The sequence below is a fragment of the Notothenia rossii genome (assembly GCF_949606895.1).
Source record: "Notothenia rossii genome assembly, chromosome: 1".
In the NCBI taxonomy this organism is placed as follows: Eukaryota; Metazoa; Chordata; class Actinopteri; order Perciformes; family Nototheniidae; genus Notothenia; species Notothenia rossii.
In genome coordinates, this window is record NC_136912.1 from 83,028,685 (window position 1) to 83,089,632 (window position 60,948).

General features: G+C 38.3%; 2 protein-coding genes across 3 annotated transcripts; both read right to left on the reverse strand.

Moving 5' to 3' along the window:
* Positions 1 to 26,501: 26,501 nt before the first annotated feature.
* vtg3 (vitellogenin 3, phosvitinless) lies at positions 26,502 to 41,962 on the reverse strand. 2 transcript variants are annotated; one of them, XM_079654429.1, is made up of 27 exons: positions 41,616 to 41,961; positions 41,163 to 41,183; positions 40,918 to 41,069; positions 37,205 to 37,456; positions 36,934 to 37,095; positions 36,223 to 36,371; positions 35,982 to 36,132; positions 35,516 to 35,673; positions 34,729 to 34,894; positions 34,515 to 34,640; positions 34,128 to 34,346; positions 32,766 to 32,983; positions 32,573 to 32,670; positions 32,188 to 32,312; positions 32,002 to 32,103; positions 31,783 to 31,902; positions 31,499 to 31,688; positions 31,324 to 31,411; positions 31,010 to 31,195; positions 30,247 to 30,385; positions 29,981 to 30,149; positions 29,110 to 29,219; positions 28,941 to 29,018; positions 28,435 to 28,641; positions 27,231 to 27,376; positions 26,876 to 27,014; positions 26,502 to 26,778 (listed from the first exon to the last, which is right to left on the reverse strand). In XM_079654429.1, the coding sequence occupies exons 1-27, from the start codon at positions 41,653 to 41,655 to the stop codon at positions 26,671 to 26,673; spliced, it is 3,819 nt and encodes a 1,272-aa protein (XP_079510555.1). In that variant the 5' UTR covers positions 41,656 to 41,961; the 3' UTR covers positions 26,502 to 26,670. The 2 variants fall into 2 exon arrangements, with proteins under 2 accessions (XP_079510555.1, XP_079510556.1); XM_079654430.1 differs by lacking the exon at positions 28,941 to 29,018 and having other exon boundaries at positions 41,616 to 41,962.
* A 2,085-nt stretch (positions 41,963 to 44,047) lies between these two features.
* On the reverse strand, positions 44,048 to 60,747 carry adgrl4 (adhesion G protein-coupled receptor L4). The gene is made up of 16 exons (XM_079685150.1): positions 60,576 to 60,747; positions 60,028 to 60,177; positions 56,724 to 56,873; positions 55,769 to 55,918; positions 55,321 to 55,391; positions 54,353 to 54,532; positions 53,623 to 53,806; positions 53,356 to 53,469; positions 52,541 to 52,740; positions 49,840 to 50,019; positions 48,226 to 48,429; positions 47,086 to 47,306; positions 46,484 to 46,550; positions 46,270 to 46,361; positions 45,916 to 46,084; positions 44,048 to 45,045 (listed from the first exon to the last, which is right to left on the reverse strand). Exons 1-16 carry the CDS (start codon positions 60,619 to 60,621, stop codon positions 44,983 to 44,985), a joined length of 2,241 nt encoding a protein of 746 aa, XP_079541276.1. The 5' UTR covers positions 60,622 to 60,747; the 3' UTR covers positions 44,048 to 44,982.
* Between the last annotated feature and the right edge of the window lie 201 nt (positions 60,748 to 60,948).

Below are 60,948 nucleotides of genomic sequence, written 5' to 3' on the forward strand. Positions count from 1 at the left end.
ATTTTCATAGGAGTTATAGCGACATCATGTTTTATGGCGAGGGATGCGTTTCCATGGAAACGGCTTATGGTGAGATCTCAGATTTGGCCTAGAGCTGTTGAGGCATGGACCGGTGATATACAAGTGAAGATTGGGGGACGATTGGACAGTGTCGATTGGATTTACAGCGACATCCTGTTTCAAGGGGAGTTGTCTGTCGCCATGGCAACGGCATTTGATGACACGACCCCATAATACGCTTAGATGCGTTGATGGCTGCATCGTTACCAAACCTGTGAAGTTTTGGGCTGTTTGGAGTATTTTCACTGAAGTTATGAGAAAACCGTGTTTTATTACATTACTCTCTCTCTTCTCTTGATCGCCCTCTCTCTCTTCTCTCTCTCTTCTCTCTCTCTTCGGCATATGATGATGACACTCCATAATTGACATAGAGCTGTTGAGGGCAGGACCATTAACCTTTATCTGAAGTCTGCTGCTCTGAGCATGTCAGTTGGACTGATGACGTCATCGTGTCCCATTACACAGGTGTTTATAGTTGAGCTAACGAGCTCTGTAGAGATCAAAAGTTTGCATTGTTCTGAATGAGAGATACACCTCTTACATGTGAACGTTTTGTGGAAGAACCGTAACAGATACAGTATCTGTGAAATTTCAAAACATGAAGCATGTCAAGGAAGTTGAGCATCTGAAGTGTAATTTTTGTGTAGTTTCCAGTTAATAATTTGGCCTTTTTGGCAGTTTATCTAAAGGTGTGCGGCTGCTACCGTGAGGAAATGTCTGCCTGAAATTACAATGGGGTTTAATGGAGGAATGTTGAACGTTTTTGTCACTTCATGCCCTCAAAAAGCATTTTGTTTAATTATTTTTGCTTAATTATTTGTCATTTTTCAAGCTACGAGATGTTTTCCTACGTTTATCATGATAAATTATGTCTCAGGAATGTAGGGTTTGGGAATTATGGCAGTTTAAAAAAAAAATATGAATGCGAATTTCAAGCTGTCCTCCACTCTAGCTGTGACATCACACACTCTAGTTCATGTTAAAATGTGAAGAAAACCTCTAAAACAAGGTCTGAACAATGTTTAATATCTCTAAAAGTAAGAATCAGATTTAAAAGTAGTTTTTACACGAATAATTTTTAGAAAGATGTGTAACATTTTAAAGTTGGAATGAGGTTTCTGAGTGAAAGTATGAATGAACAGTTAGCAGTTGAATGAAGATTTGTTGAAGTCTGAAGATTTCCTCCATTGACTTCAATGTTAACGAATAATGTCAGAAAGATGTGTAACATTTTAAAGTTGGAATGAGGTTTCTGAGTGAAAGTATGAATGAACAGTTAGCAGTTGAAGTCGTATGAAGATTTGTTGAAGTCTGAAGATTTCCTCCATTGACTTCAATGTTAAAAATGTGATATATTATGGGATGTATCTCTGGAATTATGAAAGTTATGAATGAGAAAAGTAATAGCCCTCGATTCCCGACCGAGCTGAACGTTTTGATGTTTGAACGGAGTTTCCGCGATGTTCAATGCGGGAGGAGAAGAGGGCCAAAATAACCCGGCGGAATAATAATACAAATGTTGTCCGTAGAAGAACAGTTAGTTGGAATGCTGTTAACAGCATTCCCACTAAATAAGTGCTTCAACATAGTTAACATTGCAGGAAAGCAATATATTAGACGTTAAGTACTTTGTCAGGCTTAATATTTATCTGTAGATACCCCAAAAGCTTTTTTCTTATTTAAAAGAAGACCTTAACCTAAAGTATTCTTTAATGTTTTAAATAAAGGTTAATTAGTTTTTCTGTTTTGCAAATCCTCCTATTCATATCTTTGTACATCCGGCACTAAACTGTTTTATTGTAGAGATCACTAACAATATCTTCTTGATTTTTTATATTCTATATTTCTATCATTGACCTTATATTTCTATCATTCTATTGACCTTCTACTTTCCCCTTATATGTAGTCTTAATGTTTTTTTCATCAAATATAACATTTAAAAAAAAATCAATAACGTGCTTTAACCACTAGGCGGTGAACACAAGGTACACACAGCATACAATGCCATAATAACTGTTTATTATTAGTGTACAGTAGGACACTTATGTATGTATAATATCTGAAGATGTGTAGTTTTATTCATGTTTTCACATATTTTTACAGGATATTGCTATATTAATTCACATGTTTTACTTCTACAGATTAATATCTGATTTGTAAAACATAACAGACAGAAAGGTATATCCGTCATTTAATGGTAAGCTATTGAAATTCTTTTTATATCAGCTGTGCACCGTTATAATAATAATAATAATAATTATGAAAATAAATTATATTTATATAGCGCCTTTCAAGGGACCCAAGGTCGCTGTACTGTACATGGTGGACAAACAAAACAAACAGACAATCAAAGGGCAAACATAACCTATCTACCATTTGGATCAAATATAAAAGTCAGCCGAATTAATGTTGATACTGCAAGGAGACGTATTGTATGGACTCAGATTTGGGTCAATATTCTAGCGCGCAAAACAAGCTACTCACGAGTGGAAAAAGTGCTTTTACACGCTCATGAAATGACCCTTGCGCGCAGATGAAACCCCCGCGAGCAGACTCAGATATATAAAAGGCATTAAATATCAAAATGTTAAACACAACTAAAAAAATATCTGCACCTGAAGTCCTCATTTTAACTTACAACTCAGGAGGAAGCTAAGACACACAATATGCTCTTTTAGGATTATACATTATTTTAGAGCAGGGGTTCCCAAAGTGTGAGGCGCGCCTCCCCTGGGGGGCGCCAGAGAGCTTCAAGGGAGGCGCAGCCGCCAGAAAAAATAAAGAGAAAAAGTGAAATCTAGCTAGTTAACTTCAGCTAAATGTATGCAAGCGGCAAAATATGGATAGATTTTTTGTGAAGTTACCTAAAGTGAGAGAGGAGACAGACAGCGTCTGTCAGAAAACGGAGGAAGTATGACAATAATTATTTGAAGCTAGGATTTTCATGGACCGGTCCTGATGACACTCCACTGCCACAGTGTGTTATCTGCAACGAGGTGCTAGCTAATGACAGTATGAGACAATGTAAACTCCGGCGTCATATTGAGACGAAACACCCATGTTTGTTGACCAAGCCACAGGAATTTTTTGACCGGAAGCTCAAGGAATTGCAGTCACAGAAAAATGTCATTGACACATTTAGCACTGTGAATACAAAGGCAACCAAAGCATCATACCGAGAGGGGTTACGGATAGCTAAGGCAGGTAAACCTCACAACATTGGTGAAACGTTACTCCTCCCTGCTGCTAAAGACTCCGTCTCAACTATTTCTCTCTGAGTGCAACGTATGAGGAAGCTGCCATCCTTCACCTCAACATGTTTAAAACCTAAAGATAAAGAGGTTTAAAAAAGCTATTGTTTAATGTTTTAAGGAGGTGACGCCCAGCAAAAAGAGAAAGGTAGCGAAAACAGAGCATTTTATGACATTTTCTCATACTGGACCTCTTTGAAATGCAATTGAATACCCCTGCATTATAGCAACAACAACAATAATAATAATAATAATAGCAATAATAATTGGGAGGGGGGGGCGCGGCTGTGATTATGTTCTCTGAGGGGAGGCTCACCTTCCCACACTTTGGGAACCCCTGTCTTAGAGCATAGAAGGTTTACTTGAAGCGCAGTGGATTTCTGCTGCTTGACTCACTCCAAACTAAAATGAAAGGTTGGCTATGCGGTCGTGGCAATGGGAAAAATACAGAGAAAGAAAGACACATTTTAGTGAATGTCATTTTAAAAGTTTCATGCATTTCATCAATGAATCAACAACTTTATGTGCACAGAAGTATTTACTCTCTGTCCTTCCTCTCTGGTTTGTAAAGTTGTTTGCGTTCTCCCCTTGTGCCATAGCTTTTAAACATCTGTTACCTGATCCTTGACCTTTGCCTGCCCTCCTGACAGCCACTCACTTTCATTCAATCTTCCTGTCTGCTCCTGTTGTCTGCATTTAGGTCCAATTCTGCATTTCCTGAGCCATTAGAGGAGAAGTCTCGAGTGTGATGACTAATGATATCAAGCCAAAATCTTAACGCTCAACTCCAAGCCCTTGGAGTCCACATGTTGGTGTGTCTATTGGCAAGATACTTAACCCCAAGTTGTTCCCAATGGCCATAAGTCAATGGTGAGTCAATGTGTGTGAATGTGTGGGTGTATGAATGCTAAGGCTAGGTGCTTTCAGGGGTTGAAAAGGCACTATATTAATGCAGCCCATTTACACAACGTGCATTTTGTAATCTAATGTATGACCAAAATTGTATATAAAAGGCATTACATATCCAAATGTTAAACACACAACTACAAATATATCTGCACCTGATTTTGATGTTTTTAATGTATAAATCCTAATTTTTATTGACAATTCAGGAGGAAGCTAAGACACACAATATGCTCCTACAGGATTATACATTATCTTAGAGGATTTGATATAAGTGTATCTATTTCTACATAAACCCCAAGGTACATAAAGGCTGCAGCTAAAACATCCAAGAGGATTTTCTCTCATCAGAGCTACTTATTGTTTATTCTCTACAAAAAGCAATTTGAACCAAGTAGGCATCTAATAAACAATTGTGGAGTGGCCTGTGCTGCGGCTATATCCCAATAATATGAAGGCAATTTGTACTGGAGGCATTCAAGACAACGTGAGGCCAGAGGAAATCAATAAAAGGGCTGAGCATAATGATAGAGCTCCTAAAAGCTCTTACATTACAGCGCTCTCTCTCCTGACTGCGAGACCCCGACACATGAAATGAAAAGCACCATTTGTATTCTGCACAGCGATCCTGTTATACAGGCAGGACAATAGTTTGTCCTCTCACCTTTTCAAATCAGTGTGGATGGTACTCGTGATTAATGTCATATCTGCTTGTGACATACTTTTTTTAGTTCTACCCCCAAAAAATGACAAATTGCAGGTTTCTCTGTTTTGGTTGTGTGTGTGTGTATTCATGGTTTCATCTGGGTTATGTATCCAGGGCAGGCCTGACCGATGTTCTCTTGTAAACCAGGGAGTAGGCAATTTATCCCCTCACTATGATCCTCACAACTGCTATCTTTCTTCTCTGAGGAGATTTAGGAGCAGTGTAACTTTGCTGCTAAGACAGATGTGGAACCAGAAAAGCCGTATGGACACTTATACAGTACACGCCTGATAATATTTAAAGGGGACCTATCATGCAAAATGCACCTTTGTACGTCTTTTATACATGAATATGTGTCCCCGGTGTTCCAGGGAACTCACCAAGTGTCAGAAAACACAACCCTCTCTATTTTCCTCCTTAGCCAAATATCTAAAAAAGGGGCTGCAACGGATCTGAAAAAAACGGATCCAGATTTCAACACTTTTCTACGTCACAAAGAGGTGCTCCGCTTATTGGTCGACTCTCCACCTATCAGGGGAATGAGCCACGGTCACGTGCATTTCCAAACCTCTCATTCGCATATACTGTAGGACGGATTTCCGTCCATTTGGCTATTCAAATGTTAACGAAACGGACAGACTTCCGTGCACATCAGCGGCTGTCGGATTAAAACAGTTTAATGCACTTTTAACACTCACGTACCCAGGATTCCTGCTCCTTTCCTGGGTTACAAAGTGAGGTGACGCAGCTTGTCCTGTCCTCTGTGTTTAAAGGCCTGTGTGTCCCAGTGTTTCTTTGTCAGTCCATCGTCTCCTCAATGTCTCCCTGGTATTGTTCTTCAAGTCCCTGGTTTCTCTCTCTCTCTCTCTCTCTCTCTCTCTCTCTCTTTCTCTCTCTCTCTCTCTCTCTCTCTCTCTCTCTCTCTCTCTCTCTCTCTCTCTCTCTGAATCTGGATTGACTTGTGTGCCTTCCTGGATTTGCTACTCGTGTTTCTTGTGTCATACCGGTTTGTTACTTGTTTTGTTTTGCTAACTTTCCTTTGTTTTACGTTGCCTGCTCTATTCAGTCTTTTTTTTATCAGCTTTACTTTTATTAAAGGTCACCTTAAGTTTGTTTTACCTGCTTCCCCATTGTATTCTGCGTTTGTGTCCTTCTCCCTACCCCCACCTCGGTGTCAAAAATAGTTTCACTGTACCAAAGTGAACAGGGAGGTCAAATGATATTGTGACACATTTATTTCTAAAACCTCATAGACATATGAGATAAATAAATGTTCCATATTTTCAATGTAATTCGGATCAGAATGCCCCGAACTATGACCAATAAGTAAAACGTATTTTACAGTAGAGTATGAGAAAATGTTAACCTTAATCTACATGTAGCATACATATTTCTTTTTTGAATTGTCATTAGTAAAAAATTATCTTAATAAAGTCTAGCAGTACCATTTTCATATACCATGCATCACATATACGGACAGAAAAAAGCCTTTCAGTGCTCAGTGTTGAGGGAAATTAATAGGATACATTATACCGAACCTTTTTAATAAATGAATGAATTAGTTAAATAAATCAATAAATATAGCGTGCAAAGGAAATGCAATTAGGCAGAATGTAATTTCATTTAACAAATATATAAATCAAATTGCAATTAATAAATAAAACCCACAAGGGGAAATAAAAGCTTATTCCAGATTTTTCTTATACAGCATTTGGATTTATAAACTAATAGATTGCCTCAAAAAGCATTAGAGGAGCTCTTCCATGAGGGGCAGCCATGCAATAGATATCTTGAGTACGGAGTAGACACAAATACGATGTGCATATATATATATATATAGTAAATAAATAAGGACGCACTGTCCCATTGCTTCCTTATTTTCCCCTCACTTCTCACTGATCTATTGGTAAAAGTCATGAGTGTCACCTGATAAAGTGTGCTGTGCCCCCCCCCCTGGAGTAACATTATCCATGCATGCAGTTAGCAGGCGGAGGGGAGAGCGGGCCGGGGGAGGAGAAGATGGAGTACGGCTCCTCCCTCTCTGTTTCAGGGTGACAAGGCTTCTCCTCTACACCTTCGCATTCGTCTAATGAGGTGATAAAGTGAATGAATGAGGCATGAAAGGAGACATGCTGCTGAGGCCAGAGTGTTCCCAAGATGCCACTCCCCACAACCTTTTCCTCCTCTGTATTTTGAGGACAGTAGGGGGAAAATGCTCACAGGAGGATGAGGCAATTTCTGCAATGTGTCTGCAACTATCAGTCCTGTGTGACATGCATCACGCCTACATATGATTTGTCTTTGTTACATTGAGGTGTGGAACAGGAGGGAGGATCATTAGGGAGGGGAATCTTTACCTCAATCCAACGCTTCCCTCATTCTGGTAGTTTTTAGTTAAATCGCAACAAAAGACAAATGCCTTCCAGTCCTCCCAAAAAGCACCCGACTTAACTTGGCGAATAAAGCGGAGGAACAAAAGAAAACCCTTTAACTTTGACTGTTCAGCCATGTAAATGTTTCAGATGATTTGTCATGCAAAGAAACACATTCAAAGCCTTTTTCTCGAGCAGCATGTGCAATCACTCTGAGAGATACCGGCGGAGTATGCCAAGCAGATTTATTAGGTGAAATTTCATTCAGACGAGTTAATCAAGGAAACACAGAAGCAGAATTACTTCCTACAAGAGAAAAGCAGAAGAAGTGCTGGATATTTGAAACTCTGTTTTTCACATTTGCTCTCCATTACTGTAGGTCCTTGTTAGGTTTCATGCAGCTTATCTTCCTGAGACAGAGGACATTTGTTTCAAGTGAATGCATTTATAATGTTTTGACAAGCAATATTAAAGCAAAGCGTTGTAGTTTTAATTAGCAATGTTAGATTTGAATGAGCTTGGCATTGAATTGTTTTGGAGAAGATAGACTGTGAGTGTCTCATGATCAGTCATAAAGCATTGAAAAAATGAAATGCAGCCAATGATTCATCAACCCTTTCCAACAAAAAGCCAGGAGGTATTAATGACAAATAGAGTTACCTGAGTCACTCTCTCCTTGATATTTATATTGATGTCATTGCAATCACATGTTAGTTTCATTCATAATGGGAAGTTCTGAAACAATGTCTTGCGGCTGGAGGGGTAAGTAAAGGTCTCGCTGTCACAGAGCTACCGCAGATTAGTGTACTTTCTGGAAATAATGACTTTCTGCTAACAATATCCCAGTGAACAGATTGGCGGATCATCTGTAGCCAAGACAGACAGTAGATCATATCCTCGTGTTGGCACCGGGGGGCTTCAGTGGAGCTCAGGCATATTAACCAAATCCTCACACACGCAAACTAACAGGGAATAATCAGGCGGAAAGGATCTAAAAAACACGAATTAGGTCTGTAGTTGCTCCCAACTGGGATGTAAATATATGGCTTTGCAACAAAAAAAAAGGCACCTAGAGTGTATATGCAATGCTTAAATGCTGAATAAATAACAACCACTGAAGCTCAACTTGAGATAACACTCTACCCGGGGAGCAGAAGTACAAGTGCTTAGCCCAGGAGGCAGGCCTGGTAGCAGGACGGAGGAGAGCTCCATTGGTATTCCTGTTCCAGCTGCATCCCCGAAGGCCGGCCCTCATAAATAATATGATAATGCTGTATTTCCAGTTCTGCTGAGGTTAGCTGTATGGCAGGGGAGGAACAAAGCACCGTGCTATCAGAGTGACCCGAGGTGAGTGGCAGGGATCGGCAGCCGGGGGTCCATCCGGGGGTGAGTGCGTTCTCCCCGCTACGTTGGACGGCTGAGAGCAAGAAGAGTGTTGACAAGTTTAATCAAACTGTGTCAAGCTTGACAAGTGCAAGATTGGGACTGTAAAAAATGGCTGACAGGGGCCCATGTTTATGCAGGAAGCCCATCGCCGCTGGTACAGATCATTTACCCGGGGTTTGGGGTCCGCTTGTTTAAGCAGAGGGTGTCTTAAGCTCCTCCTGTCTTGACCCAATCTTTCAAAACAAATGCTGCTCCTGCCAGACAGGGTGTGAGAGTGGAAACATTGGATGTAACACTGCTATAGGGTGCAGAGGGGAAAGTACAGGCTCCGTTTCCTCTCACTGCAGCATCAAGAGGTGACTGCTCCCTGAAATCAACAGACACAGAGGGGGCTTTTGAGGAGAAAGTAACTGTTTCTGAGGTGAACAGCTACAGCAGCATATTTTGACATCCGTATGCAGATTTCTACAGTTATGGCATTTTATATCTTTGGGCTCACTGTAAGGATGATATGGATGTATGTAGAGTTATTATATCCGAGACATGTTGTTTATCTCCCCATCTGTCTTCCTCTCTTTCTTCCTCTCTCATATCTTCCTCTCTTTTCTTCGTAAGTCAGTGTTTGTGATATTTTTAGTGCGGTGTTTGCATTCACTGTCAGGATTTTGTTCAACATGTCACCCTATAGTGGAACGACTTAGATGTAAGGGATATTTGCCACCGTAGATGGAAAATATAAAATGTAATTTAATATAGTGCAGAGTGTTCCTTAGTGAAATTGTTTCGTATTTCACTGCTGTGATGAATATATTATGTGGAGACACCTCTCCTGCTTAATACTTTACATTATTGAACTTAGAGGATAGCGCTCAGATACTTCTTTGCACTTCAAACCGGCGTATATCTCCCAAACAACAAGCCTCACACATTTTTATGATAGCTGAGACAGCATCATCTTTATCACCACCATGATCACTCAAACTATTTTCAGGTCTTCAGGGGCTTTTTTTATATTCAAAGCTGAAAAGGTACAGCTCCACAATAAAGTATCAAAATCTTTTTCTTCTTCTTAAGGATATTGATGTGTTTATACTGTCCCGAAAGAGCATTTACAAAATCCTCCCACAAAAACAAGTTGCCTCATGAGATTGTTCACCTCATTTCCACTGCTCTATATTTTTCCAAAGTAATTTACATTGTGTCGCTCGTTTATGTGACAGTTAGTTTTGTTTATTTCAACATCATTCTTACATCATTTGTTTTGGGTACACAGCACAGTTGATATGTTCTTGTTTCTAGCTTGCAATGACTCTGAATAATATCAGTAATCTTTAGTCTACTGAAACTTTGAAACAATAATTTATTTATGGTTGAAAATCTATGTGTACCATGTGTACCATGTTTCACTTTGTCCTCATGTTCCTCTGCGCTGCATTTACATGACACATCTCGGATTTTTTGTATTCCCGTCTTCTACAGCTAATCCTTTCATGCCGAGAAAACATATTTGCATTTTAAGAAATAATAGTCAGAACAAATCAATAGACTAGCCTCATGATGTAGTTGCTGATCCATTTATAACTCTCATTGATGCATTTGGTTGTTACCTCATTCAAAAGTTAGTGTGTATATATTTAAGAAGTCTTTGAGTTATCAAGTTAGGAGAAGTTGTACCGTAATGATGGTATGATTTCCAAAAGTTTATATGTAGACGAAAACAAGTTTTTTGTTTTTCTACTATTCAAACAAACTATTAACCAAAAATGACCGTTTAGAGGAATTTTATTGCTACACTTAAGCTGATTTGTAACCATTATCTGTAAGTGTCTATTGCCACATGAGAATTCAGAATAGAAAAAGATACATATCCATAAATCCACTTGGTGGTCTAAGCCCTAGTTTGAACACTTCCTCTTGTAGCATTATAATACCACCATTGGCTTTTTGCTCGACAGACCAACCCGCAGAGCCTTTTTCTATAATATGATGGTGCAGTGATCTGCCACAAACATTCGTGGGGAGCAGAGCCTGTGTGTGTGAGAGTTGATTTCTGCCTGCGGTGAGGGCAACACTCAAACCGCTCGATCGACAAAGTCTTCCTGGAGGCTCCATTTTCAGACTTCCTAAAAAAAGAGGAGGAATTTACCTCACAGTGAGGACATGATGGAGAATTGTACCTTTGCAGTGGGTAAAACACCATGAGACTAATGCCAGCGTTAATATTGATCTGCTAAGAAAAAAAGTCATTCTTGTCTCGGCCTTGGAGTCGGAAACAAAGAAATCTGTTTCCTCCACTTTCCCACCCACTCAAGCTTGTGTACTGCGGTGCATAAGTAGCTGTTAAAGGTACATTAAGTCAGATTTGTACCATCCCACAGCACAAAATGGCCATAACCAAGCAGTGTGTCTGTAGGGGTTTCATACTGTTGTGATTCATCTCAGGCACCAAGCAATCTGCCTTTTAAAACTTATATTATGACCTTTTGCTCTTTTTTATGGATTTACAGGCAGGCCTACGAGTAACAGGGCAGTGCTACAGCAGAAAGAATGATTATCTAATTATTTCCACTTGTAATATGTTACGGACAAAGAAGTTTAATTGCATTCCTTGAGGAATCCACTCATAGCAATGTGGGCATGTTAAATCAAGCTTTATTAATGATTTTTGTTTTAGCAACCCATAGCGCATAGAAAAAGTCAAAGCAGATCGAAAACAGGACATGTTTACTTTTTCAATATTTAACCAAAAACATGAGCTTTCAATATCCTTAACAGAGTTAATATGTTTTTTTTGCCTACATTTAACCACACGTGAAATTATATATTATTTCCCACTAAGCAAAGTGGACGAGTGCCTCAGGGCCTCGTAAATCCACGGGCTCTGTGGCTTTCCATGTGCAAGCTGTTTATTTGAAAATGTATTTGGGTATGTGTACCTCATAAAAGTAACATTAAGTGGCTGCTTTATTAAACCTGACCAACCTGTATTGAGGAGGTTATTGTGTCAAAATATAGTTTAAACACCATAATTATGACAGATTTAATGAAGGATGGAGTTTTAAAGTGCTTCAAGGAATCAAGAATTGCAGCCCAGCCATGTGTGAGACTTCAGATAATTGGTTCAGAGTGTACTTGAGGACACAGATTCCAGGCACATAAACTTTGACTAGGGCTTTTGTTTGGTTTCCATGTGCGTCTTCATCAGAGTCAGACTAGTCTAAAGTCTCTCTTCATGCATTATGTCAGATGTGTGCTTACATGTTGCATATTCATATGATACATTATAATTGATCAAATCAACACAGTAAATATGTAGCCATCCACCCTTCCAGTTTAACAAAGCTGTACACATTGCACAGAAGGGAAGACAAATCCAGTCATGCTCATGTGGGAAACAGAACATAACACTTTCTGTCCTGAAAACACTGACATAATCCAAGCGTCAATCACCAAAACACAAAGAAGCCATTAGGTTTCACACTATAAGTGTTTGAGAACAGATGATGTAGTCACAGGTTATGTAATGTCCCTTTAACTGTTGTGCTGGAAAATGTGACCATCTATGAAGTAGTGATTGAGTTCCTTTGAGAATTTCATGTGGCTGTAAAGCATGAGAAGGCCATGATGTGCTGGATCCTGGAAGCATTGGTCACATTGCCAGGTGCTCCTCTCTCAATTCAGGTCAGCGCCAATGTGGGTCGGGCAGGGGAATTGGTGCGAGAACACTTGAATGTCCATCAATATGCTTTTACTCAGAGACAAGGTGAAAACTCCTGTAGAATCAAACAGAAAGGGGGAATGTGATGAAGAGCGTGTCATCGCAGAGAGAGAAAGGCCCACTGTGTGAATGACAAGCCTCGGAGCGGCAGGAGGACATCGCATGCCACACTGACACTCTCTCTCTGGTAGGGAGCTTACTGCCAAAGATATGGCAAACCCTGTGGTGCTTTCCCAGGGAGCAACACACACACACACATTGGTGGGCTTCAAAGCTCTTGTCAAGCTACTTTAACCTCATCCACTCCTCTCCGCACGTAACCCTTACCCCTCACCTTTGTTTCACTCCCAGAGTTTCAAAGCATCCTGTGCCAGGCCAGGTATTTCTAATTTGCCCTTGTGCCCTGTGGGCTGGAGGAGCTTCGGAGCGCAGGCTGTGAACCGTAGGTGTGACACGGCAGATGGAAGGCGCCGTGGGAGACTAGGTGAATCTTCCAGTCCTACGGTGAGTCCCCTGGGCTGGAGGTGGAAAGTGGCCGCGGTAATTAATCCATTTTCAACGCTTTTATATTCTCCGAAAATTGAGCCTCGCGGGAAGAGTGTTCACTGAAGGACACAAGTACACCAAATTTCTTTCAGTCTTTTTTTTGTTGCCCTGTTTCATGGTGGGTGAAGGAGGAAGTGAGGATGTGTAAGAGCTGGAAGGTAATGTATCAGCACAGATCCGTGTTAAATGGAGGTCATAGGAATAACATTTCAGAAGAATAAACTGTGGAAAAGTCAAAATATTTGTAATGCATGGCTTAACTTTAAGTAGATGTTATTCATGTCAAGTAACACTCCAATGCATAAAAGATTCCAAGAGAATGGAAAGGATAATCTCCTCAGAGAAAGTCTTTGATGGATGTGGTCTTATGCCCTCTGTCTTCAACTAGGCTTCAACATTGTGTTGCTTTCATTTTTGGAGCCCACCATCTTCAATTGTCTGTGCCCACAAGCAGTTCCGCCATCACAGAAAACCCCAGAAATTGGTCGAAATAATCACATTTTTCGTCCCCCTCCTGGCGATTCCCCTTATAAAATCTGCTCATATCTTAGAGGTTGCACAGAAATGTCCATGTTGCATCATAATGAAAACATTAGATCAAAGGAAGGAACTCTTTCAAATCTGTCTCTATAGATTAGCAGTGTAACAGCAAGTATTAATTCACAGAGAACAAAGGGGTGGGTGATGTACAAGTGTGTACAAGGCACAGCATTAAGCTCTGAGAGGCCAGGTGCACGGCAAAGTAACTCAAGCACATACACAGGGAAAATGCATTTTATTTATAAATATCAATTTTCAGCAGCTGTTAAGAAAGAATAAGCATAAACATTTGGACTTTACCAGTGTTATCTTCCTTGAAGCGAAGCGACCTTGGGTCAAAAGGGCAAAGGTTAAGGCAGTAAACAAGAAATGTCCATGAGTTTAACTGAGCATTTTAGTTCAGCCTTGATGGAATTTCACCTTTGACTTGATATTTCTCTTTCCTTCTGAAAAAGTTTAACTGAATATGGAAACATCTCTCTTTATCAAAGATGTCCCTTATCATGTTCCTCTGGGATAAGGGGTTAGCTCTTGTGAAAAACACATTTCATTTCTAAGTGTATTTATGTAAAGCAGTTTGGACAGGGGATTGTATTCTATGAAGGACAGAGTGGGCTAACATTGATATAACCGACTTACCAAGGAAATTATGTTTCACTCTTCACCTGCCTGTCTGAAAATTACTTTTAAAAATTAGCATCAGTGGTTAGTTCAATGGCTCGAAACAAGCAAGGCAAACCAACCCCTGGTTTAAAGTCTTAATATCTTCCATGGTTAGGGTTAACTACAAGCAATTAAAAATGTCCAGATTATTGAGTAATTAAAGCTGAGTCTTTAGTAATAAGACCAAACTACTGATCCATCAGTTTATGTTCAAATATTAACATTTGACACATTTCAACATTGATCAACAATAAACAATAAATTAATAAAATGAAAGGTCGAAGCACAGAGCTCTAGAGCGCCTTTGCAGACATACAAATCCATGAAGCATCTTTCGAAACCCCAGTAATCTCTGTCAGAGAATAGTGCGATCAACAATATTATCAGTTCTGGAAATATCTATAAATATGCAACAATAATTACCTGTTGTGACTTTGGTGAATGTCAGTCTACCTGCATCTGACAAGTAGGCTTTGTCATACTGTGTTCTTTCAGCAGTTGCATTAGAGACAGCACGAAGTATAAAAACATACAGAGGATGAACCTTAGTATATCTAACAATATTGTATCTTAAATGGCACAGCCTTCCGCTGCTTGTGTGGCTGATCGGCATACTTAAACACTGAAAGATATTCATATTATTATAACTAATAATGTCTGTTAGAAACCACAATTAGATTTAGAAGAATATACTGTATATTACAAGCAAAAGGAAAACTATTGGTGGCTCACAAACTCATACAATATTTTGAGTGCTGATGTAACTTGACTTAAAATATGCATACTCCTGACAAATTGCTGGTTTATTTATTTGGACTTAATATGGAGTAAATATATCTCAGCTATACCACATCTGCAGGGATGCTAAGGGTTCTCTTCAAAGGATAATGAAAGATATGGCTTACATTTCTTACACCCGTCTTTTTTAAATTAGATCTTGAGAAATGTTTGAACATCCTGGTGGCGCTAGAGGAAAGTCACACGATCAGTCAGATCAATCCTATGGGCCAAACGACAAAAAAAAGATGTTTGGCCATTTCACAGGAAGTAGAAAAAGTGAAATGAACACCTAAGTTCTAGGATACATCCTCTGGAGACCATGAATTTAAGTACAAAATGATATAGCAATCCAATTATTTCTGGACCAACATGATGAACTGCCAGCATGCCTAAAAACCACTGAACCAATATCAAGTGTCTTGATGTAAACCCTAAGGTAAAGTGACTTGAATCGGGATGATTTGTAGGGCTCATTTCACACCACCACGTCCAATCTGATTTTTTGTCTTGTAACTGAAAAATACAGAATAATCTGCAAACACAACAGATCCATCTTCATGCCACCTCAAGAGCATGTGCAATTTGCTAATTGCTTGAACCAAACCATGTATTTCACAAAATGTTTGGATTATTCAGTTAAAGCTTGCATCTATAAATGAATTGTAAGAACTTACATGATTCAGTGCATGTGCAGAACTATAAATAAAGGCAAGCGGAGATGTGGCTTTATTTCCAATTCTTTTAGTAGCCAAGCCATTAATCATGACATGAATGCACAATGTAATTATAGGCGTTTAGTGACTTTTGTGTCTTTCATTTTTCTTGCCATACAGCCTTAACACTCTCCTTATTTGAGGAGGTTTTGCAAGTTAGTCCCATTACTGATGTTTGGTTTGTTGGTTTAATCTCTTTCCTGTACCAATAATTAGATCCATTGTAATGCAACCAAATGTCTTGTTTGTGTGTTGACTTGTTTAGCAAAGCGCTGAGGTGCTCTTTGACTGTAGTATCTTAGAATCAGAAAAATGTTGTGCATGTAGTTAATGTTTGCAAGTAGAACTGAAGTCATCTGTTTTATATAAGGCTCGGGCCTATTTGCATGTAAGTGACTAATCACGGCTGTACATAGGCACAGTGTGGAGTTAATGACAAATGCTAGAATTCTCAAAATTAGAAAGTTGATGGTCAGCAGATATAAGGTTGATCTTGATTTTTTTTTAACTGCGTGAAATAAGATGGAAGTATCAAAGTGGCAGTAAAGGTAAGAGCTGGTTGAATTCTCGAAATGCAAACCAAAGATGCTTCAATGATTCCTTTCTTGTCGCTTTTAGCGATTGGTACACTTGACCATCTTTAACCAAAGGAGAATAACTAATGCAGGAAAATGTAAGATACCCACCTCAATAACATCCGTAGTTTTTCAAATACTTACGCCTAGTGCAAGTGAAGTGAAATGATCTTTGTTCCACAGTTGTCTTTTCATATGTCCTTATGGATTGTTCTTCATAACATCTTTTGACTATTCAATCGCAGTCATGGTGTGGGAACAATGCTCACTAAATAAGTGACAATTTTGAAAGCCGCCTGTCAGCAGGAACAAATGCACAAATGCTCGCTGTACCACGATAAACAGTTTTTGGCACCTGGTATTGGTTAATTTTATCTTTCTTATTGTAAGTTTGTCAAGGTAATCGTGGCCGATTATGGTATTTTTGTCCGCGCTCATTATTTGTGTTGTGTTTCCAAAGATACCCTGTTGTGTGTGTTTTCCCCGATAACACCTTTTTATGTCTGAGGCAGTGCAGCCACAGTGAACTTGTCAAGTTTGTTGTGTTAAGTGTTTATTGGCTGCTTCTTTAATCATTTTGCTTCACTGAGAATAGACATGGCAGCCATCCTGAGGTAAAATGCAGAGCACAGGGCTGATAAAGCGGATCTTACAGCATGTCTGTTTCATATTTGATATTCTCTCATTTATTTTACATGGTGACACAATAATTTATGATGCTATTTCTCATTAACAGTGTGTCAAATGAAGTTGACTAGTAGAACACATTTAAGACTTTATCACTTCACAATATTGTGTCTGGCTTGTCACATTTTATAAATGGCAAACATATTGTATTATGCCTGCTTCAGCAATTTGCATTTGAAATATTTGTTTTAAATGTTAAGGTGATATTAAACCTATAGCCAGTCGACAATGCAGAAACATGCTGTACATGCACCATATACAGTATGACTCTTTCCTCTGAGAATATACCCAATAGCTCCTATTAGCAAAGAGACAGCAACAAAATGAGCAGTAAGCATTTTCATGCTCTAATGGGTTGCAATTTCTAGTTATTATCTCTATATGGATGTGAAAATATCAAAAGCAAGAGTGAAGTCTCCCAACAACGACCACTTTAGTTTCTTGTTACAGGTAATTGATGCAAGACTAAGTAACAGGAAAGGAAAAATGCCAATTGGTCCGAAAAACCTTTCAAGAGAAAGGTAACGACAGGTTTTCAAATACATTTCTGAGAGTCATTTCTGAGCGGAAACCTCCCTCCATTAGTGAGCCGAGCTGCTCAATTACTGCACTCAATTACTAAACTCAGGCTTCTCACTGAATGCACCTGTGATTACAGTCGTGCTTTTTGGAGATTATATCTGGTAATACGTCTTATGACGTATTATTTTTTTTGTGATCATTTGCTTATTTAATACATGATGTGGATATTAGGAGCAGTGGTCACACACCAGTATTTACGGTAAATGTGTGTATGTGCGTGAGACAAATAAATAAATAAATAAAGATTGAGATTGAGCGTGTGTTTGTGTGTGTTATTGGCAAAAACAGGTGAAACATGTTGAGTGAATTTGTGCGAACATTAGCAAGCTAGGCTAAGTAGCTTCCACTTTTGGAGGGGGAGCTGGTTAGCTTAGCGATGGGTACTCACAAGGGGACAAATGTCCAAAATGCCTACCCACCAAACACTATATAAGCTTTTTAAAAAAGGGGGTAAAATATATTGTATGAACGTTCATAGGCTACAGAGCTCAACGCAGTTTCTGTAGCAGCAAATTGTGTCATGAAAAAAGCCCACTTAAAGGTGGGGTATGTAATTTTGGAGAAACCAGCTCGAGTGCGCTAAAATTTGAAAATACATGTCCATACATAATTCCTTACAGAGCCCCTCCTCCAACACACACGAACGCGCACATGAACAATGAGGGCACGAGATAAGTTTGTGCACAGATGGAAGGCTGACAGGCAGGTAGGCCATCCAGTTATCTTAGCCGGGCCGGCTCAGATGATTGGTCGTGCTTTTTACAGTGCTACGGCTTCCACAGATGACATTTTTTTATGTAAAATTGTCAAAGCATTTAATATATTCATTGCTATCGGGATGTTAAGAGCATTCCAGGGAATATAACAAAAAGTGTTTCTGAAATAAATTACACCCCACCTTTAAGCAAACTGAAGGTTAAATGCTGTTGGAAATATTTGAATAACAATTCTTTTTTTTTGTATCAATATACAGGTATATATATACTTTAATTTCCTGAACACATTATATTTATGTGAAATTGACTTTAAATATGTTGCCAGCCAGAACCAGGGGTCAGTTAGCTTAGCTTACATTAGCTTAGCAGAAAGATTCACAGCACTGAGCACGGAGAGTTAGCCTGGTACATTCCCAAAAATACCTTACCAAAACCTCTAAAGCTCAGCGAAAAAAATACAATGGCTAAGTAAGTGAGTATTGAGGTTTTATTTTTGTATGTCTTTTCTTTGAACAATGCCAAGTTTATAGAGCACTTTTCAGAAAACACTTAACAGTGCTTCAAAAATGTGGAAAAATAAAAAAGATAAGCCATAAACCCTCAGGATTAAAAGAAAACTGGAAGAAAAATAAATACACATAGAGAATAAAAACCAATATAGTGTGGAAAATGGTAGGGAAAGGAAATAAATAATTGTGTTAAGGTATTAGATGACAGTTCAAAGGAAACTAAGTGTCAGAAAAGGCTCTCTGATTTATCTTAGAAGGGACTTAAAGGAGATCTCTGATTCAGCCAACTTGATTTCCGTGAGCAGACCATCCCTAAGCCTCCGGGCACTGACACTAAAACAAAAGACCTCCGCTCTAGGATCGAGGTCGGAGAAGGAGGCTTTGAAAAGCTTTTTAAAAAATGAATAGGTTCCTAAAATCTTTTCAAAAACATACTGGGAGTCAGATTAAACATGTGTGATGTGATCACCTAAGAGACATTATCACATCACTGCTACTTTATGCTAAATCAAGCTAAGCTCATCCTCTTTAACCAGAAGGGAAAAAGGGCTTCTGGCTCCAGATCTGTATGTAACAAAAGATTAGACCGGTATCATCCTCTCATCTGAGTTTCTGCAAGAAACAGAACGCCCAATTCCATTACAGCCATACATTTTTTATATAATGGTGATATTTTTGCGTCACTAAGAATATTGACAATATTGAGCCCAGATTGTCTAGCAAGTTATAGCAGAATCATTGGCTCCATTTTTAATGTCTGTTCCGGGAGCATTTGGTTCTGATGGGTTAGCCCTTCCTGTTGTAAGAAACTGTTAATTGCATCTTGTTACAGCGTGGTTGAATGAGCCTCAGCATCAGTGTTTTACACAGTGTAAATTCTGGTCTTTGCAGGGATCAAACCTGCTAGCCTCCAGTCATGCAGCTAATCTCTAATCACTGTGTCACCCTGCCATATGCTCACCTCAATATGTATGTTTACTAACTACAATATAATCTGCCTGCTTAAATTATTTATACAACAAGCAGAATTCCATGTTTTTACTTGACATCTGATTAAGAGAGAACAAAACTAAAAGACCAAACAGACCTGGGCTTTTTTCCTAGAAATGGATCTGCGTTTATGTGTGTGTTGTGCATGTTATTGTAAATCACATGTTATTGTGTGTGCAACATCAGTGCACACTCCTTGTGTCCATTGCCTGGAACCTTGATAAACTGTGTGGTTGCCATGGTGACGGCTCTTTTCAGGCGGTAGGATCAGTGGCCTTCTTTTGGCGATAAATACGAGACTGCACATGAAGAATCACTGTGTTCTTGGCTGCTGAATACTTACCCCTCCACTGCTCTTTCACAGTGCAATTTATGTTGCTCAATTATCAAGCATCTCTTAGCAGCATCACAGTGATTATAGAGCAGGGGAAACTTACTTTGGCAGTGCACATTGTTTTTTTTATCTAGAGTCATGTTGATAGCTCTCTGACGTTCAACTTATATAGAATGCTTCATATAAAAAGGATATATATTGGGATGTTTTCATTAGATTCTAAATGGTACCCATATGATGTGCAACGTAAAGTATGACTTCAAATTGACATCATTCTTTGTCATGACACTCGTTTTGTTGTGCGTATCAGAATTTCTGGGTCAAATGGGAGCAACAGCAGAATAGCACTGATCACAACAGGGAGACATAACATTTTCACAAGAAGTAAAAATAGAATTGAAAGCTCCACAAGTAACAGCTCCTTACGTCATCAGTAGGATCAACAGTGCCCCCTCCTGGTTATTATGTGAGTGTGAGATATTATTATCTCAGTGGATTTTGTTAGCAAACTTTTGCCTATTTTAACTTTCAGCAAACACCATGATTTTGGCTTTTGGTTTTTCCTCTTTCATCTGGTTTAATTTCCTGTTTTCCCACCTTTTTGTGATTTTACGCACACCCTGAATACTCGTGTTTATAATCACTCTGTTGCCCTTGTGTTTGACTTTAGTCCAGCTGTGTCTTGTTAATGTGATGAATTGATTAGATGTGTGTTTATTCACCTGTTTGTTTCCAATTGTTCTCTGTCAGTTTGTCAGCTATGTTACCTACAATATGTTAACTGCTGTGGTTTGTCCGTGTGTGTTTGTCCCGTCATTCCTCATGTTTTCACTTGATTTGCCAGCATAATCCCTGACACGGAGCAACAGCAACACTGATTTGGACGTGTGTTTCTGTCCACTTCGTATAGTTAAGTCCACATTTCTCTCCTAAAAAAAAGAAGAAAAACCGAGGCTTTACGCTGCTAAATACTCCATTATGTTCTGCAGTCACTTTACAGGGCATGTGTGTGGGTGTATACAAGTAGTCCTTCTAATGCCAGGCTTTTAGCAATGTCAGTTGGTCAGTTGTTTTGACAAAGAGAGCTGCCCACCTCACCCATGTGACCTCAGGGGCGAGCCCTTTATGGACCATTATTGTTAGGGTGGGTTTATTCAGGTGGGTTGGATGAAGCAAATCGAGGCACAGGGTCTATGGATTTGTGATGTACGTTTTGGAGATCTGTGAAAAAAAACAACATTATAACTTATAGAAACAGAGTTCCAGCTGTATTGGTGCTTTTAGGATTCAGTAACACAGTTAGACTTTTGGGATTTTAACATACAGGTTGAAACAATCATAAAACAACTCTTTGTAATTTAGCTGTTGCAATTAAACTATTATATTCAGTCTACTGGAAGTGTTTCAGTATATTATGCAATCTGTAAAGACAAATACCATCACTCACCACAAGACAAACCATGTCAAAGCTTATATATACCCTTTGTTTTAAAGTGTAGCTTTCTTATAATTATCATTACCCTCCCCCACTGAACAAAATGCAATTGTTTGAAATCACTGACTCCACAAAACTGTTGATTGTAGTTTCTGATTTAGTCTGTTTGGTCCTATACCCAAACAACTACAGTAGATCTTTCCTCAATTTGAGCACGTCTGTTGCCTCAAAGGCAGATTGGTGACTTTAACGGTTTTCTCTGGAATCCTAAAGCAGCCAGCTATATACCCCCCTTTAACTAATTAGGTTCTCTAAACTCAACAATAATGGAAAATTACCAATACACATCACAGTATATAAGATTTGCAGCCTGCAGAAAAATGGATCTTGTGAATTTCTGAAAGCAAGCATTTATAATTACTTTTTGGATGTTCAAAGTTAGAGAATTATCTGATGGATCCACAGAACATGGTTTGAAATACAGCAGTTATCCAATGTCAATATATAATCCACTAATCCACTAATCCACTCTCTTTACAGCTTTTCCTGTTTAGGGTCGCACAAGGCTGGAGTCTATTCCAGCATGCAATTAAAAAACATCCTTACTTCAAAAAACTGCAGTTGTTGCAGCTCTGAAAGCTTAGGGCAAACACAGAAAACACTAATTACACACAGACACTAAGGAACCATTTTTTACTTACAATAATAAACCAAGCTTAATTAACTGGCAACAAAAAGGCTCTGTACCACTCTTTTCAAAACTTGGTACAAAACTTCACAGTGTAGTTTAATTCCTCGTTCATGTTATCTAAATAAGGAAAAAATAAATACAGTTACTTTATTTGAATTCTAAGTAAGCAATTGTACATTTAAGCTGTCAAGTCGGCAAATCATTCTGCAGAATTTGGTAGCATCGAATGCATTTTGCAAAATGAAAACCAATATAAATGCTCACTTTTGACTAATGTAAGATCTTGAATTCAGCTTTATGATTGAATATTCCACTTATTGTGGAAATATATGTCTGTAGCCTTCAGGCTGGCTGGCAGAAATGAATCAGTGTCTGCACAGGCTCAATAGAAGCTCTGTGTTTCAGACAGCAGCTATTTCAGCCTGAGCCGTGGAAATCTAACTTCAACCATCTGACCTCAGTTGGCAATTATCTTTATACAAAAGCCCCAAAGAAGCCCTGCTGATTTTAGCTACATATAAAGGTGTTGTTGCTTTACACAATGATGGCAACAAAACAGCATGGTAATCACATGTTATTATAATCTTGTCACAACAGTCCAAAGCATGTCGTGATCCTGTTCAGCAACGTATTCTTAAGATGACAGTAGTGAAATGAAAGGGATGTGCTGCACAAAGAATTAAGTCTCAAAATAAATTATCTAGAAAAAAAAGATGGCACAACTACTGAAGTGCAGTAGTGCCATTTAACAACATGGCAACTACCTTATGGGAAGATGGGAGTCATACAGCAGGCATAATGTCAGATTTTGAGCCTCTGGAGGCGTCAGGAAGTGTCCAACGCCGTGTCTAGGTGTGCCCACTTGGTAATGTCAGTGGTAATGTCAGTGATAATGTCAGTGATGTAACCGGTCTCACCCACTCACGTTTCACCCTGCCTACAGAATTGATTTCAGTGTACCTTAAATTAGAACGGGAGACAGTTAACGTCGGATATGGTGCTGGTGAAAAAGCAATCCAGTTTATGTCTCTTCCAAATGACCCGTTAGATCATTCGCTAATACTCAGTTCCCCGTGCTAATGGGAAATCTGTATCCGAAGACACTGCTCGTGCAACTTGCCTAAACATAAACCAAAGTAATCTGTTCATTACTTTAAAGATAGCATCATTAAGATACTGTGAAAACCAGAGTTTCCTGTTTCCTTCATAAGCATACAAATAATATGAAAGGTCTCCTATTATGCTATTTTTAGGCATATATTATGGGTCTCAGATATATAAAAAACCACATCAAGGATTATTTCTGAAACAGTGTGGAGCTCAAATGCTTTTTCTCTTGCAGGTTTACCACAAGGTGAGTTTCTTTTTTGTTTCCTGTTTTTTTACACATTCAGTCCGTTTCTCAATCGCGAGGAAACTGGCTATCAAGCCAATATTTCAAGGATGCTACGTCATCGAGTGCCGCCGAAGGACTGTTCCAATCTCCAGCATACTTGGAATTCCACCGAGGCCACGTCCTTGGTTTGGGGGTAATTTCGAGGCTGCACATGGGTAGACTTCGCGTCCTTCAAATCCCCACAATGCTTTGCGCACGGACCAATTTCAAAAACCCTTACGGAGAATGGCTGAACCGACGCAGCACAGCACACATTTAAATGTAAGTATGTAGTGGCGTAGAAAAAGGGTTGGTAAATATGTTACTTTGTTGCATTTTTTATCACCAAAAATGTGTTCCGTGAAAGTAAAGCAAGTTCATAATTAGATAGACATCGTGAGGTATTTATTTTTCGGTACAGTTTATGTTTAAACCGTTAGAAAGAGTGGCACACTTGTTAGCCTGTTCCATTCTTCTTTGTTTTCCGAAGCCGTGGCTTGGAAGTATACTTGCTTCGTTTCTGAAGGAAGTGACTTGGAAGTATGTGAATACCAAGCCAGTATCCTCGCGATTGAGAAACGGCCACTCTCTCAATACAGGTTAGCTCTGAGTGTTAGCGATGCTTGCTAATGTGATGACGTGATTTCCGTCATATTGGACGCAAATCTGGATCAGCTCCGTTGTATGCCCGTTTTTAGAGATTTGGGTACGGAGGAAAAGATAGAGGGTTTTGTTTTCTGACACTTTGTGAGCTCCCTGACACACCGGGGACACATATTTATAAAATACATCAAAAAGTGCATTTTGCATGATAGGTCCCCTTTAAGTCAGCACATTTGTTTTCTATTTTTATGTTGAAATAAATTGCGTCCTCTCTTTGCAAGCTGAAGTTGCAAGAACAATTTGATCCTGCCAAGACATATGTTTATGTCTGCTCAAAAAGTCAACATCCACTGCATAGCACTCTCTCTGTGAACTGAGCAAACACCAGAGCCAGGTTTCCTGCCCTGTGCCAGGAATATTTGAACCTCTGGTAAACACTGTCCTCTAGTGCTCACACTCCTACACACAGAAACACACACACATGGCCCATGATCATGCTCCATGGTTGTCAATTCCAAAAAACAAGACTTATATTTCACAACATATTGTTAGGGTATTGTTACATTATTTCTATGAAGTGTCACTTGTTGAGCTGAAGGATTTCTTAATAATAAAACTAATCCGCTGCATTGACTGTTCGAGACTCTAAAATGTACTAATAGCTTCAATTGGACAAAAATGTGTTCAGCCATGGTTTTATTATTAGTTATACGCTCATGGCTTTTAACAGGGGATGGTATAGTTTGCCTAATGAGGCAAGTCACAATCACAGAGAACAGTAAAGAGGAGGGGTTGGCCTGCTCCTCCTCCCCCATATTATCGGATCAATCATTTACTAATGCTTTCCACCGGCTGATTTCACCTGTCAACACAAGGTCAGGCAGTCCTGATCTGCTATACGGCACGAGGTGAATCTTGGCATTAGCTCGTCAGATTTGCAATCAGGCTGTCAAGCGGCACTTCAAAGCCCGCAGGATATTAGAGATGTAAATGGAACATAATGGTACCGTTATAATTGTGCTCATGCTGCTCAGCCTTTTGATGGAAATGTCTTTTCTCTGAGATTTAACACCATCTGGCTAAATCAGCGTAGGCAGGAGGAGCCGAGCCAGGAGTAGTTAGGACAACCAGTTTCTGTTTAGGATGCGATCATTATCTTTGGCTAGTGACACATCCAATTTGTTACCATTAAAAGTTGAGGTTTGGGCCCGTGCCAGTTCAGGAGCATCAATTACTGTTCATCATCTCTTTCATCCAGATACAAAGTCATACCTCTACTTTTCAGATCTCTACATGTAAGAGAATGTAGGTTAACTGTTCAATACACTTGACATGTTTTAGCAAAGAGCACAGAGGCAGTGAACTTTAAGGGCATGCTGGTGACATTGTGTGCTGATATCTGCAAACAGTCCTGTTGGGAGAGTTGATCAAACAAACAGAGCAGGTCATACAGACCTTGTCAACATCTGTCTCTTTCAATAGAAACGCTCCAAAAATAGCATTTCTTGTATGATTCAGTTTGCTGAATCCAAAACTCCCCAACAACTTTTAGTATTGTGACAATCAAATGGGATATTATGAGTCTAACACAACCTTGACAAAGACTATTTGTTTGTCAAATTGGCTGGTAGAAAAGACAAAGCTACAAATTGGATTGTGTTTTGTTTCCACTCCATCTCTTGTTTATTGGAAGAAACGTTTTGCCAAATATGTTGTGCAAATTGCATTTCTATTTTATTTAAGCAAACGCAGAGTGCTTCTAGTAAGTATCAGACAAAGTTGACATCCTTTCAGGAATCCTGAATTGCTGAGGATTTCATCTGTACTGCTGATCATTATTGTCTGACAGAAACTAAACTGGATGGAGACTCAATAAATGTTGTTATGGCTGCTCTGCATTGTAATCACAGATTGAACACAACACTTGAATGATCAAAGGATCAAACAATCAGCACAATAGAAAAACAAACAGGTTTGGGTAAATCCAGTATTGTGAGGGGTACAATATTCCAGGATATAATCATGAATTTGCACAATATTTCATCAAATGAATGTTCAAATATTAACCGGCTTTCAAATGAATAAATCAGGACCTTTACAGGTTATTTCCAACGGGTGATATCTGACAGATTACTGATGCATCTTTTATGATCTTCACTTTCATCAGGGTGGTGAGATTTTGGTCGCAGCGTTATCTCTTTGAAAGAGACATCTGGCTCCCATATGGGCTTTGTTGACTTTCTGCAGCACAAAGCATATTTTAAAAAGCAAGCAAAAATGGCACAGTACTTTTGCTTGTTTTTGCACATCTGCTTTGCAAAGAAATCTGTCAACACATCCACTGCTGCACACGAAAGTACACAGTATTCAAAGAGAAGCATTTTTTATTTGATTTCTGCCTCTATTAAACATTGTAGAGAAGAATTTGGACATGTGTCGTACCCACTCTGCTCCAAAAGTCTTTCAAAACACAGAACAATTTGACGAAGATCCAATTAAGTCTAATCAGACTGATTTTATGTAGCCCACTTGTTTTTATGCCCATCCAAAGCTGTCTATTGTTGTGTTGCTGTTGTCCTGTTGAACCTCCTGAAAACTGAAAGGTGGCAGTGGAAATGGAATAGCATGGCGGAAGACTGTATACTAATGAAAACACAGAAAAAAAGACACATCAATGTAAATACAGCAGCCAATAAAGGTTTTGCATATAAATATAGGTTGTGAATGTTTCCTTAAATACCTCTGGGAATTCAATTTGCATATCCACGCTGTCTGCTGAGGTGGCAATAACTGATGCAGACACCTCCTGCTTGGTATTTCTCTTAACTTGTTGGGTGAAACCGAGAAGCAGAGCCATGCCGGGGACGTAGCTTTCAATTCTGGTAAGGACACAAAGTAAGTTAATGAAAATATTTTAACAACACTTGCCAGTATGTGTCATAATTGTAAAAGACAGAATATGTTCCCATTGTGCTCTGTAAAGAAAAGTAAGTTAACCAAGTTCCTCTATCCTCCTTCATCAGCTCAATCTCCTCGTCATCCTCACATTTAAATCTTCCTCGTACAAACGTCCCATTTATTCCACTAAGGCTCACCTTTTGCTGATCTCTGCCATGTTTCCTGGGACCCTGGTCCAGTGTATTTTGGCCTTGAGAGTTGGTTTGGAGCCAGGCAGGTTGGCTGTTGCAGCTCTCATTGACACTTCATAGGACTGACATTCAGCTCCCCATCTAAGGTGTCCCTACACCAAACACAACAGATCAATCATGAAGGGAGTCTCTGCAAACAAGAGACTTGGTTGCAGCCTACTGTAAACACTTGCACTATGATACCTCAAACGGACCATCAGTGGTATGGTTGAACATAGGATTTAACATACAGTGTATTTGTAGCAGTGCATATGTTTCCATGTGTCAGGCAGGTTAGAGGAACCTTCACACACTTAAAGTACAGAAGTTTTTCATATTCTAAACGTGAGAATTGATGGCTTTATTTGTCCAGTTTAAGAAAGGGCAATACATAGTCATGGCTGCTGGATGTAGTTGGTTCAAATGTTTTGAACAAGTTTTAAAGGATAAGGTTAGCAATCAAATAGTATGATTGTATAATCTTGTCTTCCCGTGTAATTTGCTGATAATAGCAAAATGTAAGGATTAGTATGGAGCCCCTGAAGGGACATGAAAAAAAATAATAAAAAAACAGAGAGAGAGAGAAAAAAATAAGTCAGGATAACGGGTTTGTATCTTGTGCGCACGAGAAAGTTTTGCGTGCGCACGAGATACTAACTCATGGGGGGGGGGGGGGGGGGGGGGGGGTTGTGAACTGTCAACGGGGGGAGCCTCGCTGCGTGGACCTAGTGGACCTAGTGGCCCGAGCAGCAGGTTCTCTGAGAGTCACAGACATTAATTCATAGGTCAAAGCAGACTGGTTTACAGACTCCTGTTTTGACAATCCTGTGCTTAAACAAATAGCTCTACACCCCGGCCGAAATGTCCATAAAATTAAATCTGAGTTTGAAATATACCTCGAATAATGTATGCACTGTCATTTCCCCACATAAACATAACAGTCTGCAATGAAATGGTTGTCTCCTGTGTCTCCCGCGCACGAGAAACTAATCAATTTTCCCGACTTTATTTTTTTTTTATGTATCTTAAACCGTTATCCTCACTTTTTTTTTTTTTCTTTTTTTTTCCATGTCCCTTTAGGGCTCCGTAGATTAGACATCATTTTTGAAACTTTTGTTATTTTATACCGTCAGATAATAATTTTAATCAATATTGTGTGTTCAGTATCTACCTTTGTCCCAACCTGGGCACTAACAGAGGTGTCCACGCACATCTTCCAGTTGGTGTCCTCCCCGACCTGGGACATAATCAGCTGGGCGCTCTGGGTGTTTGCCTCGGGGGTGTAGTAGAAGTCAGCGTCGTACCCCTCTGGCTCCTGGTTGCCGCTCATGGCGAAGGCTTTGATATTGTACACAGCTTCAGGTGTTGAGTTAGAGGCCTGTTAAACAAGAAAGAAAGCAGTCCAGTGCATCATGTCGAATAAATGCAGAATATTTATCATCTTGTGTCATGTGTGGACTAGCGAAATTAAACAAAACAAACACATATTTGACTATATAACTTTTTATGAGTTTTTGAATGCAGACAAGTAACTGCAGTCTTATCATGGACCACTTTGTGTTGTGGTGAAGCTATCATGAATCCTTAGCACAGGTGAAACATATGACATGATGACACTGCTCATCGACCATTTTTAGGGTGGATCTCTGTGGAGCATGTTTAGCATACTTCCATTACCTGGCCAGCAGCCCTGAGATCAGATCCTCTTTCACTTGAGGCTGAATCAGAGGACAGACTTACTCTCTGGGCGGCTTTCTGTAAACACAATCAAGCACCAGAAGAATGTGAATGGATAAAACACCAGAGCAGGTGCACAGATAATAACATTGCACAGGTAGCCAAATACCTTGGAAAGCCTCCTCAGCGTCTCCATCAGTTGGCGTGTGCTCGCTGGGGGTCTGCTAGGGCCAGCATCAACCTCAAAGTGGATCTTGTCAACAGCTTTGATTGCCTGAGCTGATAAAAAGTGCACAGGCTACATCAACACAGGGATAAAAGAGGGTAATGTATAGAGGTGACACAATGACATGAACACCTGTACAATCGAAAGAAATGCTTTGTCTGATACAGCTTTAAAAAGTCTGATAATAATAATTTAAAAAAAAAAACATAATAATAAAACAAGAATTAAACGAGCAATGTGCAAGACCCACAATCATTCAACGAGGTTACAGTGTTATGAAGACGTCTTTGTGGCTTTTTGCAGTGGTATAAGGAATATATAACATGCTATCAAAGCGTGCAGAGAAAATATAGCCACAGTAAACACATAAATGGCTAATGTAGAAAAAGGCCCCTACACATTGACATTTTTAAATACCAGTCGTATTGTGACTGGATCTGTTAGATTGATAAGATACAAAAAGATAAACCTTTATTGATCTCTATAGGGAAATCCAAGTCTCATAGCAGAAACAGTAAAAGATAAAGGGATGTTGCTTTGCAAAGGTGTTTCCTTTCTTTGTAGCAGGTGGCTCAGAGTGACACACTGCAGCTTTAAAGCGGATACTATTTAAACTCTGAAATCTTGTTTTTGCTGAACTCCAATGTTTAACTCACTGCAGTGAAGTTAAAGCTTATTCGAGGTGTATTTTCTCTCATGTAAGTTGAGCATCGTGTCCCCTAAAACTGCCAAAATATTTGTTAAGTTCTTCAGGCCCTATGTACGTCTGTGGTGTATTTTGATTGCTCAGTCCTGTGTGGTGTAATGTGCGTACCTGGGATTACTTTGAGTGCCATGCGGGTGTATCCCAGGAAATAGTACAGGGGGTATTCCTCATGATAATACTCTCTCCTGAACTCAGACTCCAGACACACTCCAGCTCCATAGATGTTACTCTCAACACACACTTTGGCTTTTGGATGCCAGATGTTTCTTGTTGAGACCTGTTGGATTGGATGAAAATATATTAATGTTTTTTGAGTTCTGTGAATCTTAATGAGTTTATCTCTAACAGTAATCTGGTAATGGTGCTGACGCTACCTGTTCATACTCAGACCTCACAATTGTGGGGCCCATCCGGACCACCTCATCATTGGAGTCAATGGCGTTGGGCATCATTGGAGTAATTTTAGCCAAAGCTAGATCTTCAATGTTCCTGGAGACTGCATACACATTAGAGCTGTTGGTTTAAAGGGAAAATAAGGATTGTTTCATTTATGCAAATTGGCTGATTTGTGATTAGCATGTATACAACTCAGTCTATAGCAAAAAGCACTATCCATAGAAAATGTTGAAGATTTGATTTAAATTCATGGTGTCATGGCTTGATTTAGTTACATTTTGATTTGATCCAGTATTTAAAGCTATTTAAAATCAAAAAAGTAAAACAAAACAATAAAACTCATATATTTCAACATAAAAAAGTGTATTATTGTTTGAATAACCCCCACACCTTCTGTTAAATATTGCTGTGAAAACAGCATTCTTTTGCTTTTTTCCCCAAAAACAAAAAATATATATAGACAACAATTGTGGTATTTTTATACATTTGCTTGGCCCAATACAAATGTATTCAGAGTGTAGAGCTTGTTCTACCTGTATTCCTGGCCGATTTCAATATATATTTGCGTTGTTAAGTGTAACATTAGGAAAAAAAAAAAAACACTGAGTCCCCTGGACATGTCGATAGTGCGTTCACAGAGTAAATCATCCCATAAATGTATGTGTGTGTATGGTGTGCTGAGCAAGTGTTTGCACAAAGGAGAAACTATGATGTTATGCTTGATGTAACAGTAACACCTACCTGACTGAAAGGAGTTCAACCTCTTTTTTGCATGAAGGGAAGTCAATTTCAAACTTTCTTTTTCTGACATTGATCTTAGCAGAAAAATTCCACGGGATAGCAACTGGAGTCTTGCTCTTGAACTCAGTTCCACACTGGAACAGCTCTGTGTTGATCCCATAAAAAACCCAAAAGTCCTTTGTGAAACTAAAAGAAGAGGTTAATTCAGAATGCGTTATTTCATACAACAAACATAATTCGATTGTAGGCTCCTGTGACCATTTTGAAACATGATTGAAGTGTTAATTTAAATAAAATAAACATTAAATATTTACCCAATAAAACCATCAGTCTCCAGTGAAATGTCTGAACTCAACAGCTGTTCAAGACTTTCGGTCAGTGGTGGATTTACTGCAGCTTTGGCTACACAAAAACAAATGAAGTTTTAGTCATTTATCAGTACTATGTTGACTTGTAATGTGGTCCTGTATGTAGTATATGACTTCTCACCATTAACAGTGATTCCATTGACGGTTTCATAGTATTTGCTAATCTCCAGTGGGAGACCCAGGGTGGTAGCTTGGAAATAGCGAACCTCAAAGATTAAGAATGGCTTTGTGCGATGCCATGACACTCCTCTCTGCAGATCCTCGATGGAAGCCCGCAGAGGGCTCCCTTTTCCTCCTAACGGTCTGACAGCCTGCAGGTAGGATGAAATGAGAGCAGCATGTAAATGGTGAACACATGGGGCTTTTGTGGACCAAGTCTACTACAAACCTCAATCAAACTCTCACATTGATGATGTTCCGAATCATTCCTTTGTCAATGTCAGCAAAGAACCACTCTTGTCCAGAAGCGCGTGCAAAGGCAGAAAGGACCAGCTTGTCATTTGGCATAATTTCCCAGTTTTTAAGCTGAAAATGATAAAAACACAATAACAAGCACAATGGTTACCCAAACAAATAAAGCTACAGTAACTGTTCTTCCTTTAAGTGTCATATTGATATACTCACCACACTGTAAAGAGCCTGGAAGTCACCTAAACCAAGATCTCCTTTAAAGCTTTGTTGAAAGTTTCCGAACAGATCTTTAAGTCCGTCAACATGGATACCCATCTGCAGCATGGACAAAAAAAGTTGGTATTCACGATTGGGAAGGTGTGTTTATCTTTATGAGAGTTTCAAACTACTGCGCCGTACCTCCAGGAGCTGCAGGATTCTACCAATGAAGTAAAACTTTCCTTTCATCATGATTTCAGTAGGAAAGATGTTTGTAGCACTTTTCAGCATGAAGACTTCTGTGGCTGTACCAATGAGGAAATCATCTGTTTTGTTGGGGAAAAAAACAAGTTGTCATGTAATGGTTTCACAGAAGTCGAGATATATTCACTCGATTCTTTCACGTTTGTACTAGGGGTCTTTAAATGTGATGGAGCATGTGGTACTCTTTGATTTGCCTGTTGTCTGTAGTGTCTAAAAACGTGTGTCATAATGGATCCCTTGTCATTTAACTGCAATACCAAATCTACCTATGGGTACAAAAAAAAATAACCTGAACCTGAACCTAATCTGTATTCGAGCATACCATTAAACCAGTCCATGCGCATTGCTTTGCTGTAGTGATAGCTGAGACGACCAAATTTAGGGGCCAGGATTTTCCTTGCTACGTTGCAGGCTGTTGAGCTATTGTAGAGAACACAAAGGTAAAACAATTTAAAACAGGAGAACATTGAAAATGATTGAACAACATCTGTTCATTGCTGCTTTGTTTTGCTCACAGGAACTGGTTGTTTGGAGTACTGGATCTGGCAAGGCTGCTCAGGTAGGAGTATGCAAAACTGACAACATGGAGGTCTTTTTCCTCCTGCAGATGCGTAGTCACTATGGACACCAGAGCCATTGATGGTTTGGTGTCAAACATGATCATGAAGGCCAGCATGCGTATCTCTGTGGGAAGGGTCTTCTGCAGGAACAGGCTCATGGTGATGTCTTGGACCTGAAAACACAAGTATTTTAATGATCTGGAGTCCAGAAGACAGCACATTCAACCATTCGCTGTTTTCAATTTCTGTTCTATTATATAAACTAACAATGAACCTTAAAAAGTCAGATTCACTGTGAATGCTGTTGATGTAAGAGTGGAGGAGATTATGTACCTCCACAATGACAATAGCATGAATCAGACGTGCGATTTCACATGATTTGAAGAATGAAGAACATTTGCCATGCTTTCCAGGAATAGAATAGAGTTAATGGTAAATGGACTGCATTTTTAAAGCACTTTTCCAGTCTTAGCGACCACTCAATGTGCTTATGAACACGTGGCAGCACTCACCCATATTCATACAGAGGCATAGGCTTCCATGCAAAGTGCCATCAACATACATTCACACACCATTGAATTCGTGCCATGCCATTGTGAGAAATTTAGCATTCAGTATCTTTCCAATTGCTTGATGTCAACTTTACCGCCTGAGCTACGTGTTATTGTTAATCTGCATTTGACCTTATCAGACAATGACATTTTCCACTTGACTATGGTGGTCAGAGCATTCAATTACCATAAACATGAATTATATAAAAAACTTGCCTAGAGACAGGGGTGGGAAGAGTACAAATAATTTGTTACTGTACTTAAGTACATTTTTCTGGTATCAGTACTTTACTCCACTAGTTATTTTTCTGACGACTTTTTACTTTTTACTTCTTACATTTTCAAAACATGTTAGGTGGCGTGATCATTATTATTTCGAGTCATTGCCTTGATTTGAACACAATCCTTGTATCCATCATTTCCTGGTCTTCTCTAAACAAGAGGGACAACTGAAAACGTTGTCATGTTGCCGTTGTTCAGCATCAAAACATTCATTGGCTAACAATGACAGGATTGTTCTATTGATATAAAGGGAGGTCAGTTACTCTTTAAAACAGATGGTAGTTATAAGTACTTTTTACTTAAGTACATTTTGAAGCCCATACTTCATTACTTTTACTTGAGTACAAAAGTTTAGTCAGTACTTCTACTTTTACAAGAGTATTTTTAAACACGAGTATCTGTACTTCTACTTGAGTAAAGTGTGTGTGTACTTGTACTGCCTAGAGATATGATGAATTCATTCCTGCGTGGTATGAATAGTTACACTTTGAGGGTCTCTGGCAGCTATGAGTCTCATGGACTGCACGGCAGCACTCAGTACTCGGGGGGGCAGATCCACAGGGTTCGCAGCCACTCCAGGGAGGAAACGCATGATGGTCTTAATGCTGCTGGGATGACCTGTGTTACCCAGAGCCTTCAGAGCGAGGACCATGTTCGCATTGTCGCCCTTCCTCAGACTTTCCACGGCCATGTCCAGCAGCGGCTAATACAGATGTTAAACAAATATGCAGACAGCTGTCAAAAACACTTCCTCAATACGTTTGGATTTTACACAAAGATAATTTGCTCAACTACTACACAGCAATCATTGTTCTCATCACGTACAAAATTAATTTGTGGCACCAAGTGATTAATTCCTCTGTTTGATTACCTGAACAGCAGCAACAGGACAGGGTGTGTAATAGTTACAGTGCTTGTACACCAGAGAGCCGTAGGAGAGCACCACGGTGTGCCACAGATAGATATTAGATTTACTAAAGGGCATGTTCAGGAACATCTGTGAAAAAGATACATTTTAACATTTTCATCTGGTTTCATTGCATGGTATCATTCTCCAACATGCAGACATATTAGTATTAACTCACTTTAGCCATCTCAACCAGATCGGGAATAGCCTCCAGATGGTTCATGGACATTAAAAGGGTTTGCCAAGCTTCAACTGCAGAAACATCTGCAGCCTGGAACCTTGTTTCCAAGAACCTCAGGATTCGTGCATCGCTGACCTCAACCACCATGTCCAAAAACCAACGTCTAAAAATAAGTTAAAAAGGGAGAACATTGATAAATGGTTAGATGCTTAAGATTACAATTACCCTTCAGATGAAATGATAAAAGTGTGAAGGACACGCTCACTTGTCAAATTTGATTGCACTTGTAAAGGATGAAATAGAAGGTGTTGGTGACAGCCTGAATCTCAATGAGCGAGAAAGTCTCTCTTTAACTCATCACTTTTCTGTCATCATGCTTTTTATAATAATAACCCACTCAGTGATAATGTGCCAAACTCAAGCTCTTCTGAACTAAGTAGAAGGAAGCTCTTCAATTAGATTGCCTTGGACTATATTTTGCTCACCATCCGATAATATTATAATCAAGAGCTTGGCAAATGCTTATTTATCTAGGAATTTCAAACCTTATAACCGGTTCACATTTCCAATACATCAAATACAGCAGCTTGGTCATTGGCCGTATGCAACTAAGATGCCAAGCATGGCCATTTTTTAATAGCAGGTAGGTATGTCATAAGTAATGTAGGGACATTTGGCCATGCAAAAGACACAAGTGAAAGTGACGTCAATTTCAAACCCCCTCAAATGTGATGTGTCTGCTAACATGCCTTTAAAATTGACCACCAAATAGATAAGTACTCACCTCTGCTCTTCATTTCCAGCCAATTGCTTCCACATGAGTTCTAAGCCTTCATAAGGCGTCACTCGCAGGAGTTGATAGACCTTTATAGTGTCCTGAGTTGTAGAGCTGTCCACCTGGTAACGGTTAGCCTCCGCCAGATGCTTGATCATCTTTATAGCCTGTAGGGCGCCAACCCACAACATGATTACTTGATCAGTGTACGCAGCTCTAGAAGAAGTTCTTCTGTGCAATAATTTATATATTTATCTATTTCATCTACATCCATTTTAGGAGCAATAGTAAATACTTTTTATTTCAGTAGATATAAAAACAAAAAAACATAATTATAATTAATAGGAAATGAAACTGATCTAATTGAGGCTGTTATTCTATGTTTATTTGGATGAAACTTAGCATAGCCAGTGATTGGTGCCTCTTTTTGAATACATTTGATGGATGTTACATGGCAGCAGGATATCATAATTACCTTTGGGACTGGGTCGTCCAGGTTTTGCATAATAATGGGGATATTAGCATGGGCATTGAAAAACTTGTAAACAAGGCTGCCCTTGCTTTCCATTGGCCCATATGTGACGGCTCTCGCTGTGTCAGTCACGCCTAGAAGCACCATTTCCTTCCTGCAGGAGAAGTTATATAAAGCAGAACATGTATGGTAAACAAGAATTGTGGATGTGCGGGCGTGATGTTTTGATATTTGCGTGTCTTACGTGGCCTGCATTTTGAAACTGCCACCTTTCACGTTGAAGGGAGTGAAGTGTTGTTGCTCCAGGCCATGAGCCCTGGTAATGAGACCTCCCTCTGCGGTGGGTTTGACTGTGTAAATGTATCTCAAGGTGGTAATGACAGACTCCCCTCTCTAGATTGTTGGGCACACACACAAAAAATCACTGACTTAAAGGTCACCTATTATGCAAAATCCCCTTTCTCCTGTCTTTTGTATATAAACATGTGTTCCCTTCTGAAAGTTTCAGGAAAAAAGATTCCCTCACTTTTTGTCCTGATCCATTTATATACATTTGGTGATGTCATAACGTTTTTTTGGCTTCTGTAACCATTAGCCAATCACCACCCAAGGTAACCCCCCCGACACACACCTTATCACCTGAATCTCCTCCTAGAGCACCATTGTGTTCTTTTTAACCAAATATCTCTCAGAAGGGCGTGGGGAATGGCTCCTTATTTTCATCTAAAGTAACAGACAGAGAATCAGCACTTTTGAAACAGGCCTGAAACAGAGGGGATTATGGGATGCTACAGTGCAGGATGTGTTTGGTATTTGGAGTCAAACACTTCAGAGACATGTTTTGTATATATCTGAGACCTATAATATATTGATGAAAAACAGTGTAATAGGGGACCTTTAAGTCTGCTCATTTATAATAGTAGAATCGGATGCATTTGCAGTGAGACAAACAGACCTGTTTGGAGTCTTGGTCGAGCACAGCGGTAGCCATTCCTCTGTAGATGGCCGCTTTCTCCTTGCAGTTACTGACATCCACAATCTGAGTGATGTGCATGTCCTTTGTGTTCACATCTTGTTCAGTTGCATAGTTACTATGACACATGCCATGGATGCTAGTCTACAGGCAAAGGATAAATCAAACCAATCATTAAGTTATTTTCCTCTTTTATGACTTTTGCACTGATGCTGAGGTGCAGCGAGTAGTTTATCAGTCAGCAGTGAGTCACCTCTTCAAGCTCATAGATCTTCTGTGTTGTCTTCACAGTGACTTGGAACAAATCCAGCATCCCTCTCACGATGTTGACAATAATGTCAGGGATCTCAGCAGATGTGCGGATGTCACTGACGTGCCCACCAACGTAGTTAAACATGATGGGTTTGACGAGCTGGGCAGAGATACGCTGGGTTAGCTTTGGGGAGGCGTTGAAGCTGTTTTTCCCCAGGACGCCGTTGAATTCCTCGAAGACCAAATCTGAAACCTTTGAACCAGAGATGGAAAAGAGCAGGATAAATGCTTTGAGTAGTCACACAAATTTGTAGATAATAATAAAGCGTTTTAACTCTTTATGTCAAATAAAACACAAGTGACACTTGTAATAAAACTAAAGTTGACAAGAACCGGCATCTGTTTGTACTATCTAAATAGATAGGTAAAGCTATCTTTAATATAATTCCAATAAAGTTTAAATGCAGCATGTGTTTATGACGGAAAGAGGACAAAATGGTACTTGAAGGTGACTATTTATGCATTATAAAAGATACATACATTGTTTCAAAACAATTAAAGATAAAGATAAATGAAGAAATAGGAACGCTTTAACATATTAGGTGATATGAAAATATTCCTACCTTTATCTAATGCCATTAGAAGTTATTTGGGGTGATTAGAGGCTGTACAATCTTACAACATTATTTTTGTATTTACTATTTACTTGCACTATATGTTTCTGTTTATCTGTGTTATTGTGTTGCACTGTTGGAGAAGCCTGTGACCTAAGATTTTCATCGGCATAACTACGCTGTAGCTATGTTCGTATGACAAAATAAAGAACCTTGAACCTTGAACCTTGAGATATAATGACCTTAAAATAATGTATGATACCTAGATAAAAAATAAATGAAAAAATGTTCACAACCAAATACTCTACAATATAAATCCAACCCGGTATCACGGCAAGACGTGAACATGTGACGATTTACCATGCTGGGAGACGTGAAGATGTCACGATTTCGACCCTTCAAACGTGATAGTTACACGGTATCGTTAACCCATGTTAACCAGTGGAGAAATAACCGGAAATGCCAAGCAAATGCTACCCCGACGGTCGGTTGTTATTGTCAATATTAATATAATAATGATTTATTTTGTAATAGTCACACTCGATTACGCCGATTTTCTTGTTGCCCCAGCTGGTCGACACCTCTTTTAGCAGAAACAAAGGCTACATTAATGTATTAAATCGATGTTAATCCATGCGTGTGGATGTGGAATTAACGGACGTGACGTTGTGTGATTGCGTTGCCAGGCAACAGCTTCGGTTCATGTTAATTTACAAACTCTTCAACTACAACCGTAGTTATATTTAAAAACATGTTAGAAGGCCTCACAAAATACTTTAATGCAAATTCAAATGTAAATGTGAAGGAATGTCTGTATAACAAAATACATATGTGATAAACGAAACCGGAAACAGACGTAGGCAAGATCCTCAGCTCGATGGTTGGATGGTTTAGCCGCAATGCACGCTGGGATTTGGTGTTTATTTGATATGAAATCCGAAAACATTTTTTAAAAATAATATAATACTTTATTCCGAGTGTGCTTACTTTTCTCTTGGAAAGTCATCACATAACTGCATTGTAATACCCGGTTTGGCTGCATTAAATATTACATATCTGCCGTAATTCTCTATTTATAGAGCCCTGCTGAGAAGACTTCTTGACAAACAGGAGAACTGCCGCCAAAACTGAAAACGTGACGTGGATCGTAAATATATAAGCAATTAAACAACATCTTACATTTCTTTTCACACAATACGTCTCCTTGCAGTATCAACACTAATTCGGCTGACTTTTCTATTTGATCCAATTGGTAGATAGGCTGTATTTACACCATAACGGTGCAGAGCTGATAGAAAGGGACACCTGGTGGTTAAAGCACGTTATTGAATTTTATTATTTTATTATTAGATATTAAAAGGATCCCTATAAAGTATATTCATTACTTGTTATTCTCTACCAATAGTTAATTAAAGACTGTATATACAGTAATGACTTTTTTACACATCCCTTTCAAGACTTCAAGGTTTATTGACTTATCATATTATCCACAACTACGGTGTAGTTATGCTATGAATCAAAAACTTGGGTCGCATGTTCCTCAACAGTGCATTACAAGACATCTATAAATATGTGTGTATACCTCCACCATTAAACTGTCATATTCTGCACATTTCTTATACTATCTACATACATCTTATAAGAGTATAATACATATGTATAATATCAGTTAAAATAAGTGCTTGAACATAGTTAACATTGCAGAAAAGCAATATATTAGACGTTAAGTACTTTGTCAGGCTTAATATGTATCTGTAGATACAAATGTCACTGTGTGTGCTGTGTGCTCTGCATGTGTGACCATTAAAGATGGTTTCATCCCTCCATATTCTTCTTTTATACCCCCAAAGCTTTTTTCTTTTTCAAAAGAAGACCTTAACCTAAAGTATTCTTTAATGTTTAAATTAAGCCTTATTAGTTTGTCTGTTTTGCACATCCTCCTATTAATATCTAATAATAAAATAATAAAATGCAAAAACGTGTTTTAACCACCAGGTGTCCCTTTCTATCAGCTCTGCACCGTTATGGTGTAAATACAGCCTATCTACCAATTGGATCAAATAGAAAAGTCAGCCGAATTAGTGTTGATACTGCAAGGAGACGTATTGTGTGAAAAGAAATGTAAGATGTTGTTTAATTGCTTATATACGGTATTTATGATCCACATCACGTTTTCAGTTTTGGCGGCAGTTCTCCTGTTTGTCTAGAAGTCTTCTCAGCAGGGCTCTATAAATAGAGAATTACGGCAGATAGGCTTATGTAATATTTAATGCAGCCGAACCGGGTATTACAATGTCGTTATGTGATGACTTTCAAAGAGAAAAGCAAGCACACTCGGAATAAAGTATTATATTATTTAAAAAAAATGTTTTCGGATTTCACATCACATAAACACCAAATCCCAGCGTGCATTGCGGCTAAACCATTCATCGAGCTGAGGATCTTGCCTACGTCTGTTTCCGGTTTCGTTTATCACAGATGTATTTTGTTATACACACATTACTTCGCATTTACATTTTAATTTGCATTAAAGTATTTCGTGACGCCTTCTAACATGTTTTTAAATATAACTACGGTTGTAGTTGAAGAGTTTGTAAATTAACATGAACCGAAGCTGTTGCCTGGCAACGCAATCGCACAACGTCACGTCCGTTAATTCCACATCCACACGCATGGATTAACATCGATTTAATACATTAATGTAGCCTTTGTTTCTGCTAAAAGAGGTGTCGACCAGCTGGGGCAACAAGAAAATCGGCGTAATCGAGTGTGACTATTAAAAAATAAATCATTATTATATTAATATTGACAATAACAACCGACCGTCGGGGTAGCATTTGCTTGGCATTTCCGGTTATTTCTCCACTGGTTAACATGGGTTACCGATACCGTGTAACTGTCACGTTTGAAGGGACGAAATCGTGACATCTTCACGTCTCCCAGCATGGTAAATCGTCACATGTTCACGTCTTGCCGTGATATCAGACATTAATTGAACTCATTAACAACTTAATAATATACCCTATACTCAGAAACAGGTTTTATAAAGTATTTAAAAAACATTGAGAGATTTTGTGTTACTTTCTATTGTCACTCTTACCTGAAGGATAAATGTCTCTTGAGAAACACCAACAATCTTGATCTTGCACATCATTTTGACGCCAGACTCAGCAAGGTTTGGATGGCCGAGTCCAAAGTGTACCATTCCTTCATATTTATACTCGTAGGTTTTCTTCGGGTTTAGACCGAGCTCTGGAAAATGTTTACATAAGGAAATGTCACTTCACTTTTACTTTATTTAAAAAAAAATTATGTTTAATTTGAAATGATGACTACAAGACTCACCAAAATGGACACTTTGGCTTGCTAAAAGAATAAAAGTCAGATATAGTCAGCATTAGAACCTTAAATACATTGCCAATTTTATTTATCTATGACCTAATCAAAACATTTAATTCAGGAGAAAAAGTGTTAAATAAATTATTTCCAAATGGGTCCACATATGTTGAAAAACAGACACACTACATGTAACAAAACAAATTAAATGCCATTAGATTCATAAGAACATAACTACTTTTACTTAAAATGCAACTAAAACAGATAGATGGCTGAAGTAAAACACTGTAAATGATACCTCATTCCATTTTAAAAGTCAATATCTAAACAGATTAATAAATTACCGTGGACTGAATCACAGATGTAAAACAACAATTTAATCAATCTCATTATTATGAGTAAGGTGTGTTAATTAATTGAGATATCAAGTTAACTGTTATGAATGAGTGAATACAAACTTACCGGCTAGCGCCACAATGCAAAAAAGGAGGAGCCCACGCATGTTGAACCGGAGGAGTGGAAGCTAATATCTCAGATTTGTCTTTTATATTTACCAGCGTAGGATTTCATTGGGAAACTGTTCGTGAGCTTGTGATCAGGACAGAGGTTCGCTTTAGACGACTGAGGGATTTAAAGTAAACACATGCAGCAGAGCCAAGCTGACCTGTGACATGTCAGAGTGACACCAATAATATGTGAAAGATAACTGTCTAAATCAGATTGTTGGTATAAAAATAATGCCAATAATAATAATGCATTTTACTCATATATTTAAGGCACATGTACGGGATAACATTCAAACAACAAAGTTCAAATATACAACAACGTTTGATTTATGATTTGAACATAGATTGATGGTGCGGTGTTGAATGTGTTTTGGTAGAGATCCAGAGAGAGGGGGCAGCTATCCCTTCATAAATGGTCAATTTAGACAACAATTAGTTATATATAACCATTAGTTGTAACTTTATCAAGCCAAAAGGGATTTTGAATAGTTTTTAGGAGATCTTTCACATTAATTCCAATTCAAAATCAGAACATTTGGCAATCCAAATGTTTCACAGGACCGAATTGTATTTTGAAAGGTAACTAAAGCTCTCAGGTAAATGAAGCGATATAACGTATGAAGTTCTGCATTTGCCACTGAGATGAAGATGAGGAGTATAAAGTTGCTTAAAATGAAAATATTCAAAAGAAGCATCTTGAATTTTCTCAGTATATCAGTAAATATACTCATTTACTATCAGCAGCAGCACTCAACAGATAGCTGTTTTGAGCAGAGTATTAAGAGGTATCAAAGTTAAAACCTGAGTTTTAGTTCCTCAGAAATGAAGAAAACAAGTTTTATATCTGGACCAACTTCTGCTCCTAGAATGTATAGATTGTTCCCCGCCATCACAAAGCTCTCCTTCTGGGTGAAACAAAGTCAAACAGTGTGGTGAATCGCTGCTCTTCACGCCAATTTCACAATCTGCCGCAGCCTAGAGGGCTCGTCAAACAGCCCTGTTTATACAGTATGTGCAGTTTGAGAGTGATGACACCGAGCAGCAATGAACCTGAAAGGCTTAATTATTGTCGTCGATGGAGTAATGTTCAGATTGCACAACACGCGACTCCCTTGTGTTATTACACATAAGCAATCACACCATACCCAGGCTACAACTCACATGATCCTCTGCTTTTCTCAATTTCGGCCAATAGAGGTCTCCAACCTCACAGACAAACAGAGAAAAGACATATTCAGTTTACTCTTCTCCTTTCTAGATAATTTGGGTTAGGTGATGTCATGATCTGAGTTTCAGTAGCCCATTTTTTATCTAAGGTATCTCAGATTTTCTTGTAAATTCAGTATTTCTCTTGACTTTTACAATACTCAAGCAGAAGGAAGCTTTACTTTCCTTGACCTAAATAACCACTATGACAAGTCTCAATCTAGCAGTGCTCTTTAAAGACTTGGTGTTTCAGTTCCAGTTATACATCTGAATGTGTCAAAGTCAAGGAATTCAAAGCCACTACTACACCAAACTGAGAAGAAAATAGAGAAAATAAGTGCACATGTATTTGGCGGTTATAAAAAAGCAGTGATGAAGACCTACGGTATCTGCAAGTCAAATAATTGCCCAGAATTTAGACCACATGTGTCAAACTCAAGGCCCGGGGGCCTTATCAGGCCCGTGGTATTTAATTTCGGCCCGCAGGATAATTTCTAATTACTATTAGATCCGGCCCGCCAGTATATTGCACGCACACCTTCACTCAATCCTGAGGGTTTCCTCCGCTCAGAGCCTGAGCCCAAACATTGATGAACTTGCACCCAAGATGAGATGCCAAGTATCTGGCTTGAACTAGCATCACAGAGCAGCACACTGAGTTTCAATGGATGTTTCCTTCTGCACTTTTCTTCTTGCGACAACAGGACATGTTTGTTTTTTTCTTTGAGGGAAATTGTTTTTTTGAAGCTGTTGTTGGCCTGTGGAAAAATGTAATCATAAGAAATGACTCCGGAAAAGCTGCAGATAGAGCGATAAGAAATTAATGCAACTGATTATTTAATGTTTAATGTTGTTTTTACAGGCAATAATTTAAGCTTTATTAGTCTCAGGTTTAATATGTGCAATAAGTTCATTTCAATAAGTTCTGCAATAAACATTGAACCAGTCCGGCCCTCCACTCGTACCCATTTTTTTATTTTGGCCCACTGTGTATTTGAGTTTGACACCCCTGATTTCGACTAAGTCATAACATGTGAGACATTTGTGAAAGAAAACATACCACCCCATTTTTATAAAAGCAGAAAAATATTTCCTTAACATGATTATTGTCAGATATCAGAGCCTTACTATATATATAACTCTTTTGGAATACATTAATGAAAAACCAGTTGACACACTGCATGATATTTGCTTTACTTTATTGGCTAGCCTCTGTCGGTTGTTATACTGCAGTTTTGCGTTGATGAATTGTTAGGTAGTCAGAATATGAATAGAAAGAGACAATATTACTATTGTAATGTTGGTAAGTTTGGTTCAATTTCCAGCTCTAGGCTCCTTGAAGTCAATACAATTCAGAGACAGCAAGAACACATGCAGGAAGTAAAGGTTGAACCACAAGTATTAATGTATAGCTCAGTATCACAAAGCCTTTGAGGGCTACATCACAGCTCATATGGACCAACATGCTAAATACATGATTTTGTCTGATCATGCAGACACATATACAAATCAGAAAGGGTTGCCAGCTGTCAGTTTGTGTAAAATGTTTACAGTGCTATGACTGTTCCTCAATATGTCCAACAGATGGAGCCATTTACCTACCAAATATTCAGTAAACTGTACACTTAGTCCTGTGATGTTCATAAATGGGAGGGAGACAATGCATTAAAACGAGACCTTTGATTTTGTGCGCTGCACAATATGTGTGAGTTTTCCACATTCATGTTTAATAATTTACAAATCAATTTGAAACACAAGAAAGGAACAAAGACAAAAGAATGCACAGTAAGGCTGATTATTGCAAAGGCATTACATTAAACTGAAAAACAAATACACAAGAATGTGTTTTTTGAAATGTTGATACAGTAGTCTGCGTTGTACATAAGATCGTAAGCATGAAATAAAACAACATGAAGAATAGATGATGGCAGTCTTTGAAAGGGAAACATTTAGTAATTACAAGTGCTGCCTTTTTTCATTTATTAGACATCTGAACTTAACAATTCCTCCCACATGGATTTTTGCAAAACAAAAAGCATGACTCACAGGATACTGCCAGGCTTCAGTGTGGACTATTATTCTAGAAGTGCAGGTGAGCAGGCGTTAATCTCCTCAATTCATCTCAGGCATTCAAAACAACAAGGCATGTTTTTGAAAAGCCTGTAGTACTCCTCTTGAATCTGGAACAACACATTCAGGAAGGTCAGATTTAGATTAAAACTTATTTAAAAAACACTAGAATATAATACAATATGATATACTATATCATATAATAGTTTCTTTTTACGTAGGGAACCTTTTCTGATCAAAATTGTATGCATATAGAAGGCATTGGTTACAGAATAAGCTAATAATTAAATATATGAAATTAGCTCTCCCTGCAGAACATTAAAATGATGCTTACATGTTATTGACTCGGTAATAGTATTCCAAAAATATACAGTAAATCTATAAAAATAGCAGTCTGAATAATTATTATAATTGATCATAATAAGTCAAATTGTTGTTGATATTTTGATGCTCATACTCGTGTACTTTTTCTTACTGTTTGTATGTTTGTATATGCAGTAAATGAGTATTTTGTTATTTTTGTATTGCAATTTTAACATAACAAAAATAGTTCAATACTTCTTCTATCACCTTATGACAGCATATTTAAATGAAATGTTCTGAATGGCTAAAAGACAGATTTCCTTTACTTCAACACAGACTACTGTGCAATAACCCTTGTTTGCAATATGTCAGTTGGAAATGTATTACGAACGTTACTTGTAAATTGAAATCACTTTTTATATTTTTTATATTATGTGTATGCCCTTTTTAATAGTGTTCTATATTTGTGTCTCTATCTTCACTTTAGCTGTATCAAGTCAATTTCCCCGCTGTGGGACGAATGAAGGTATACTGATGACATGCTATCATGAATCTGGTTGGCAATACACTTCCTTCCTGTTGATCTGAAAGGCTCACTGTCTAATTATAGTCACTCGATACATGTAATGAAAAACAAACAGTTAAATAAATGAGTAGAAACATTTGAGAATCTTCACCTTTCTGGACAGCACACAGAGGAAGATGAAGATGAACATCCCCTGGAAGGCATTGGCGATGGTAAACAGGTACGCAGTGAGGGTGGTCTCGTGCAGGATGTGCAGGACCCCGAAGGTCCAGGTGGCCCCGAGCACGAAGAGCAAAGCGAGGGCCCCGCGGGCACAGGACCTGGGGGAGGGTGGGGGGGACAACACACTGACTTTAACACAGCGATGCCACAAAGAAAGTCTTCAAACAACTAATTGTAAACAAGAACACCACATGGTATCATATTAATCTACCAGCTGAGAACATTTCAGCTTCATTTCTTCTTATTCCTTTGATCTTCTCCACAGCAGGACGGATAATCCTACCTGATGTTTTGATAATGGCTGATTTCAGGCTTCTTCACAGCAGTGTGCCGGTACACTTTGTAGATGATGACTCCAAAAGCCAAGAGATTAACCTTCAGTGGAGACCGATCAAAACAAAAATAACAACAAACATGAGCAACTGTATATTCATCTTTGAAACAATCCCTGTTTTATGATTCAAATGAATTCTTTAAAGCCATTTTTAGATCTTTACCAGAATGATCAAACACGCCGGGCCAATGAAACTCCAAATAAAGTGATTTTCTGTGCTCAGCCAGCACCTGCAATGCAAATATAGAAAGTGTTATTTATTGACTGAATGTTTAAACATCTCTTTGTTACAATAATCCCTCGTCCTGCAAATCAATACCCTCGATCTTTTCACTCCAGTCTAATCAAGCCTTATCTTAATTATGATAAAATTGTATGGTCTAGTAAATACCTTTCTTATCCTGAAAAAACAAAAACAATTTGTGAGAACATCTACACAGAAATACATTCGCAGCAATACTTTTGCTTAACCTCAATATTTTAATTATATTTGACTTTAATAAACAACAGACTTACTTTTATTTATAGATTTGTATTCATTCCACGAGTCCTTTACTTCCTTTTTGTCCCTGCAGGCCACATGTAATCTCTGTCCCCTTGTATTTATAATTAATGTAATGTGTTTATCTTCCTTTCCTCAAAAATGCTTATTAAGTTTGAAGAAGAGGTTTTTGTAAAAGCCTTTGTCTTCAGAATCAGAATCAAGTTACGAATTTGCTTTGGTGTCCGGTGGTGCAAACAATAAACACCTCTCTTTCCACTTACACTTTATCAGTGCCGTAATACTTGGAGCCGAGCGTCGCCGAAATGGCAACGACCACCGCCGGGCTCCCGTAGCCGAAGATGTAAAAGTTACGGTGCAGGAAGCCTTTGTTGTAGATGACGCCAACAACTATTAAGTACAGATGGATGCCCTCGATGCACATCCAGGCAAAGGCCGCCAGGAAGAAATAGTGCAGCAGCCCTGCAATCACCGAGCAGAAGAGCTGCCAAGAAACAGACAAAAGAGAGAGAGAGGGAGGGAGAGAGGGAGAGAGGGAGAGAGGGAGAGAGAGAGAGAGGGAGAGAGGGAGAGAGGGAGAGAGAGAGAGAGAGAGAGAGAGGGAGAAAGGGAGAAAGAGAGGGAGAGAGAGAGAGAGAGAGGGAGAGAGAGAGGGAGAGAGTGAGAGGGAGAGAGAGAGAGAGGGAGAGAGGGGGACAGATAATTCACAATTTCATGATGTGAAAAAGTTCAGTTATTTAGCCTCTTCATGTAAGTAATGTCGTTTGCACATGTGTTTGCTTGTTAAGCCTAATGCATGTGATTTATTGCTAATTTTAAATTATTTGGATGTCAAAAAAGCCTTTAGAGGAATTTATACCTACAGTATATGTTCACTTTGTTTTATGGGGTTTTATATTATATTTCATATTTTGTATTGTTGCATCGACTCAGTTATCTTGTGTCTTACCTGTCAGAGAGAAACCATTATTTATATTATTTTAATTATCATACATTTGACCTCCTTGTGTCTATTTACCTGATAAAATGTTATATTTTGCTGCTTGTACCTTTTAAAGTTCTTAACAAGTAATCTGAGGGGAATTTCTTGTTGTTTGTTTTTAACTTGTGATGTGCCATTTTGTAAAGCACTTTGAGCTGCACGTGTTGTATGAAAAGTGCTATATAAATAAAGCTTTATTATTATTATTATTATTATTATTGTTATTATTAAATGAACAGAAATGATCTCTTGTTACAGTAAAAAGGCAAGTTAAAGTCTAAGTGATAGGAGTGTGCTATGTCCTATTAAAACTCAAATGGGGGTTAATAGGCTTAATGAAATCTCTGAGTAGTGGCTCACATCTGCACACACACACTAACAGGATATTTCCTTTGTTTCCCCGGGTTCATGCGCAGCTCACCTTGTGTGTGTTCACGTCGATCCCCACCAGGAAGACGAACTCGGCCATGAACAGGCTGCAGCACAGGTTCTTGTGGATGGTGGTGCGGGTGCTCTGGATCTCGCTGAAGAACCAGAAGGTGAAGATGCACATGGACAGACAGATGAGGGAGATGATCATCCCCAGCTGTGTGATCCGGGTCAGCACGGTGCGGTGGGCCACCAGCTGAGAAGCAAATGGAAAGGGAGGCGTTTCATTCACGGTTTTATGGTACACTGAAGTTGTAATCTGTTCTGTTTTCTGCCTGGGATCATCTGATATTACATGGGGGAGAACAGGCCGGGGCCGACATGTTGCAGACGGACTGGAAAACTCTGGTCACATATCAGCCAGATGTTGTCGCAGATAAAAGGTTTGGAACATTTTTACTTTATTCATTTTAACTTATTTATTGCTTTATTTCTTTTGGCAAGTTAATTATTAATTTCTAAATACACTACTCCCTTTTGTTTAAGCCCAGATCCCTAAAGAACATGTAGGAGTTTAAGGGCACTGCGGAGTGCTGTAAAGCTGTGGGTGCTTATCTCCCACACTGACTTTGCCAATCAGTGTTACAGTGAGTCACGTTGCCTTCAGGAGCTATTAAGACAAACACAGTTTCACTGTTTGTGCTTTGGACTTTTTGTTTTGTTTAAATTGCTGTCTCACAAGTTATCAAACATATTATCTTGAGTGCAACTTAATACCAACAAAGCCTTAGTTAGAAAGAACTTGCTATGTTGTAAAGGTTTAACACCTTAAACACAAAATACTGGCTTTAAATAACCCATTGTTTTATTTGTGAACCCTGAAAACTAATCTGTTCAACAAACCCTTCCAACATTAACTCACTCTCCCCCCCCCTGCAATGTAACACTCCCATTTCTGCCCCCTGTTTTATGTCTTGTCCTTAAATGTTTCATTGTTAAGCGACCTTGGGTTAATGAAAGGCGCTATATCAATTAAAGTTATTATTATTCTATAGGTGTGAAACCGGAGAAAATAGAGGCACATCCTAACAGTGTCTAATCTAAATACATATTAAGTATTATTTCAATTTTAAAACAGCAAAGAATTTGAATTATCCAGATAAATTGGATTTTATGAATCAAGGATTTTGAGATTTGTTAAGATAAATAAATATATATATTTTTTAAAGATTTGATTATCTGAAATGCAATGTCAAAAAAGATGTTTAGCTTTAGACATTTTGGAGAAACTTGAAACAACAATACAATGCCTGAGTATGACATTATTATATAAATAAAAGGTATAATAATATAAATAATAATTTTAAGCATTAAACAGTAAACATATGTACTTCCTCAGTGATTAACAATGTGTTATATAGTTAAATTATACATTTTCATAGATCTAAGGTCTAATATTCTGTTTCTGTCTCTATTGTAAAAGTTTCAATAAATTCATAATTTTCCATAAAGAAAGGTTCAACTTTTATCCTCTCTGAAAATAAATGTGTACACTATGATGAACCTTTTTCTAAAACCATAAATAAATAATGCAAATCCCCAGTGAATAAATGTAAAAAAAGGGAATAGCTTTGCACAGTTGTATTTTTAATGTATGATCACTCACATTGGCTCGCCCCGAGGACATGAGGATGGCGAAGTGTGTGAGGTGGGTGCAGGAGCAGGTGGTGGCGTTGCTGGTGACGTGGAGGGTCCTGCAGCCGTGCGTGGCCCAGCGGCCCCTCAGGAGGTCCGCCTCGTACTCCCAGAACGCACAACTGGTCACATCGGCCTGCGTGTCGACGGGCTTTAGGAGAGGAACAAAGACACGTTAACTCTTCATGGTGCGGTTTTATTCATTTTTGAGCAGCTGCTGCTTTGCAATTCCACCACAGGGGGTTATTACTTTTATTATTATTATTATTATTATTATTATTATTATTATTATTATTATTATTATTATTATTATTATTATTATTATTATTACTATTATTCATTTCATTTCAAAAGGAGAAGACATGATTTATGTCGGATTTTGTATATATTGATTGTTTTGTTTTTATTTAGGTCTTAATGTGTGCACAATGCAAAAATGTGTCTTTCATTCTGTGTATATATATATACATATTTGCACACATATTTTTATATACATTTGTTTTTATATTCGGGATTGTGGGAAACGATATTTCGATCTCTCTGTCTGTACACACAAACTAGAAAATTGACTTTGACTGACTTTGAGTTAGATAATAAACTACAATAATAACCATAACAATTATAAAATATTCACTGTAGAACTTAATATTATTTATTTCAGCTGAAGACTCCATGACTTATTATGGGAATGTAAACAGACTGAAAATAAATTATAAATAACACTTTCAATTTGGTCTATTCAATTTGAATTGTAATAAATACAAATGTTCTATAATGTTTCTTTAGTGTCATTTTTGTCGGTTCACATTTTCATTTATGTTTTTCTCTATTGGCTTTTCTTAGTTTTTGTTTTCTCACAACTTTATTACTAATGTAAGAACAAATAAAATGCCAAATAGTCCTCATGCACAACGCTGGGTCAACATGAATGTTTGGGTCATGTGCATTACTGCTCATTGTGGGTGTTTTTGCAGAAAAACTACTTCATTGGGATGTAAAACAGTACAGCAGTGCCAATTAATATTAATATGACATACTGCATTCATAGAAGAGGTCAACTTATTTTCCATTAATTGTTATGTGCAAATGTACTTGAATGAAAATGATCAACAACCACATTTTTGGGGAAAATGACCACTGCCACAAATACATTAAATTAAATTAAACAAAGCTGTGTGTATATATCAGATTGACTCCTATTCTCTAAATCTTAACTGTGATTACATTACATTGGATTTTTAAACAGTCCAGTTGTAATGTTTCTGATTTTCTTTTGTAAAAATTAGCGATTTAACCCCTTAAATTACCACATTTCTCTCTCAAATAAATGCATGCAGACTGTGTCACAAGAATACTGAACAGGTGTAAGCGTAGAAAAATCCCCAAGTGCTCCAAGGGAAAAGAGTCTGCACGGAAATGGAGCCAAAATTATTGATTGTTGCTCTTTAAAGGCAATTTACAGAGGATTTGAGCTGCTCAACATAAATCATAACCTCTTTTGTTAGGCTTAAGCCTCAAGGGTCCAACAAAAATAATGATTTCACTTTCTCATACATTTTAATTATCTTAAAAGAAAATACCAGTACATTAACTTTTAGGGTTATTTCCCTCATTACTCCGCTTTCCTCCATCATCTATTCACCTTTCCTCTTCCATTTCCCCTGAACATGAAGGTCATTACAAGAAATACATGGAATAAAATCCTAAAATTTCATTAAAAAAAACTTACACGAAGCACTAACTACTCCTCCCAGGTGAGTTTATTTGAATTTGACTTTAATGGAAACTCTAGAAGTTATTAAGTTACTGCGAGAGGCAGTGTGGGAATAGGAAGCCGTTTTCAAAGCAAAACGCAGCGCAATGATTTTCTGCAGTTTGACAAGGTAGATTATGATGTTTCAAAATGTCGGAAGATACTGTAATGTTGATGAAATGAATCATACTAGTGACAAATCAAAGGTAGCAGCAAGTTTAAGGTTGCAGGAAAGGGTAAAATATGCCTAAACTGTGTTTGGATATCATAAAATAGCTACTTTAGTCTAGGTTGAGTTAACAAATTGTGCTTTAATAGATCTAGTCAATAAGGGTTTGATAAACGAAGAAGATCCACCGGCTGCTGTATAGCTGGGTGAAAACACTGACTCTCTGAAGAAGCATACATGTATTCTGTATATTTTAAAGTGTTTAGTGACTCCTCTGAATAAAGGTATTTATTACTGAGAATATGGACATATTGTTTTTAAAATTTGAATCTTTATCTTTATTTTATTTGTATTTTAATCAAGTAATTTGGTAATTCCTGAAGATTTACTGTCAAAATGCTGCTGTCACAAATCAATTGCCAAATTTGGGATAAAAAAAGTTTCTATCTATCTATCTATCTATCTATCTATCTATCTATCTATCTATCTATCTATCTATCTATCTATCTATCTATCTATCTATCTATCTATCCATCTATCTATCTCTATCTATCTCTATCTATCCATCTATCTATCTGTCTGTCACTGAGATTATTATAAATAAATCAAATATATATAAAGTACAATTAACCTTGATAATGAGAGCAATAATACTAACACAGATCTATCTATCTATCCTTTTGTTTGTGAATATTAATAGTGGAAAAACAATGTAGGCTGCCTCAGCAGCACTCTTTTATGTATCTTTACCTCGTTGTGTCTGAGAGTGAAGGTGACATGGTCAAGTTGGTAGACATCAGCAGGTCTGACGGCTGCTGCGATGACTTGAGAGTTGACGGTGATTTCCCCAGTCTCTGCATAGCGCGAGTAGTCGGTGACACCTGGGTCGCTGCTCGGCTTCAGGATGTCACTGATGCTGTCGTACCGCACAAACACCGCTGACACACTTCCTGATGGACCAAAAACAAGTTTAACAAAGACCGGAGGGAGTCAAACTTACTTACTGTATTTGTAATCAAACTTTTCCAGTCTCTTATATCATAGATACACATGTTTTGGAGAAGTCTGTATGCAAATCTGACCAACTGAGAATACATAACTAGATTAGCACACTAATAATGACTGCTAAGTCTCATAAAATCACTTGCCATCGTTGATTTTATGTATTGGTTTCTGCATGTGGGTGTAAAGCCAAGGAATACTGTTGTTTTAATTTCACTTTTAATTCGAAAAGAAGCCTTCTTTTTTTTGTCTTGTTTCCATTAGGAAGAAGTACGGTAGTCCTGCTTGTGATACAGTAGGTGACCAACATCAGATTTCATTTCTTAAATTGTATTGAAGCCACTATATGTCTCCGAAAGGCATCAGCAAAAATAAAGACTTAGATCAAGCAATATATTTTGGTATATAGAGCATGACAGAGAAGATATGAATACTTAATTTTTCTTTGGCTTAAACGCACTGTATGTGGCATATGGCAACATGTAGCAAAACAGTACTCCCTGTACACCCAAGCACGCAGATGGTCACAGAATTGTTTCCAACATGTGAAGTAGCTTCTTTACCATTTCTGTCCTCCTCTGGTCTCAGTTTGGGAGTTAGATTGATGTGATCTCCTCCCATTGTAACAGACAGTTTGGCTTTTGTGTGGCAAGCATTAAAAGTGAAGAGTTTCAATTCTGTGGTGGAGGAGAAAAACAAGTCAAGGATGTCAAGGAATTTAAATATAAAAATGACAATTATCCAAAACCCCACTTTTTTGCACACAGGTGGGAATAAAATGCAGGACAATTTAATATAATTGGAGAGCCCTGTGTTAATAATAATCTCACCCATTTCCGTGGCTTTGATTTCAAGCTCAGTTGGAGTCTTGTAGTTGTTAGCCAGACTCAGAGCACTTTCTTCAACAGTGTGTAGCAGCTTGGTGATGGTATGTTCCCGGCGCTCTTCTTTCATTCGGCTCCAAGCCACCAGTTCATCCTTCTCCACCAAGTTGTTTACTGCTTTCACTAATTTCTGTAGAACACAGATTTATCAGCATGACATGTGTGTGATAGCTAAACATGTAACTGCCTGTACTGAAATATGTGTCTAATTAGGTAGGATTAAACATTAGTTTTCTCCCTTGATGTTGCAATGATTGCTGGATATGAATGGCTTTTATTATTTTCTGCACATAGGAACCTATATCACAGAGATTTTTCGAAATATTTAATTGAAGGATATGTTTTTTTAAAAGCTTTTTAATTAGTGCAAGGGAGCGATAAGTGGACAATGTTGGTGTTCAATTATGGTCACATTTTGCATCATTTTTGTTTAAGCATCTATTTATCTTACATATTGTCCCAAAATACAGCAGTTTTCATCTTAGATCCAACAATACTCAAGTCTCTAAATTGTATTTCCCAGAAATGCATATCATACTAGCAACATTCTTAGATAAGTTAGAACTGGATTGTATACAGTGGCTTTTTTCACTCCAAAACCAGTTCAAAGCATAACTGCTGTTCAGGCAGGACTCCAAACGTTGATTGAGAAAGGAGAATGCTAAACAAAGATTACTGTGAGAGTGGAGTTGATGACGGACGGTTTGACAGTGGAATCCTTTCCCTCCGCACTCAGGGTTGATGCAGATCGACACAAGGCCTCAACATATGCGATCACTTGCACCGATGTGAGCTCGCCGGACGTCTGCTTGATGATTTCCTTCAGTAGACTCTGAGGCTCCGTGATGTTGCTCATCTAGGATGGTAGGATTGGGGGAGGGTATTTCAGTGAGAGTATTTTTAATATCACTTGTCTGCAACATTTTACAACCTGTCCTTTGATGTATTGTAGATTTTGTTGGATAGATTCTGTGAAATCAACAAAATCTGATACATTTGTAGATTTCCATCTTTTCTTTTTAAATGAAACTGATATGTGGTTCACTCACATACTCAATATTGTTCAACTAGTTTTCCCACTAGGAGGAGCTGTTTTTTCATTCTCAGAAAAAACGTTGCCCCCCACAGAGAAACAGTCTAGACCTGACATATTAAATATAAAAAAAGCAATAGGCAATTAACTTTTAAGATTTCCACCTGCGGGCAATGGGTCTTTATTTCATAGATATAGCAACCTCAAAGTGTATCTAAAATATATTTAAATGTAAAACAATACTTCTATCCACCTTCTAAATGTCTATGAACTATGCCAACATCTGAAGTAGAAGGCTGGAGAGTATGTGAGTATTTGGTCACAAAACCAGAGTTAAATAATAATAATTTCCTTCTTTCTCTAGTAACAATAGCACAATTCTAGGTCAATAGGACGAATAATGGCACTACAAAACAAATAAAAAAAGGCCTGAAAAAAATATGCTCGTACTGCAAGTGGCAGTCTCTCTTGTGTCTCGCTCGGTCTCGCTGTACAATATACTTTCTGCATGTTTCATCTCATGGTGATCCTATTTCTCTCCAACAGAGGGCACTCTCATCATATGTATGTTTACCTTATTCAGCCTAAATCCTGAGGAAGGGTATACTTACATATTCAAGTGTTTTGTTGACAGTCTGTGTGATACACCCGATGTTGTCGTGGCAGTATTTTAGAGGATTCTCTGGAAAACAACAATTACCTTAAGTATCTCAATGATGGATGATTTTATTTCCATTAGTTTACCATTATAAAGCATGTCATAGTAAATTCTCCAAATTGCATTAAAACCGGCAGACATAACATCCCAGGACTCTCTTTGTTATGAACTGAAACATCAGAAAACTGCAGATTTCACCGTTAACTTGACGTATTGCATAATAGATTCTCCCAAAAAAATCTATAAAATGCAATCCTGTGTGGTTTGTGTGACTGTGACAGAGAAATAAAAAATAAAAAAACGAATAAAAAGGGAGAGAGATGAAGAAAAATGTATGTCCTTGGATGTAAGAGCTGGTTGTGTGTCGGTGTGCTTGTGAGCTCTTCCATCCTCATACCGACCTTTACATCTTACGCCTGTCTCTGGATCAAAGTGCTTAGTGCCTGAAGTTGGGATGTAATCACGCTGACAGGTGCAATAGAAGGATCCATTCGTATTATGGCAGTGTGAGTTTGGTCCACAGATCTGTCCTGACTTGCATTCATCAATATCTGTGAGGTGCAAATGAAGGGTTCAGAGCCAATAAAAGACCAACTCCATATGATTAACGTCAAACTCACAACATAACATAAAGCAAATACATAATAAATACAGACGTTTAGTTCTATTTCTATCTTAAAATCTCCTACAAATAAAGAGTTTTCCTGCTCATTACATTTAATACACTGTTTTATTGTTCATTGTACACACACATGTTACACATTTGAATATTCATAAACCGGTTTATAAATTCAGCTACTGTATGTGCTTGCACTGTAATAAATAATGTTTGCCACCCACTTGGATATCTGTAGGAATACATAATGCTACAACATGGGATGAATGTGTAGTTTATCTTTTGCAAATGGAGCAAAGGATCTCGGGTGGTTACTCAGAATAGCAGCTAGGAAGGAAGTGAAAGGCCGAGGGGAAGAATCACCTCCAACACCTTTATCCTCCTCAGTACAGTTGCAGAGAAAACATCACACACACACACACACACACACACACACACACACACACACACACACACACACACACACACACACACACACACACACACACACACACACACACACACACACACACACACACACACACACACACACACACACACACACACACACACACACACACACACACACACACACACACACACTTTCCTGACGCCGCCTTCACAGCAGTGTGGTTGCTGCTTTCACAAATAAACATGATATCCAGCCTGTTGTATGGTATGTGAGGTCCTCTGTCGGTATGTGTGTATGTTACCAAACTTAATGCCTTTACATGTATAATTCTGAGTGAATTGGACATTACCGATGCATTCAGTGCCATCGTTGGGCTGGAACTTGGCCTGTCCTGTCGATGTGTATCCAGAGACACATGTACAGTCGTAGCTGCCTGCTGTGTTGTTGCAGCTCCCCCTCTCCCCGCAGATATTGGTCACATTCTGGCACTCGTTGTCATCTGTGGAGAAAGTAAACTGGGGTTATTTGCTGTAGAAAATAAACATAAAAATATGCCACAAAAACTAGAAAATTGGATAAGCGGGGACAATAAAACACATTTTTACTGGCTGCTTTAATGTTGCTGTGAATAGCCCAGACTGTGTAAATACGCACTGACCAGCAGGCGAATGAACACTTATAACAGCTCAACACTTCGTAGACATTCGCATCTTTTTTGGTACAAATACAAATGTATGAAAACATATTTACATCTAAAAAAGCATTTACTAATTCAGCAAGTTAAAGATATGTACTTCCCCCTTTGTTTGGACAAGGATCTTCTTTCTTATATTTAAACACTAGGTAAGAGTTATTTAATTGATCTATAATATTTAAAGGATTATTCACAGCATGCTCTTTGATTAATTGGACTGTAATAGTTTCCCATTTTACTTGTGTTCAGTCTACCATGTGTCAGTCCTCCTTCTGCTACATTTCCCATAAGACCTTTCAAGATACTCGAGAGAAATGCCTGGACATGTTCCAATTAGCTGATTTGTACGTTTCTGTGGGGGACATTTCGAGATAATTGTAATGGAGTACTGACAAAGCATCCGTGAAAAACTACATATCTTGTTGCGGACATACATTTTGGTCTCAGCCGGTGAAGAAAATATAAATCTCTGCTTTGCCTCTTCAACAATGAATGTCTTCAACATGCAAAATGGCTGGCCTATCAGAGAGAGCACTTGCAAACAGTGATGTTAATCCTTTATGTTTAACTTAAAATACTGCAGTTAAGCTATTTCCCCTTGAGTTAAATAGGAAGCACCACAGAACACCCAAATTAGCATGGCATGCTTGAGGCATGGTGGCAGGATTGCCTATGTGAATGTTCTCCAAAAAAGGAAACCAGAGCAAGCACTAAAAACATGTGGTGCTTTTAGCTGTCAATTCAGGAGTGATGATTTGGTAAGATTATTTCTAGGGTAAGTGTGGATTTCCTATATTAATCCATGTATAAATATCGTGAAAACTAACCCCATTCGATCCACATGTCAACACATTTCCAGATTTAATTCCAAAGAGGCCAGTTTTGGGCTTTGAATGAATTTCTGACTATGGACTATATTTAGGAATACTTTGATTCGATCTTCTTTCTGGGTCCTGGTGCTTATTTGAAATTGATGAGGCTAAGTTGTGTTTTTTCACCATGTTAGTTAAACTTAATCCATAAAAATACTTTATCATTCGTTAGTTGATTTATATTGTGTGTATTCATAATCTAACACTGGAAACTAACCAGTAACTTAAGCTGCGGAAATGTCAAAGAAATTAAGTAAAGTAAAAAGTACAATGTTGCCTTCAGAACTTAGCAGAGTATTACTGTATGGAGTATCATAAAATGGAAGTACCTAAAGATTGTACTTAAGAGCAGCTATTGAATGAATGAATGTACTTAGTTACATTTCACTAGTGGTTGTTTTTTGACTTTTGAGAAAAAACAAAAATACTTTATTTCATTGTTGCCCTTTGTTTAGAAAGCTCCATACAGAGCAGTTTGCTGTGAACGCTGCCCGGGGCCCACACATTTTAGAAAGTGCTGTTCCAGCTTTATTCTCAAACCCACCCTCCGTCTCGCTTCACTTTTTTTATTGGAAATGACCTGGTAAGACTTTCCACTGTTGTTTTCACTTGTCTTTGATGGACACTTTGCTCTTCCTCTCCTTTGCACATATATTGTCCGGGATAGGATATCCTCTGCTCGGAAGAGAGAGGTGACTTTCTTCAAAGGGGAAATACCTCAATGACACACGGGACCCTTGAGCTGTCATTATTGCGCAAAAACAGTATCCACACGCTCCATGAATCACTTATAAGGACACACACTAGAGTGCTTTTGTCACTTTGTTTTTTAAATAAAGTGATGCATTTAATCTGAAGAAAATAAGCCATTTCATTATTTTCCAGGCAGGTTATCTGGGGATAGGCCGTTGTCTGCTGTATCTGTTCCTGTCTTCTATAAAATGACTGGCCAAGTATCCCTGCCCCCCCCCCCCCCCCCCAGTCTGTAATCCTTTAAATAAAGGACCCATGGAAAATATTTCATGTATCAATTATATTGTATCCATTAAAACTGCATATGCTGCAATTTGGTGCTTTTGACATTTCATACATTTTGAATTCTTTGAATTATTTTTAAATCTGGTACTAGGGAACTTCATTCTGTTTTTTTACCTCAAAATATCCTTTACCACAGTGTTTGTAGTGCTCACTTTTTGATTTACTTTTGGCTCTCGAAATATGTAAGCTGTACTGTGATGGTGATCATGTTTGGCCAGGAAACTAAACGTGTTCCAGGAATTCTAATCAGCCCAGAAACATAACAGGATTAACAATGCTGACAGAGAGGCAGCATTGGCCATTAAAAAAGTTCCTAATACAGCTGTATCGTGGAGATATCTTTCTACATTGCAGTGTATTCTTTGAATTTAACTCTTAATGATGTGAAGAGGCTGTGGGGAATTCAAATATTGCAGTTTCCTAAACACTGACACACTCTCAAAAGTTCGGACAAGAACACGAAGAAGAAGAAGTTAAATAAATAAGTTAAATATTTTACATATCCAATTTAAACTCAACCACACAGTGCCTTTGTGCTTTGAAACTTCAGCTCAAGCACAAGAGTTAAAGTCACATTTGATGGTACGAATATTTTACTACGTTTTTTTACCATTGTTTAACAAGAATATGAGTATTTCTTTGGGCTAACAATCTCATATTTTAGAGACAACATTTGCAGAAGATTATTACTGTACACAACATGCTGATATGTGTTGATCAAAATTACATTTTCAAATGTAACATTTAATGTGTTTAAGTCATGGCAGTTTAGGAAGATTAACACATATAGTGCCTATATTTTTCAACTGCTTACACCCTTGTTTTTTCCCTGAAATCATCCATCACCCTCCAAATATATGTTAAATTAGCCGATATGTGTAGGAATGCCTGCCTTATACTTCTTTCTGCTTGGATTTTGAGCAGCCACAAACGACAAAGGCTTCCAAAAATAGCCTAAGTTTCAATGACAGCCACACACAAGGTTATACGCTTGCATCATTTGCTAAACTCTCAGTGAGATACTGTTGTTTTTGTATGTTTATATTCACCTTTGCAAAACTTTGTTCCATCGCCAGTATATCCATGGTTGCAGAAGCAGGCATTGTTTGATCCGTTCAGGGCCTTGCATGTTGCAAGGCGGTGACAAGAATCACAAATGTCAGAGAAGCTGCATGGGTCCATCAGACTGGAAAGCCATGCTGTGTAGACACAATAACATATACAAGAGTGTGTAAGTTTAACTTAAACCATGTCTAACTCAGTTTCTGACGCCACTGTCGCTTCTTTAAGCATGTGTGGTTCCAGTACAAATTGCATTTTTATCTCTGTTGCATTTAACCATACGCGAACCACCAAACTAATCCATTGAGACACAATACACATTAAGAATCAACCTCATGCAGCAAACGAACACTGAAAAAAACTTAATTATAATTTTTAAATGATTTGCAAATCTCATATAAAACTAAACTGCTGCCCCATCACATAGCCCAAAGTTATCATAGCCAACATATAGACATCATAAACACAGTAACATCCAACATCGTCTCCCTATATAAGACACCTGCCATGTTAGAGGAGATAATAGCTCACGTACCTGTCAAAAGTATAAGTTTCATTGGGGACTTGAGCAAAGACTCCATACTTGCGCTGGTCTCGATTCTACTTTTAGCACAGACTGTGGTGGGCTGGCTGGTGACGTAGTCCACTTCCTTGCATCAGTTTTCCTGTTTCCCTAAACCTGGCCCTTCCTGTCTTGATCTTTAATCTGCTTTGGAAAAAACATGCAGCATGGTCCCTTGACCAAACTGCTCCAACACAAAGCACCCAACAACAACTGGTCCAACTATACACCCAATAAAAAAAAAGGTTTGAACCGTGGTAAGCCACTTTTTTGTTTTACAGTTGACACAGTGACCTGTCGCCATTTTGGAAGACTCCACGCCATTGTTCTCACTTGAACACGTACA

What these genes read in the sequence shown, in the direction of transcription:
- vtg3 (XM_079654429.1), bottom strand. Translation starts at nt 41,655, where the DNA reads ATGCGTGGGCTCCTCCTTTTTTGCATTGTGGCGCTAGCCG. An exon ending in CTGCCAGAGACCCTCAAAGT is followed by an intron (nt 32,984 to 34,127) that starts GTAACTATTCAT and finishes TTGTGTTTTCAG; the next exon opens with GTCCAAGACATCACCATGAG. An exon ending in GAATCCTGCAGCTCCTGGAG is followed by an intron (nt 32,104 to 32,187) that starts GTACGGCGCAGT and finishes TCCATGCTGCAG; the next exon opens with ATGGGTATCCATGTTGACGG.
- adgrl4 (XM_079685150.1), bottom strand. Translation starts at nt 60,621, where the DNA reads ATGGAGTCTTTGCTCAAGTCCCCAATGAAACTTATACTTTTGACAG. An exon ending in CGATGGCACTGAATGCATCG is followed by an intron (nt 55,919 to 56,723) that starts GTAATGTCCAAT and finishes TGCACCTCACAG; the next exon opens with ATATTGATGAATGCAAGTCA. An exon ending in TCGACGTGAACACACACAAG is followed by an intron (nt 47,307 to 48,225) that starts GTGAGCTGCGCA and finishes GTTTCTTGGCAG; the next exon opens with CTCTTCTGCTCGGTGATTGC.